This window comes from Coloeus monedula (assembly GCF_965178545.1).
Source record: "Coloeus monedula genome assembly, chromosome: 1".
In the NCBI taxonomy this organism is placed as follows: Eukaryota; Metazoa; Chordata; class Aves; order Passeriformes; family Corvidae; genus Coloeus; species Coloeus monedula.
This window is the reverse complement of record NC_138781.1, coordinates 74834010-74906098: the sequence shown is the minus strand read 5'-3', so window position 1 is coordinate 74906098 and position 72089 is coordinate 74834010. Positions and strand designations below refer to the sequence as shown.

Here is a 72089-nt window from a genome sequence, read left to right as displayed (position 1 = left end):
CACACTGTTTTTTAGCTCCATGACTGCTGACCCAGTTTGGGGCTACCCAGACCTCAGGTCAGAAGCCAGTGGCCACTGCCTTACCAGCAGCCCTGGGGCAGGAACGTGGTGTTAAAAGGCTTTGGGCTGGTTCGGCGAGGGGGCTGCAGAGCAAGATGGGAGACAAGGACACAGCATGATTGCTGGCAGCTGGTGCCACCAGACAGCCACCACTTCAGCCACCCTTGCCCTGAGTCCTGGGCCCAGCATCCCTTGGTGGCAATGGCAGAGCACAAGGCTGGCTTTCCGTGCGCCAGGCACAAACCACCACGTGAGAGCAAAACCACAGCAGAGGTTTCAGAGCGACACCTGAGCACCACTCCCATTTCTACATCCACCTCCCTCCAGCATGCCAGGTCCAGCCTGCTGAGAGATGACCCTCTCATCAAGGACACCTGTATTGAGCACAGGGCCTTAATGTTTGCTGGCGATGCAGTACAAAGTTCCCGTGCTGCCTTAGGAAGCCCAGGCCCTGGGATCTGGCCGCTGGGAAAATGCTTCTGCTCCACATGCAATTTCACACATCATTGCATAGGTCTTGTGATTCTCCTGCTAGAGCCGGGCTCTGCCATCGGAGGAACGCTTGTGCCTCGGCAGAAAAATTCAACTGGATTTTCTTCACGGATTACCAACTCTGAATTTCAAGCTACATACTCAAAAAACTAAGCTCCTTACTGTCCAGCAGAGCTAACACAGCAGCTCGGGAGATGCCTGTGTTAGTGCAGGCACAGAACAAACTTCTTTCTCAATATTGAAAGTAAAGTAAAACTTTTTAATAGGATTGCTGTTTGAACTTTATAGTTCTTTGCAAGATCAAGGCAAATGACATCATCTCCACAAGTGAGACCCCTGGTTCTGAAATTTTAAAGGTCACAGTCGATACTTTTTTTTGTTTTGTTTTTTTTTAGAAAGAAAACAGACTTCTGAGAAAATACGCAGCCTAATGTTGTTGCAAGTTACAGAGAAAGCTATTATAAATGAAAGGGACTAGAGAACCACAATCATTTTCTCTTTCTGCCCTAGCTCTTCTCCTTGCTTCAGCACGGGTCCCACAGAATGAACTTCTTGCTCTTCAGCAACAGCAAAAAGAAAAATATTTTGACAATCTTTTGAGAATTCGATTATTAACCCACAAAGCCACAAAAACTGGCAAAGGACCTATAGAAGGTGCAACACTTGAAACTGCCAATTCATTTATTTAACTGAGTGGATTTCAGATAGTTTCCTTTTACCAGTCAAACAGTGACTTGGGGTTAGCCCCACTGGGGATTGAGTCGTTACAAGGCCGCACGTCGCCGCTGAAGAAAGTCAAAGCACCTCTGCTCCATGCTCTCCTTGGCCAAGCATGTAGCATCCCTCTCCAAGCAACGTGAAGTCCTGTGCTGAACAAGCAAGAGGCTTTTGCTTGGGACTTGCACAAGAAGCAATGTGATGTGCAGGTGGGTGCCTGGCAGAGCTGCTGGGAGAGCAGCTCCAGAGCCCAAAAGGGATGGGATTTTGGTCAGTGCCCTACAGACAAGCTCAGGAAGGGCCCTGTGCCACACCAATATCCATGATCTCTAGCTCTGTCCTGGAGGCAGATGCATCTGCCATCCCCCACCTTCATGACACAGCCACGGACCAGTGCAGGGCACGGCAATCCTCCAACCTTCCTTTCCAAGGTGTGCCACCAAGCAAAGAAAATTAATGATTTACTAGGCACAAAATAAAAAAGAGAAAGCTCAGTGATTCAGACAGTCGGCTCAGGAGAAGGGAAACCTGGGGTCTTGTTGCTCATCCAAGAAGCATTTATTCATTTGGCTGTGGACAGCCACCTGAGAAAACACATCAGACTGCAGGAATTAGACACCCTAGATCTTCCTCCTCCACCAAATGAAATCTCACCCCTGCAGAATTAGAAGGAGCCCTGCTGCCAGAGAGAAGGATACCTCAGCAAAATCAGCAGCCATCTGGAAAGTGACACCTCCTGAGATATTGGAGATGTGAATGCACATCCCACTGCCAAGCTGGAGAAAGTCTCCTTGCCAAAGCTCAGGAGAGGCCTAAACTAAGGAATCACCAGGAAAAGTGAGGCTTCTCCTCAGATGTGCTTGCAAGCAAGGATGGCACCTAAGAGACAGCAGCTAGGCCAGAGGGTGCCTGCCAGCTTCAGGACACGGAGGTCCTTGGGGACAGTGTCCCGCACAGCCCTGAAGCGGCTCCCTTCTCTCACGGCAGAAGCAGCTCCTGACTAGCTTGGATGAGGGACAGTGAGAAGCCAGGGACTTCAGTCGCCACGCTGGCTAGGCAGGCACTCAGAGGATGCAGGCGCTTACATTCCACCTAAGGTCCACTTCAGACATCTAAATCCTTTCCATACGTGGCCTTAACTCTCGAGCAGAATATAAAGAATGACAAAAAGGAACAGAATCAAATGAAAACACAGGACCATGGCATTCCTGGTTCAAATGTAAATACAGTAATTTAAAATTAAGCGTTCTTGGCTGAATTTTCTCTCTGCTTCTCTCACCTGGGCTTTTTTGCATTCTTTACATCAAAAATGTACATGTCTATGTAAATATGACGGTGCCTGTGTCTCCTTCTGTAGTTCTCATGCTCTTGTTTTTCTTGAACAGCTTGGAGAGAAAGCCATATGTTGGACTAGAAGTACCCAGAGCTAAGCATGGCTCCCAGGTCTGTTAGGTTGTGTGCCCAAAGAGGGAACCCATCACTGCAAGACAAACACAGTTATTTCTCCCACACCGACTGCATCCCTTCAGTGTTCCTCATGTCAGTGTCAAAAAGGTTGCCAAGTGTGACAGGCCACTGCCAAGCCAGTCCTTCTGCAGCTCTGGAAATCAAAATTAAGCCATTAAGTTTTTAATCAGAAAGCATACATTATACCAAGTACCACAAAATTGCAGAGATGAGCTAGTTCTCCTCTTTTTTCTTTCCTAATACAATTAAGATGTTATCAGGCCAAAGTACAATATTGTGGTATCCTGGCCAAAGTGAATAACTTTGAAAGCTGCATTTATTTGCCACCAGAACCACAAGCTAATAATGCAGATTACGTGCAGTTCCCATCTGTTGCTTTTTCTAAGTTCTGAACAAACCCATGAGGCCGTGTATTGTAAGGGCATTAACAACCCCCAGACACCATTATCAGTGATGCCTAGTGCCTAAAATTTATACTCCACTAGCTATATCCCCCTCCCATCCTGCCCTTCGATATGCTTTCCTTCTTTGTTTCCCTTGCAATATAAAGAATTCACATCCTGAAAACACACTGCCAACTTACAGAATGGATTCAAACAGAACAGACAAATAAGAAAAAAAACCACATCAACCAAATTTCAGACCTGAGTGTAAGACACAGGCCCATCCATGAGACACAAGGCCTGTGCTGCCCAATTTACCCACTGTGTAAAACACACTCTCATGACTAACTGTGACGCTCTCTTCTCTGGTACTACGCAGCCTCTAATAAACTTACCACTCCACAAAATACCAGGGAGCCACAATATAAAGGAGGAGAGGGCTACAGCAGCCAGGGCTCCTGCCTGTTGCAGCACCCTGCATGACAGGGAGATCTTGCAAGTGGCTGTGCTGAATTCCTACCAAGCATGACCACCTACAAGGCTGGAAGAGCCATTTATGAATCAGGTTCATACATGAGGTATGGTGCAAGAGGCAAGTTGAGGACCGAGCACATATATTAAAGCATCCTTTTACACTGACAGATCCTGCAATCTAGAAAAAGAAAAAAAAAAGAAGAATCCACTGCCCCATGCCCTCCTTGATTTCTCCTGCCTGAAGAGAGGATCCCAGAAGTTGTGTTTGCAACTTCACATTAGTCTTTTGTTCTTTGTAACCAGCTAGAAGGCTTTGCCTGTGTTTAATAATGCTATGGCTCAAAGGTACCAGCCATGTACCAGAGAGACAGGCAAAAGCCACCTTCAGGTAGTATTTTGCACATCTTCCATGTGTACATTACAAATAACATGCGGCAGTAAGTGGTATCACATGCATCCAAATTCTGGAGCTTTTGTTGATAGAAAACCTCAATAAACAATTAAGTGGCTATTGATAAGAGGTATCCTTTCCTTTTAAAGGCAGTCATTGTTTACAGTCTGAGTTTCTTGTACTTCTAACTGTCGAGCAACAGCTCCAGCACTCGCCTCCTCTGGCCAATCACGCCTGGTAACACCTGTCTTTTCACATTCTCGGTTTTATTCATTATTTATGTTTCTCTTTACACAATACACCCACAGGACAATACATCTTCAGCATGCTTACGGTTTGATGCAAAGCTCACTGGAGTCAACAGAATGACTTCACTGGCTCTGGAGCGAACCGAGGGCCCCAGCTCCGCAGACGGGCTTCCAGCCTGAGGAGGGACTTACGCACAAGTTAGGCATCCCAGCCCAGAAGTGCAGTCGCAAAATCCCTAACCCTTTAGCTGCTCGTCTCTGAACAAGCCAAGGTCTCCAAAAGCCTGAACTGTTCGCAGACTTTTTTCCCCCCAGTTATCTGTTTTGTGAAAAAAGACCCCCACAACACTAACAAACCCTCTGTAGTGATCCATGAACTAGGGGACCAGGGGACAAGCCTCCCTCTCCCAACTGTGGTCCCAACAACCAAGTGCTGGAGTCAGTCTGTGTGCATGTGTGTATATACGTGTGTGTCTGTATACGTGTGCGTATTTGTATATAGTACACAGACACACACGCACACACACACACATTTTTTGCTCCCCCTTCTGGCCCCATGAATCTAGAATTTTTTTCTTCTTGATGGAAGCAGAGGAGAGCAGGAGAACAATCCTGCCTCCAGTATGACTTGTAGCCAGGGATCAGCAGCACTCCTTTGGGAGGTGAGCAATGTGGATTCCTGCTGAGAAAAGGGCCCCAAAGCCTTGCTTCCTCTGTTACTGTCCATCTGCAGGAGATGTCCTCTGGATTCCTGGACATGTATCCCCTTTAGTCAGGCAGGTTCAGCAGTGGGGAAAGGCAACACCTTCATTTTTTTAACAGAGATGGTCAATGCAGGCATCACATTATTTAACCTAACACTGATTTGCCAAGAGACCCAGAGCTAACAAACACCAGGCTTGAAAAACACATTAACTGGGAAACATACACTGTAATTTATATTTTTTTACACACACCTCTTAAAGATGTGCTATGTAATTGATCAGCTTTCTGTATTTCACAGGAGACCAAACCTGAAAATGCCAGTGTCCTACCTAGCTGACCTCCATTTCTAGGTGACTTATGCCAGCTCTCAGCCCAGATGTTAGGTTTCTTCTTCAGTATAACTTGAGCCATTTCTCCCTCCAAAACATTAATATCATAAGCTTCACAAATACAACAGATTTGGTTTGTGGGAGAGTGGCTGGGACCACATTTTGTTCCGGTACATCAACTAATAAAGGAAAAAAGGAAAGGAATACCCTTCTAATTCAATCCAGTTACTTATTCTGGAAAGATAGGGAGAGAGAAACAGGAAAGGCTTTTGACTGACTACAAGTGAAAAAGCTGTCCATTTTCCAAAAGTGGAAATCTTCCCTTTCTAGTTGAGGCTGTAGCCTGCTGCAGACAGAGGTGATCTCTACCCCAGAAACAGTCACCCATCAGATCACAACAAATACTCATTTTCCAGAACAATCCCACAGACACGACTCCCAGCACCTTTGTTTCATCTCAAGACAAAGATTTTTCACACTGGACATATCTTATACCATAAAACCCCACTCCAGTGACAACCACAGCTGCAGACACTGTCACCAATGGCCATCTGCTTGCTGGCAACACCAGGATCCCGTGTTTGTTGCACACCCGTGTGGTGCATCACCCCTCACAGGCCGGGACACTGCATGCACACACACACAGGTGGCCCCTGCTGTCCCGGTGCCTGGGACCTGCCGCAATGTGCCTCTCCCTGGCAGCTGGATGGGCATGTCTGCCGCCCCCTCCCACCCCACTGCAGGACTCTGCTGCCTTGGCTAGGAACCTGCCTTGGTTCTGCCAGCAGGTAAGGGTGGACAGGAGAAGCGGAGACCACAGGAAAGTGGAGACCGCTGATGAAGACAGTGCCTCGCTCATCCCTTTCGCTCCTAAGCTGTAGCTGTTCCCCCCACGAGCTGTAGCTGTTCCCCCCATCTCAAACCACTCCACCATACCCAGCATCAAGGTGAAACTTGACAACTGGCAAAAGGCCTGCACTGCTTTGGCACATGCCAGTGCAGACACCCCCTGGGCAAACCTTTTGCTCCCGCGAGCGCAATCTCCTGGGCACTGCACAACCCGGGGTCCCACCAGCCACGGGCCAGAGCCGGGAGAGGAAGTGCCCAGTTGGGGGACATACCCAGCCTCCGTTGTCCTGGATCCAGTTGTGCAGGTGCCGGTTCAGGTACTCGGTCATCCAGGCGGCGATGCTGTCTACGAGGGGAGACATCTCCCGGTTGACGCTCTCCACACACATCACACCACCGAACTCGAAGAAGGCCACAATTCTGCCCCAGTTAACCCCATCTCGGAAGAGCTCCTCCACCACCGCCACGAAGCGGCTCCTGGCCGTGAAGGGCGTCAGGTGCAGCTGGCCAGACATTTGGGCAAAGTCCCTCTGGTAGCGTCGGGAGAACTCATCTCCCGCCTGGCGCAGGATGAGGTGGACGACCTGGGGTGCGGGGCGCAGCCCCTCGGCCGGGGGTGCGTGGCTAGCAGCAGCCGAGCCGGGGGGCTCGGGGTGCGGAGACACCAGCCCAGTGTGATCAGAGGAAGTCCCAGCAGCAGCAGCAACCGCAGCAGCAGCAGGAGCAGAGAGACCTGGAGGCAGGGGTGCCCTGTCCTCGCCGGCAGCCCAGTCGTATCCCCTCTGCGAGAGTTTATAGTGGATGTACTTCAGCACTATCTCCCGGTTATCGTAGCCTCTTCTCCCCGGATGAGCCATAATTCCCAAGAGGAAGCAGCAACAGGAAGGGAGAGAGGAAGAAGAGGAGCAGGATGAACCCAAAAAAGTAAAGCAGCCAATAATAATAAAATTAATAACACCAAAAATTATAATCCAGTTACTGTATTGGACACGGTTTCATTCATGCTGGTGTGGGGGAGTTCTCGGGGTCTCGGAGGTACTTTTGTCTTCTCAGTGTTTCCTCCTTGGTTTGAGATGCACGGCATAAATAGGGATTAAAATGCTGAAAATACTTTACTTCCAGGTGCACATTTATTACTTATTATAAATTTACTTTAGGACCATTTCCTCCTCGGTGTTGAAATACATCTTAAAAAATATTATACCGACTCAAAATCAGGTGCATTTTCCCCTAGGTGCTGGACTACCATGGACACGAAGGAGCGGACGAACACACACTGCAAAAACTGCAATTCAACACGATTTGCTAAGCAGCCTTGGATGGACGTTAATCCAATGCACTTTATGCTAGAAACCTCAACACTAGGTTTTGGGGTTTTTTTTGTTAAGTTACACAAACTAAATTTCCTCTGTAAAGTACTTACTTGGACTATAAATATGTTCCTCTGTCAAGTTTCCTCTAAAAGAAAAATAGCAACAATAAAATCCAAACATCACAAGTCTTCAGAAGCGTTAAGTTCTGGTCGCTTTGATGCTTCAAGTCACGAAGGGGACGGGAAAGGGGCAAAAAAAAATATTTCTACGATTTCAAATGTTTTTTCCCAGACTCCTGTTTAAGAGACATCTCCAAAGATGTGTCAAAGCTCAGAAAATCCCGCCTCGCAGCCCGGGAAGGCGAACAACCCCAAAGAGACGGAAAATCCTGGAGACCAGATGAACCACATTTGAATCCAAGCTCTCGCAGAAGTGCTCTGTTTTTCCCTCCAGTGCAACGTACAGACATATGCATTTACGTAGTTTCATTCAGACACCGATCGCAGGAACCCGGTGCTTCCACACACACGCACGCACACACCAAAAAAATTAAAAAATTAAAAAAAAAAAAAAAAAAGGGTATGTATTTAGGAAATTAATTCTTTTTCACAAGAAAGAGCGCAAAAAAATTAATTAAAAAACGAAAATAAAAATAAAGGAAAATTGCTTTTGACTGCTGCCATTTCCCGAGCAGCTTTGTATCGGCGGAGGAAGAGCCCCTGGCGCTGCCGAGGAGGGGCGCGGACGGGGCGTGTGTGCGGTGTGACTGGTGCCGATGGGGACCGCGGCCGCGGCGCCGCTGCCCGCCCGCCCGCCCGCCCGCGCAGCCCCGCGCACCCCGCCGGCTCCGGGCGGCTCCTCCGGGCGCTCCGCGCTGCTGCTGCCGGCGGCGGCGGCTCCGAGCGGCGGCGGCTCCGAGCGGCGGCGGGCGCGGGCGGGGAGCTCTCCCGGCGGCGGCGGCGGCGGGGGGAGCGGAGCGGAGCGGAGCGGAGCGGCGGGGGCGGGGAGAGGCGGGGAGGAGCGGAGCCTGAGGGGGAGGCTCCGGCCCCGCGCGGCGTAGCCGGGCGCGGTGGTTTCCTAGAGCTCCGCCTCACGCTTCATTCAAGAAAAGGGGGAAATGGGGAGGGGGGGGTGCTTGAAAGAAAAAGAAAAAAAAAAAAAGGCGGCGGCGGGGGAAGGCGAGCAGCCCCCCGCGGTCCGGGCCCGCCCTCCATCGCCGCGCGGGCCTGGGGCCGGCGGCGGGGCGGCGGGGGAGGCGCGGAGCGCGGCGGAGCTGCGGGCGCGGAGGGGCGGCTCTGGGGCCGCGGGCGGTGCTGCCGGACCGCGCCGCCACCGCCGCCCCTGCGGAGGAAGCGACGGCGGGGCCGGGGGCTGCCGGCCCTACGCGGCGGAGCGCGTTCCGCTCCGCGCCTCTGCCGCCCCGCGCGGATTCATGTAAATAAATAAATTTCTGTCGTAAAAATAAATGAAACGGGGAGGAAAAAAAAATCCGAATATACCTTTTTAAAAAGCAAAGTGGGGTGCTGCAGCCGTGCAGGGCTCCGTGCATCCCTCCGGCCCCGCTGTGCGGGTGCCCCCCTCTCGGCGGCGGCCCCCCCCTGCGGGGTCCCACACACCTGCTCCACGCAGGCCGCCCGCCCGGTCGGTGTTCAGGCGATGGGACAGGCAGGGAGATGGATTTTAGGACTTTTTGTAGAAACGGGGCTCAGGTTTGTCCCTGCGCCCGGCCTGAAGAGTTTTTTTACATTGAAGAGGGGCTACTGGAGCTGCTTGAAGATGAGTCAATCTGGAGTTGACTAAAGAAGCACAGTTAACCTTTCAAGCTGGTTAAATCCACAGAGCTGGGAAATAGCGATGGCTCAGCCCCCCTACCACCCCAAGCAGCGAAATCGGGGGCCAGGGATGTGTGATGCTGCGACTGCCCCAGCTGAAATGGGGCACCATCCCGGGGAAATGCCAAGCCGAACGGGAGCAGGACATTCCCGGCATCTTTCTCTGCTCAGTACAGGAGGGGAAAAGAGACATTCGATAAATTCTGCCAATTTTTGTCGATATAAGAGTGATTTGGATGATAACCTCATCTACAGACTACCCCGAACCTAATAGGAATAAAATGCATAAACAAAGCTGTGACCATGAGTTCGCTTGGGCAGGGGGCACTGGGAATGAATGCACCCTGCCCTCCAAGCCTCTGTTTTCAGAGATGGTTCCTTCAGGCACGGACCTGTCACGCGTAGTTCACAGGGTGGCTGCTCCTCTGAAGAAATGGCACTGGTGGTACCAGAAGAAGGGGAAGTCTCCGCATCCAAACGAGAAGGATTCCCCTAAACGGAGCTCACCTGTGCCCTCGGTGATCCCGGGATTTGTTTCGAGGCCGCACCGAGGAATTGTTTTCTGACATGTACGAAACAGCGCCTTTCCAGATGCCTGAGGAGGTGTTCAGGGTGTTTAATCGTTCTGGCGTCTGTTGTTTCGGGGGGCACGGGGAGGCACCCGGCACCATACCTAGTGCCAGCATCCTCTCCTCTCTCCCTCTCTTCCTGTCTCCTCTTCCTCTCCCTCCTCGCCTCTCTATCCTCTCCGGCGGGCGGCTGTTGCCACCCAGCGGCCGCCGCTCGCCCCGGGCTCGGGGCTCGGCCGCGACAGCCGGGACCCCTCTCCGTCCCTGCGGGAGCGAAGTGCTCGCTCGCCTCACACCCGCCCGGGGAACGGAGGGAGCGAAGCGGTGCCCTCTCATCTGTCTTGCGTGCACTCCCGCCTGCCGATCTGTGAAACGGGGCTGGCTGTGTCTGGTTGAGTTCCCGGGGATTAAGAGGGACAGAGATTGCAGCACAGCAAGTGAAATGAGCTCAGGTAAGATTGATGATGCTCTGTGCAATCATGGACTAAGGGCTGTACCTCACCGGGGCATGTGTGTAACTCACAGCATGGTTTAATGCTGGACTACAAGCTCATCTCATCTCCATCCATATGAAAAAATCCCAAAATTAAGGTGCTCACAATGAGCTGAGGGATGGCTTCTGATGGCAGAAATGCAGACAAGGGATCTGTCAACCAAGTAACATCATCACCTTTATATTTTCACTGAAAGAGAACAAAGAAAAAAGGTTCTCAACACTGAAAGTGACCTGACATTTCCATGTAACCACTTCCATGGTTTAAATGGGACAAGTGATACAGGAAATCAGAACAGCCATAACCAACCAGGCTGCTGATTCAGTCTGTCACTGTGCTGGTGACTGAATCTAATGCAGTTGGTCCTAGCACTGAAAATACATCAGACAGAGATGTTGAGTAACACAGAAACCCTGTCTGGGTAAGCTGCAAAATGATGTTCTAGCAAGATCAGTTTTAAAGCCCAGAGAGTAAATCAGTGTGGGACTGATGCAAAAGATGCATATAAAATCAATGGGCTTTTGTAAGGAGGAATTGACAATATCGCTGATTTTGCTTATGGTATTTAAAAGTATTTTGCATGTAGAAATGCAAGTGAGGCCAACAAAATGAACAGATTGTACTGAGGACACATGATCAGTAAAATAAGAGTTTCATAATTCCCAACTGATTCCTGACGGAAACAGGTACAGCAAAACTTTATAAGATCCTCTGTTTGAAAGAGATTTGGTAATGATGCTTTTTCCTCACCAGCTCTACATTCAGCACTTTGCTACAGGAATGATAGCTCCCAGCTTCTTAAAAAAGTTTTAATAGGAAAATCGTGGTCATGGTTCACCAGAAAGCTTGCTAACACCAAATACAGCTGAAACAGTACCAAAAAGTATGAAAAACACAAGGAAAAATCCTGGAAAGTGTTTGCTTTAAGCAAGGGCATTAGCATTGAGTCATGGGAAACAAAAACTGTGCCTTGAAGACAAATTGGGACTCTGTAAAAAAACAAAACAAAATTATGTGCATTTAAAGCCATGTTCTTAACATTAAACGTCAAAAGTATTGCAGCTGACCTGTATGGCTCTAATTGAAGGGAGCGGCATCTTAAAAGCAATTATCATGCTACCTGAATGGGCGATAAACATCTATTACAGTGTCACGAGTTTGCATCACAGTACTGCTTTTCACCTTGCTTGTTTGAGCTCAGCAGGATAAAACAACAGTTAAAAAGACATCCTAAACAAAGGCGATATGGTTTTGGAGGCAGATGAAAGAAATGGCAAGAGAGGCTCAGGATTTATTAAGGAACATGCAATCAGTGCACAAAGTCAGCTAAGAAATCATTATGGGGCTTTTAGGTAGCAGAATAAGATGCTGACACTACTCAAGATCTGATCCTGCAAGTCCTTCCACACACATTTACCTTTATGTGAGTCAGCCCACCAAAGTTAATCAGACTTATAAGAAGAATTAGCTGTATGAAGAATTGGAACTTGATTAGGAATACAAGCAGCAGCTCACCTGCAGAAATCTCTTTTGACACTTAAAGAGGTGAAAGCATCACCAACAGGCATCAGTCAGGTCTGGTGGCATGAGGGACATTATTTTCTTGAGATAGCTTTCTGATTCATGCTCAGGCAACTGACAAGACAGGATCCCACAAAGCCTGCTCCTTCTTCAGTGGCTTCCCAGATGCCCGCTGTACAGCAGATGTATTATTAACAAACGATCCAGAAAAGTTTGTAATGCCTGGCTACACTAAACTTCCCAACAACCTGAAAGTGGACACCTTTTCCCTGTACCTTTGTGTTAACATCAACAGGCTTTCAGCAGCAATCCTGGTTCCAGGTGAGCTGCCCATCCTTTTATTTCCTTGGCTCACATGCAGGTGAGTTGGAGAGAAGCAAATGATTGTTTAAAGCCCTGCCTGAGCAGGCACGAAACAAGCAGGGTGTATGCTTGCACTCACAGTGAGCAAGGACATTGCCACACTTTTCTGAAAATCTGCAGATTTTCTATTTTAGAAAAAAGTCAAAACCACCATCACCAACAACCAAAAAACCAACAACAGTAAACTAAATTTGAGCAACCTGAAAGAAGCGTTTGGTGCAATATAGGTAAATACAATTACGACCTCTGAAGAGGTCCATTGCCCTATGGTGTTGGAGCACAGCTTAAATACTGGTTTTACTGAAAGAGTCCACTAAGACTGTGCCCACAGGTGGGGAGTTTGCACATATGCAAATTAGCAAGCTGCTCCTCACACAGCCAGTGGCTCTGTAAATGCTTTTTGGTGCTGTGTCCCATGAGGCATTTGTCTGTGCCACCCACTATGGCTTGTGCTTCCCTCAGTTCCAGGCATTCACTACTAATCCCTCCCATGCCAGCATTCATTTACTCTGCATGCCTTTGTTCCTGCAAGAGCTTTCTAACTTGCCCTGAGTAAAACTAACCACCAACCATGACCTTTCATGTTTGTTTCTGTCACTGAGACCACAATACCCACGGATCTATGGTATCTCTGCCAAGCTGGATGAAATGCCTTGAAAGCAATATTCTTGTAGAGACTTGCATGGTTGCACATAATTCTCTGCTATCAGGTGCATGCCACCATTTATTGCTCAGACTCTCTCATCTGGTTTGCTCAATGTGTGGCCCAGCATTGCTGCCTAGGCAGCAGCTAGTGCCTGTCGTACAGAACACTTTAAAAGAGTTTTCTGCATGTAAAAAGTATGGGAAAAGATAGTACCCATGAAGCCTGGATGCATATTTTCCTCATTCTTAACCAGGATGGTGGCAGGCTAAGCTGAACGAACTTCCTCACTTCTGCAAAGTGCATTCCTAAAATGGGAGATTGCCTTTCATCCTGCCAGTGTTGCAAATGCTACAGGTGTGGAGTGGATCCTTTTTGGCTGGAAGCGTTTACAGAGCAGATAATGCTACTGTAAAACACTTAAAGCATGCCCAACCTGCAATTATGGTTTATTTCATGGGGTTTAATTGCACTCATCAGGAAAGGCAGCTGGATGAGATACTTGGATAATATCCTTAGGGTCCAACATAGCAAACAGCTCCTGGCTTTTAGATGCCTTTTACTGTACTCATCCCTCAACCATCTTCACTTATGTCAGGATCCCTAGGCCCCATGGTTTGGATTGGAAGGAGGCAAACCAGCTGCATCCAGCCCCAGATCTCTCTCTGACATATCAACTTCACTATGTGGCAATAGGGTCTTGCCTTCACAAGAGCTGAGCTGTCTTGTCACCTTTCGCAAGACAGCAACCTGTGCTTGTGACTGAGGCAGTGCTGCCCATGCCCTTTCTTTCTGCTGTGTGGAAAAGGATTGGACACCAACTTCCCAGCTGAAACTGTGGAGGAGCAAAGCAGGTAACTTCATCAAAAAGGAATAGGAAATGGAAAGAGTCTTCTAGACAAACAGGAACATCCATCTCTGATTCATAAAGTTTTATTACACCTGTTAAAATTCCTTAAAGTAAAAAAGGGGAAAGCACTTTTTTAAAGAAAATGCTTTGAAATAAGGACCAACACATTTCATTTTAACAACTTTCTATGAAGCACCTCTTAGCTTTGAAAAGGCTGTTCCCCTCAGTTGCAAGTAACCTGCATAATTTAAAAATTTCATTTTAGACTTAATTTTATATACATTATTTACAGTTGGTATCTTTATAGATATAACACCTTATTTTGGTCAAGGGATTGATTCTTGGTGCTGGGTAGCATAATCATGTTAGTCATGTATGTTTTGCTTTCGCCCCTTATGTTTATTTACATTGCTCTAGCAGCACTACTACAGAACCAACTTCAGAGTTAGAACTGGAAAGGTTTAAAATTAACATGGGGATTCCCCTCCAAGCTGAAAACACACTTGTTTTCAACTTAAAAAAATAAAATTTCGGACTGGATTTGCCGTATTCTACCACAGAGGAGACTTAGTATTATATTCATCAAGGTTTCCCCAAACAGCAAACCTTCCCAATCAATTCTATGAAATGCATTTCCCACATCAAATAAGATGCTGCCCCACCCCCCTTCCAAAATTTCGATATGCACCTTTTGGGTTAAAAAAAAAAAAAAAAAAAAAAAAATTTGCACTTTCCACTTCCTTCAGTGCAAGTTTCATCCAAAAGCATTATTTCCCCCCACCGCAGACCACCACCCACGGAAGATTAACACGGTTGACCTTTCCCACCAATTTAGAACAACTTAAGTTGAAAGCAGTAAAAGAGAGGATGAGAGGTATGGGAAGACAGACACCTCATTTGAAGTCTCCCCCCAGTGACAGAGGAAAGGAAATGACTTCATGAGCTTTTTACTACCAGCTTTGACAGACAATCACACACACACACCTACTCTACAGCGTGCCTGGTACTGGCTGGGCAGGAAAAAACCCAATTAAATGGAACTACAAGATAATCTTATTTCACTTACAAGGCTAAATTATGAAAAAGATTGAGGAGGAATCTAGTTTGGCCTGCTACTTGTACTGAAGTGGAAAAATCAGGAGCTCCGGTTGCAACATGGCCTTCTCCCATTTCAAAACTCAGAATGTTGGAGAATTAAAAGAGTAACATCAGCAACACATTTTAGACAGCATATGCTCTCCTCAATCCATCTTTGATTTTCTCTCTGACAATTTACATAATACAAATGTCTTTTTAAAAGACTGAGCATTTGAGATTTTGAATTTACTTTGAGAATAAGTATCCTGGCACTATTTTTCCCTCACTATTATTCCAGGGGCAAGCTACACACTCAAGCCCTTCCTGTTACAGAGCTTCAACGTAATACAGTGATTTTCTATACAGCTGCGTGCTCAGTGCTGGTACAGAAAGACATCTGCCCAAACTATTACTTCTATTGTTTTCCACTAGGAAGAATGAGCATTGCTTGGCTCCTCATGATTCACAAGCACTTCCAGAGAGCACAAGCACTAGTTACATACTGGCAGTACCTTCAGCAACAAAGGCAGGTTTTGTCAATTTAATCTCACTTTCATTATAGATTGAGGATACTGGGTCTGCTGACAATACTCCGTCAAATTATTTACATCCTTTTTTACCTCTGCCCCAAGCTGCTAAAATGGAAGGATACGTTGCCTCCTCTGCTGTCCTAAAAATTAAGAGACTCTTGCTGAGCTAATCTCAGGTTTAAAAAAGAAAAACCCAGACCAAAAACCCGCACCATACCAAGCACTGCAAATTAATTTATCCATTGCTCTTCATCCTATCAAAGAACTGAAAAGTTACAGGCTTTGTTGATTCTCCATTTATTTTGAGAAATATAAAATATGAAAACTAGTTTACAGTTCTGGCACAAAAAAATGATGACGCAATAAGCACAACGTTTCTTTTTACAAATAACGCTATATATCTTTACCATTTAAAAGTGCCTAGAGTTTTTCACAGCAAATAAACTTTATTCACCTATATGTTTTTTCCTTATTAAAATATTAAATCTATTTAAATTGCACATGAACACCTTGGTGAAGTAAACTAGAAGTAAAATTATAATAAATCTGTATATAAAGCAAACAGTCATTAGAAACTACATGGAATGGAAAAGACTATAAAAGCCTAAATTGAATCTTAAAGACTGACCAAGAAAACAAGAGACAAGACACCAACTGATATGGCACAAGTGATTAAATTATTGACAATTAGACAATAAGTAGAAAGTAAAGCCTATTTGAAGATCGTCACGGATCTAACACACTGCTAAAACATTTTGATGCAGAGGTTTTGTAACATTTAAACTGGCAAGAGTTTTTCAACTGCTAAACATTTTTCCACAAGATTACAAGGCATCTCCTTCACTTTATATTGAACCTTAAAATGAGTACATTGGTAGATAGAGAATGTGCATAAGAAAACAAAATTTTACACCAAAGGCTGTAATTGACAAGTTACCTTGTTTTGACAGTAGAACAGTTGAGAAGTTTATCAGTTGAAATTAACATCACTAACTTGCAACAGCAGAAACTAGAACATTGAGATTATTCTTCTTGCTTTAAAAACCATACCTTATTCCAATTTCCACAATTGCTGAGGGGTTCAACCTGCAGTTTCACTGTCAATACAACCACTTAAGCTATGCAAAATCAGGTCTGCAAAACTGAAGCGTCTGTAGAACAGGGCCCTAACTTTCACCTGGTAGTCTTATTTATCCTTCACAGACACTTGCAATGAATTCTATCAGTCATTTTTGGGAGGTGAGTGGTGATCCAAGATGTCCAACCTGAAAGCTTTAGAGGCCCAGCTGCCATAGTGTTGTGTGTGCTCTGACCTTCTGGGTTATGTTTCTTAAACGCAAACCCTTTAACATTCCAAGCTGAAGATCCAAAAATTCAAAGGCTTACTGGTTTTAAGTCCTGACCTTGTTCAAGCCTGTGCTGGTTATTTACATAAGCATTTCTTTCAAACTCCAACACAACCAATTCACCCATTTTGGTATCTTTTGCAGGTGGTCAAAAGAGTATTTGATTTGCATCAAAACAAGAATAACATAGATCATAAGGTCTGAAGAAGTGTTCAAGGCCAGGTTGGATGGAGCTTTGAGCAACCTGGTCTAGCAGAAGGTGTCCCTGCCCATGGCAGTGGGGTTGGAAAGAGATGGTCTTTAAGGTCCCTTCCAACCCAGACCATTCCATGGTTCTATGAATAGCATTGTTATGTTGCTTTAAGAAACACAGCAATGTTGACAATGGATGTATGATGAATGCTCCTTTATGTCCTTCACATTAAGCAGCACAGGAAATACATATGCACACTAGATTTCTTTGCACTGAAGCCAAGCTGTTTAAAAATGCAGGAATACACTATATTCTCAAAGTTAGTGTTATATTATAGGCATGCACAACTTCACATATCTAAACAAAATCAGGAGGCAGGACCTGAAACATAGGCTTTGTGAAGAATTAAACAGTGCCTCAACATTTGCAATCTAATGAATTTTCACCACTTAAAATGAGAGCGCCAATGTGATCCTCCCCAAAAAATATGTTTATAACCAGGTATTAAAGCAAGTTTAGTCCATGTGAAGAAAATTTGAAAAGTGATCAACCTAATTCAGAGAGGGAAAATAAATAGCATCAATAAATTACATTCTAAGGTTTTCCAGTTAACCACCTATTATTTTTCATCTCAGTTTAATTGAATACCTCTTCTTAAATAGATACAGAGAATCTCTTAACAAAAGCAATCAAAATTTTGCCTATTTTGGTTGTTAAATATTACTTTCAAAGAAGTGAAAGTGCCCAGTTTTACACATAATTTTAGATTCAGAGTACTGAAGGAAAATGCAAATATGACATTGAAAACACAGCAGTTCTAACAAATACAAAATATGCAGCTTTTGAAAAAAAAAAGCAGCTCACAAGGCACTTACTATAGTGGTCCATTAAATAAACTGTATACATAGTGCACCCTTAAAACATCATTGTTATGCATCAAGCTTTTTCAGTGTTAAGTAAGATTTATTAGAAACAACCACTGGGTTCTGTGTATTCTGAAGCAGTTATTGAGCAGCCTTGCTTCGTATAATGTAAATGAAACAAATTAGAAGTGGGTCATATCAGGAGAGTATTTTATGTAATTTCTCATGTGAAAGCTTTTCCGTGCAGTGGTAAAATGTAATGTGGAAGGCCATTCTGACACACACCTCTCCCTCTGCCTGACCCCTCTGCCCTAAAAAGCTACATTCCTGCTACTGGAAGAGCCTGGCATTTTAATTACCATTGATTCTATAATCAACTATTGGTTTGGCTCATCATTTGCAGCTTTGAAATTAATGTGCATAACAGTACCATTAAGCCACTTTCCTTTCCAGAGCAAAAACTGGCAGATTAAGTATCTGTAAAAATTGTACATTGTTCAGTGGCTTAAAATGCTGAGTCATAACTGACGTACTTGATACTGGTTTGATTTTTTTTTTTTTGTTCACAACATACTTCAAGGGCCAGAAGAGCTACAGACCCAATCACATCTCCTAGCATTTCTCTGTGGGAACGGGTTCTTCATCTCCCTTGAGAAAGTATGCATATATTAAACCATACTTTTTAATTACTCCCACACTGAGAAAGCTTGGATCATACAAATGTATTTGCCATCTCCAGGTTTCCACAGTCATATGTTGGACAGAATAAGGAAAGCTGTCATTGACAGAAGGATCTGTAGATTGGCCAAAGGAAGAGTTAACATTCTAAATCAAAAGCAGTCCCAAAACGTTAGCAAAAGGTACCAACTTGTTCAGGGGACTTCAATCTACTTCAGCCTGGTCTGTCATGGTACTTATTTCATCCATAAGCACCCAAGCGAGAAAACTTAAGTATTTGTCCAGAATTACCGCACATAGTCCATTCTCAAATTCTACTTTGCAGATCACTTACAAGCTCCCCAAATTCTTTCCAGCTCAAATCACCAAAAAAAAAAAGGTATCTAATCCTCATTCACACTTTTGCATAGTTTGGCATTTTCTGGATTTGTACTTTTGTTTTTTCTTTCATAGCTTTTGAGGGGACTCCTCTGTCACACATGCAAGTCCTTCCAGTCTAAATCCTTCAAGAGCAAAACTGAGTCCCACTTAAGCAGCAAGCTGTCCAGGACTGCTTGACATCCTTCTTTCCACTCAAAGTAAGGATTACTCAGTTTTATCTGCACTTTCAGATTTTTCCCTTTGCATCATGCAGCGACGAACTATGCTGTCAAAACTTCCTAGGTAAAACAGGCCAATGATGCGAAAAACGCCCATGCAAACAACCTGGAAACAGAGAGAAACAGCTTTCAATTCATTTAGGATCCTGGATTGCAGTGTATTACTGAATCATAAAATTAAAAAAATAAAAAAGAAGTTCTAGGCAGGCATGTTATATAATCTTCAGAAAACAAACTTACCAAACCAAGCTAACTATGTAACAGCTCAGGACTGAGCAGCAGGAAATATTCTTACTCACCAATCTGCTGCTTCAGCTTGGAAATACTACTGCAGTTTCCTAAACCCAAGTGCCACAGCATTAACAGCCATTTGATGAAAAAATAATCCATCCTTGCATAATGTTCTACATTCTAAAAGCATTTTAAACTATCAGAAATTATGAAAACTAATCCCAAATCCTACCTGCTGAAGACCTTCAGTAATAGAAGTGACTGGTGACATTCCACTTGTCAATATTGACAGCATGTAACCATCTGATCCAACTGAGCTGTTGAAGTTCCCTTGCTGGATGGAAGGATTAAGAAAAGAAAAAGTAATTTACTCAGTTGTGGCTAATCATGATATGTCTTATTTCAACAGCTATTCTTGATGGACACAGGTGACTGACATCACTAACAACAAATATTTTAATGTAAAAAAAATACTACCCGAATTAAGAAACAAAATATTCAAAAATATTTGGGGCTATATAGCACCATTCTAAAATGCATTCACTTAAAAATGGAAAAGGAAGCTAACGTCTCTTAAATTACTGCAGATTTTTACAAGACATAAAGGCTGTGAATTTCTTCTTGAGGCATGTTTACTTGTAGAGAAGATGCATGACAATCCTCACAGCTATAAGCATATTTCAGAAACGGAATGATACCCTCACTCTATTAGATCACCAATCACTACTATAATTGTGTGACAAATACCACTTGCCCTTTGTTAAAATTAGGTTACTTATCACATGAGATTTGGCAAGGGGATGTATTTCAAAAGCTAGGTATCAGGTTCTTCTTCACCTATATCAAGGATTTTTAACTGCAAGACACAGATTGTTAAACAATTCAGCTGGCAGAAAAGTGGGGACAGACACCAGGAAGAGACCCAAGCAACCAAACAACTTTAATTACTTAACAGAAAAATTGCAGTTCTACAGCTCTTACTCCCAGGCTTCTCTCATTTGTTTCCATTTGACTTTATGCCAGAAAACAGACTTTCTGAAACCTTGTGGGACTAAATCTATGGAATGTGGAAGTGACAGGAGAAGGTGGTGTTCCTGGATCAGGGTTAGGGGTGAATCTATGCAAAGTAGTAGAGGTTATTAGATGTGGTTATTTCCCAACACACACCTGAGAGTACACAGACACCGTCTCGTTTCTATTTCAGTCTCTCAGCTGATGGCTAGAGTCCATAAAGATCATGTCTGAACTAATACATGATCCGAAGTGTACAAAGTATGGTATAGATACACCAGATGCTTAAGATGAGAGAGGAGATTAGTTTTCCTTAATCACCAGAGGAGAACACTGTGTTGAGGTAGTACTTGCTTTTAAAACAAAATCAGACATAATTTTGTGTTTATGAGCTGTATTTGTGAAAATACTGTAAAAACTTCACAATTGAACACCTGTGTAGATGCAAACCATGTTGAAGATCAAGAGTGTTTGGAACTGCAACGTAATTGCAGGTTTTAGGATTCAATGTGTGTGCTTTATGATCGTGAAATTTCATGTTTGTTTCTATTCTGAGGTGCTTTATTAAGCACACAGGCATTCCCTAGCACAAAACATTGAAAAAAAAATCCTCAGAAAGGCAATACACTAAGAACAGCATTTTATGTATTTTAATCACTCATAAATCACAGTCTTCGGATATTAAAAGCCAAAAGAGATCAAGTGCCTTCCTTTATTGTAAAATTATTTTTATATGAACTCATCTTCAAGAAAAATGAGAGAGTACAACAAGCTTTTGAGGTTAGACAAATGGTATTTGATACATAAAAAGTCAATAGAATTTAGTGCTTTCAAGTTGGTCATAATCCATCTTTGAGACATTGCATCATACTGATGCATCGTTTTTTTCTGTCTGTGTACAACTTCGGATACCTTTTACTTCTGAGAGATTGTATAAAATCATTTGTGGGCACAGTGGCAAGAGAAGAGTAAAGAAAACAGCTCTTGTTCAAACTAACCTAAGAGAACTGTTTTGTGTTAATTGGTTTTGCATTTAGCTTAGCCATTATCTTATGGTCCTTAGGCAAGCACGATGTGATCCCAGCCTCTTCAACACAGAACATGCTCAAAAAACAATTTACTTACTATGGCATCTTTCACTATAACTCTGGCGACTTGTTCTGCTTGGCAAACAGATGAGGTTTCAGAAATCAGCTTCGTCTCTAAGGGCTTTAATAGAAAAACACCCATTTAAGTTTGACTAACAACACACAGGAAAGAAAAACATGAATGTCAGATTTTGGGTTTGGGTCTTTTGTCACAGATGACATCGTTGCTAGCAAGTGGTACCATACTGTCACCTAAACACCCATTTAAACAAAGGTATAAGCACATTCATAAATAATTGTCCAATTTTAAAAAGGGAAATGACAACTTTTCCTTGAGTAGTACTATTTCGTATATAGTTTATTACTACTATGAAAGTGTGTCTTTTCCCCAAGTATTTTATTTTCAGTAGAAGCTATCAAAATGCTTGAACTATATTTCCTCAATACCTATACTAGGTCATTTATGGTTTTTGCCACAAATGAAGTAAAAGATTGGCCTGAAATATTTTAAAATCCTATAAAACAGCTTGCTTTTATTTTTTTTTCATGCCTACTCTAATACTGGGACTAATTTAATTCTGAGATTATTATTTTTTAAAAAGCACTTGTAGGGAAAAGTTGAGCAACTGCAGGTTTCTCGTCATCAATTCCAAGTACTACAGTAATTAAATTTCACAGAAAGGGGCCTATTCCCAATATCTGTAGAATTATGAGTTCTGATTTCATCAACCACGCTCATTGAATTTTATTTTTTTTAGTGGGTGTATTTTAAGGGTGGCCAGGGGCACATCAGTGTTTTTGCCAGCAGAAATCACAGAAAAAAACCTTTCACATGCCTTCCTACAGTGATATGGCTTATGTCATCAGATCTCCATTTCACAGCCCCTACTTATTTTTGAGTTTATGGGCCAGTATCAAACAAATCTGAATGAGATATACGGATATCAACAGTAATTCAAATACTCTAAATCTGGGAAAAAAATAGCAGCTGCTCAGGAGCAACAGGTAATGTTAATGACAAGTTGGGAATAAGGCAGGCAGAAATCAGATGTTAAATACTTGATCTGGCTGCTCAGCTGGCCAAGGCACGGCTGGCATTTGTGAAGCCGCTACCTCAAAAAAAAAAAAAAAAAAAAAAAAAAGCTCACTGATTAAACACAGGAAAGCTGTATCCTAGCTCCTGACATTTTCTATTTTCTTTTACTATATTCAATGATTACAGAGAAAAAAAGGAGATGCAAGGTACAGGCACATGTTCTAAGTAGTATTAAATATTAATAGTAATTCAGCAGTATTAAATAAATGCAACAATAAACGAGTATCTGAAATGTCAGAGCAGTGCAATATTGCAGAGATTTAAGGTACACTATCATGCTAGGAGCAAGTCATCCAAAGAGGTCATGTAGGCTAAAACAAGGCATAATTCTCTCCTAAAAGACAAGACTTTTTTGACAAATAAGATAAATCTCTCTGAATCTCTTTCAAAGAGAAATCTTAGATGAACAGTACATTCTGCTGGTGCCTGCTGGTTCCCTGAAATAGGCTATTATGAAGGAAAAAATCCTAGAGAATATGCAAGCTATACAAGTATCTGCAGATGTCTAATTCTGGCACTTTATGCGGATGTGTGGGAGTATACATTTAATACAGAATATCTGTATCAAGAAATGATGAAGTAAGAACTGTGTTATACAATCCCTACTGATTCCTATTCAAAGGGTGAAAGACAAAATGGAATTCAAACTCAATTTCCAATTATACATGATGGTGCCTGCTGAAAAGATGATAGCCTTAGATACCAGATTTCTAGTTCACAGTATGCAAATAAAAAATAAGAGATTTTTTTCTGGTTACCTGATGCTTTAGTCTGAACAGGGGGCCTGAATGTGATTTTTAGAATTATACTTCACATGTATGGACACGGCAAATGACAAGAGGTGACTAAAGGTCAAAACTTTCACTTTTAAGGCAATCCAAATGAAAAAGGCCTGCTGCTGAAACATCCTTCTGAGAAGTGATATTGTCATTTCCACTATGAACACAGTGCAAGAGAGTTTCCTTTCGACCGTAACACTAGAGAACAGGCATTACTGAACGGGGTCATTACATGCATTCATACAACATGATTTAGGTTGCAGGCTCCACTGAAGGAACTGAAGTTTATTTCAATCTGTCACATCTATCACAACAACCACACATTATCAAAGATGCAAAACAGGAATATTATTTTTTGGTTAATAAAGCTTTAATATCAAAACAAATAGTGATTTTACAGTTTACCATTCCACACCAATATTCTGATTGTAAGCAGGGATACTCTGCAATGGTTCAGATCTTAAAGGTAAGTCGTTCTTAAAGCCTCAGAACAAGAAACTATACAAAATTACCCTACAAGCTATATAACTCTGCGTAGTTAAAAACTGATAAAACTGAAGTGTCTAAAAGTACTTCTTAAAATCTTAATATGCTTTAAAAATGGTGATTTCAAAAACTGAAGCACAATTTACCTTTGTTTTACTTTCTTCTGCAAAGCCAGGAGTGTCAGTATCTGGAGGATAGGCCACTGTTACGTAGACATTATAAGGTTTTACCTGTGTTTTACAAAAGCATTAAATGTTATCTTAATAGTGACAGCCTTTACATGTCCCTTATAATTTTATTAATTTCTCTTGTAATTAAGAAATTCAGCAAGCATGAATTTGAATTGCCTCTAGGGTTAAGTATTCAGCACTTACAAGACTTGCAGCTTTGTCAACTGAGAAACAAACCAACAAAGATTTTTAAAAGGTGGTTGTGATGCTTTTTCTAGTAAGTCTCTAAAGCCTTTGCAAATTATATGATGAATCCCAGTGGTTCTCAAGACATTTGGGAAGAATATTAGAGTAGTTTAGGTCTATAACTTCACCAATTTCAATTTCTAAAGGAAGACAAACCATTGTCAAATATCAGTACCCAGCATTTATAAACACAAGGCCAAAAAGGCTTTCACTGAGGGGAAAAAACCAACAAAAATGTAAAATTCAAATTTGTTATCTTTAAGAGGTATACTCAAGTCTCAAGGCTTTTCAACCCATGCTATAAACTTGCAAGAGGTCAACTCTAAGGAGACAAAAAATAATTGGAAAATGTGAGGGAAAATGGAAAGTCTTACATCAAGGATTGTATTTAGTTATGTATTTGTATATACGTGTCATGGAATTACATCACTTAGTGCAATACTATTCAGAAACTGCTACAAAGCAAATCTGTACTCCAATACAAATAAAAAAAGCTTTTAATGAAAATATTCAGAGGGCTATGATAAAGCAAAGTGTTTGTAAAACACTAACATTTTTATTTAGATTATGAAACATTCTATATTGAAAACACTTACTCAAATACCACATCACACGCCCATAGACACCCTATTTTTAGTCTTGAATAATTCAGTCTTCACAAAAGTATCTGCCACCAGTCTGAAGAAAGACCCTGCATTCACACTGCTCTATTTGGCAGACCAGAAGTGATTCCTGGCAGTTTTACCCCACATTCTTATCCTGATCAAGGCACACAACAGGGGCTATGCAACGTCTAGAACCAAAGACAGGCATTTTATATATAAACACTTAATAATGCAAATACACATTCTCAACAGAAAAATGACACAAGTAATTTTCAAATCAGTTTTATTTGTCTTACTGCACTGTAGTCACCCACCTTGTTCCACTGAATAACGAAAATGGTGTTTGTTTGGTTTTGGTCTTAAAACAACCATAAGTTTAGATCACCGCAGTATAAAAAGCTCAAATATATATCAAAATATAGAAGGGTGAGTCACTGTCAACCCTGGTGTTTTTTTTGGTGGACAATCCTCAAATTCTAACTTGTTACATATGGTTCACATACCACTTACCATGGACTCTCAAACAAACTGGCAATCATTGGCCTGTCTCTCATGCATCCATGTGGTATCTTCAACACCATTCTGCACTTAGGACCTTGAAGAAGGCTTTTAATCACAAGTCTTAAAAATCTAGTCCTTTTAGTTAAAATGAAAGATTAAAAAAATGTCTGCACATGTGGTCATACTCAGTTCTAGGAACAGATTCAATCTATTCCCTCTTACACAATTGAAATCCGGTTCGTTTCTGTGACCCCGTGCAGAGCAACAGCATTGGACTGCTGCCAGATGAGGGCAAGTAACACACACATATTAGCAATGCTGCACAATACAAAAAAACCCAACCCAAACCTATTTAAATGAAAATGTCCTGTGCTGACAGTTAAAACGAAATTGTTTCTAATCAAAATTACTTAACATTATTGCACACATACCTCCATTTGCAGGGCTTCAGCCAACCCTCGAAGAGCAAATTTTGTTGGAGAATAAGCTGTATAACCAAACAGGCCTAACTGCCCAGCCTGAGATGATACAAACACAATCCTTCCCATCCTTCGCTCCTTCATGGTAGCGATTACTGCTCGGCTCGGGTAAACACTTCCCAGGTAATTGACTGCCATTAATCTCTGTACAAACAATATTAATATTTCAGTATTTGAGCCACAGATCCAGAATCCTTCAGCTGTTTGGTCTTATTTATCACAAAACCCCTTATTTCAGTCTGCTTTAATAATCAGTTCACCAGATCTGTTCTGGCAAAAGAAACAACTGTTTTCTATTCTACAGCTTCATAAACTGTTTTATAGCTAAAAATCTCACTTCAAGCCAAAAGAAATCTTGTAAGTCTTAATAGCATCCAGGATACTGATAATACTGTGAACCATATGGCTTTGAAGGAAAAAAGAAGAATATATGAGGGAAAATCTAACCTGAACAGTCTCCAGGAAGCAATCCATTTATGCATGATGCATGAAAACATACTGAAAGTTTAAAGAGCTTTCTAAAACAGGAAACAGGAAAAATGCTACGTATTTACACATTTCAGAGATTTTATTCTTTGCCAGGATCAAGGGAAGTCTTTAATTTCACTCTCTACAAGACCTAAAACACAACTGATAGACTATACAAGCAACAAAACGGATGATTCAAATTTATTATAAAATTATGCCCATTATTTAGTATTTTCAGATGACTCAGCATTATCTGTAGATGAATGGAGGTCTGAGGGCTGCAGGCATAAAGTAACCAAAATACAGGTGTTTTGGGGTTGCATTTTGTCTTTTCATCAGAGCAGCAGCTTCTCAAGCTGAAACAATTTGTGCATCTCAGAACTGAAGACTGGTAGCAGCTGCATTTTTCTTAAACACATTAAAAATATTTTTGAAAAATCTTCAACAGAAAAAAATGAAACTATGTGAAATCATTAGGGGAGAAGTTAGAGGCAACCCTTGCAAATCTGAAGAGGTTCTGACAGCTAGCACAAGTCAAGTATAACACTGTCCAAGTCTGCAAAGACACAGGAATGCAATCTAATTATTAGAATGGTTAAATAAGAAATTATCATATGATGAAATAAAAAAGTATGCTCACTCACTTCAAAAGAATTCACTTCAATATCCTCAAATTTTCCTGTAACTGATGTTCCTGCACAGTTTACAAGCATGTCAACTGGCCCCAGCTTCTCCTGAGCCTGGAAAAGGCGACAGAGGTTAGGATACTTTTTAAGAGGAAAAAACCTTCCTATATCACCATAGCATACAAGAAACTATTTCCAACAGAAATACAACACAGAGAGATAAGTTTAAGATATATAGGTGAAGCAGTTATTTTCTCACCTGTTTTAGAACATTCTCCACCTGTTCGTAGTCTTTAGACACATCAACAGAAATACAAAGTACGACCTAGAAAAGAAAAGTGAAAGCACATTTTCACAAGACACTAAGTCCAGAAACTGTTGACTCCGAGCCTTTCAAAAGAAAAAAAGTCCAATGTCATTATCTTTTCCACAAAAAAAGTCTTTTTGACAAGATACTCTGCACTTTTTCCACACTGGAGAAAGCAATCTCTGCTCCCTCCAAGCTCCTCCCCCTCACACACAGGTTCTAGTACAATAAAGATTACATTAAGAACAAATAAGCACCTCATGATCTTCAAAGCAGCTACTCATGTGCAAAGTATAATTTCTAATTCATTGTACTAAGACACACGATTGATGGAATTATTTACATGAAGTTTAGTAAAAGCTATTTTAACTAAGGCAATCAAAATTCCCCAGTGATATATTTAACTTTCATCAGCTAAACACAAGTCAAACCATTTGTGTGGCTTAGAGTCATCTTTAAAGAAAAAAGTTTTTTCCACCTCATAGCAAGGCATGGTTGCAGTGTATCCTGAAACTGCAGCACCAGCACTGCAAAAACAATCTGTTCCAAAATTTAGAAAGCAAGCGTTAAAAACCCACTGATTTTAGTACTTGCAATGTACACTACCTCATTTCATTTTTTTTTAAAGAATAATAGTAAACCTAGTTGCATAATATTTAATTGGGACACCTCAAGGACAAAACAAAAAAAAAATTATATGAGAAACTGACACATTGCACAGTGTCATTGATATCTAAAAAAAGCAAAGTACTGTGTACATACCTACTCCTTGTCTGATAATCAGACATTAAGGTGTTTAGTTTGAAAGATACAGAAAAATTAAAGTAACCAGGGAAGAAAGAAGCAGAGGGGAGGGGTGGGCAGGCAGGATGAAGGAAAACAGGTGATAGTGATATGGTTTTCTTGCAGCTAAAAGTCAGACCCTATTTTCCTTGAAAGTTACTGACTATTTTCAGCAAGATGGTCTCAGAATCTAGGTTTTGAAGCACCTTCAAGTCAACTTCTGGCCAAAGAAAGCACTGCTTCTTTTAGGTTACCACTTCCAAACTGTAAGACTGCTGCAAATGCCAGGTGCTAAACAAATAAGCTACTCTGTCTGCTAAGCCATCAACAGAGCTCTGGGGCAATTCCTCATCTTGAAAAGAAAAGCCATCTCCTATTGCAATAGAAGGAGGGATTCCTGTATTCTTGTTCCAACTTCTATCCTTTCTGTTACTTTGGTCAACTAATTTAAAGACAGAGGTGAAAAAAAACAAAGTCATCAGTAGTTTGTAACAAGCATGCTCATGAATACTTACAGAGCACATGGGCACACACACAAAAAAGGCTTACCACAGTGTAACTAACTGCTTTGGCAGCCAGTGATTTGTCAGTCCTGACCCTGGTCAGACTGTGACACTTCTTAGCTGCATAACCAGATTCTGCCTGCCATTCCTGTACAGCAGGTTGGCTATTCCTGCCTCCCAGCATTGTGTGTAGTTGGACATCAGAGTAAACTTGTGGCACAAGTTATTGGCAGGAATCCCCTTAAGGCACTTATTACATTTTGGAAACATTTACCTTTTCTTGAGTTTAAGAAAGCAGCAGTTGAATGCAAACAACATTGAATTATTATTTGGATGTCTTTGCCAAGATCAGTGAGGAGATTAAGCAAATCACAGTTCTTTACAAAAATTGGAGCAATTTGTTAATTTAACAGATTGCATAGATTAGTTACACTGTGAACAACACACTTGGGAACTACCATAGCTTTGACTGACTGCTATCACATTTTACAATTCACCTCTTTGCTTCTATTATCTCACATTCTTTCTGCTACCATATACTAATTAGCTTCACTCCAAACCATGGACTTTCGATCCACATCCAGGACACAGAATATGCTACCGGAAGTAGTCTTACGCCCAGCCCTGCTCATTACATTTTGTTCTAAATATTGCATGGTGCTGGATCATTAATAAAGCTTTCCCAATAAAAGATCAACTCAACCCCCAGTAAAGTAACTGGGAATATTCTCAATTAGAAAAAGGATTTTAAAAATAACGGGAAAAGCCTCTAAGGGTAAGGATCTTGCTCCAGCGCACACCTACATCCACAAAGGCTGCACCATCTAAATCACATGCAAATGTGAAACATTAAACATACATAAAGGTCACACTATGGTTGTCAGTGCAACTTGGTTTCCAGTATGTATCCAAGAGCTGAAGGGTGACAGCACATGCCCAAGAAAAAAGTAATCTGTGCTGAGGATCTCTGCCTCTTAGCTTGACATGGGACTATTCAATGTCTTCAATGCACAAAGAGATCTGCAGGAAGTTTGCAGATGGCACCAAGCTTGGTGGTGCAACTGACACACGTGAAGGACAGGATGCCGTCCAGAGGGACCTGGACAATCCTGAGAAGTGATGAGCCCTTGGGAATCTCATGAAATTCAAAAAGGCCAAGTACAAGGTGCTGCACCTGGATTGGAGCAATCCCCCCTTATTGATGCAGGCTGGGGGATGAGCAGATGGAGAGCAGCCCTTGTGAGAAGGGCTTGGGGGTGCCAGTGGATGAGAGGCTGGGCATGACCTGGCAACGTGTGCTTGCAGCCCAGAAAGGCAATGGTGCCCTGGGCTGCATCCAAAGCAGCGTGGGCAGCAGGGAGAGGGAGGGGATTCTGCCCCCCTGCTCTGCTCTGGTGAGACCCCACCTGGAGCACTGCATCCAGCTCTGGGGCCCCAGCACAGGAAGGACATGGACCTGCTGGAGTGAATCCAGAGGAGAGCCATGGAAATGACCAGAGGGCTGGAGTACCTCTCTTATGAAGACAGGCTGAGAGAGCTGGGGTTGTGGAGCATGGAAGAGGCTCCAGGCAAACCTTACAGCTGCCTTTCAGTACCTAAAGGGGGCCTAAAAGAAAGTTGAAGGTGGGCATGTAATTATAGGACAAGAGGAAATGGCTTTAAAATAAAAGACAGTAGGTTTAGATTAGATACTAGGAAGAAATTCTTTACTGTGAGGCACTGGCACAGGTTGCCCAGAGAAGCTGTGGATGCCTCATTCCTGAAAGTGTTCAAGACCAGCTTGGACGGGGCTCTGAGCAACTTGGTCTAATGGAAAGTGTCCCTGTCCACAGCAGGGGAATTGGAACTAGACATCTTTAAGGTGCCTTCCAGCCCAAAACATACTGTGATTCCATGGTCTAGTAAAGGTAACAGTCTGTGTATGTTATCCATACCAGACATCCACTGTGGATACAAAAATGCTGCTAGCAAGGATTTTCTTGCTATTTTCTAAGTCCGTGAGAGACTTTTCCCTCTCACGGAAGAGGCAGCAGAGTTATGTGAACAACCAAACACCTGCAGCCTTGAAAAGTCTTGTTTATGGTACAGTAGAAAAATATTTTGACAATGGATGTTTTAGGATTTTCGCCAATCACCCCAAGGGGTGGCTGATCCCTTGTCCAATTAGACTATGAAGAAAAAAGTCTATAAAAGAGTTTGTAAAATAATTAAATAAATCAATCTTGCTGCACAATTCCTGCCTGCTGGATCTTCTTCTCCTCCTCCCTATGGCTGCGGGACACGGTGATATACCCTAGTAAAAAAAAAAAAATCAACTTTCTCTACAGCCTTTCAGTAATCCTTTTGTACTGCTTCTCTGTTCATCTACTGTCACTTTCCAGCTCGTGATCTGCTGTTCCAGTGCAAGCCCTGCCCCAGACTTCCTGTTCTGTTCTTTGCATTCAGATCAGTCAGGCTTCCCTGAGACCACATCCACAACCCAACAACAGCTACAGAAGAGCCAGCCGGCCCATCACCTCCGCTGCCTACTGCTTAACCTGGCTGCCAGCCTAAAAATGCTTCTGCAAAAAAAGTCCCAGTCAGTCCACACTGGAGCTTGCTCAACCTTGAAAGTACTTTTGGAGATTTTCACTGAAACTCCTAGGAACATGCACCAAGTAATACTCTTCTAAAAAGTCTGCATCTATCAAGCTAGGACAGATTTTAACAAGAACATCCTGCCTGACACAGTGTTTGACAAGGGATTAACTGTAATGCTAAGCTTGGGAAACTGCTAGAGCAGCTAAAAGAAAATGGTTATCAGGATTTTTTTTAATGGGCAAAATACAGCTTCTCCTCACCTCAAATGGCTTAGATTTTCAAACAAAGTTGATCTGAGTAAGGCAGCATGCACAGAAAAAAAAAATCAGCTTGAGCCATTTGATAAAAGTATAAGGAAGCAAAGACAGAATCTTATCTTATAAATGGAAATATTAAAAAATTTTGTATCAGCTACTATAATGCAAATATTATTGTCTTACTGCGCAAATATTCAGCTTTTTTCATTGCTTCTTTTCAACAGAATATCTAACTTAACAATTCAAATCCCTTTTCATGGACAAATAAATTGCTTCTATTTGTGATCATCCACAAAGTTCTGGAACACAAGAAGTCAAAGATGTTAATTTAATAGTTTCAATACTATTTCCCCTCTCCATTATTAGTACTGAGAAAAAATTATTTTAACATTTCACCTCAAGGTTGCATGCTTTGAACACAGCAAACTTAGCTATTCTAAGCTAGTACTTCTGCAAGCTCTAAAACCACTGCCTTTATGCATGAGCGCATTATCTATTCAGCAAAGCAGCTTCTACGTTTAGAAGTCTCAGAACTTCACAAATTTAAGTTGTGTAACTGGTACAGTACTTAGTCAGGAAATGGAACAAAAGTATGATGTAGTGAAATAAACCTGGGAACAAGCAACTAAACTTCTTTCCCAAGATAGATGGTGTATTTATGAATTGCAAAAAACCAAGATATTTGAGGGAAAAAAATTTGGTTCTTCCACTTCATTTGAAAGAATAATATGCTCATCAAGTGACAGTAAATTGCAGCTATCCAAAAAAGCATTCTACACCTACAGATGAAGACATCTTCTTCTAAGAAAAGCAGGCTAATGCACTAGCTAGGCAACATCAAATATAGCAAGAGCTCAGAACATCTCACGTAAACAGACACCATGATACTCCTGAATCCAAATACTGAGTCCTCACTCATTTTTGTCAAACAGCTTTGTTTTAAAGACAGGACCAGTGAAGTGTGTTGTAGTGACTGTCTTAAACAAAACACACAACAGCCCCTCTTGGCAGTGACCTTACCTGCTTGTCATTAACAGAGTACTTTTCTATCTCCTTCTTCGTCTGCAACAGCTTGTTCTGAAATGGACACAAAGACAAAAAGCATTGTGGTTTTGAGAGCAGTGTTAGTCCCCAGTACTTCAGTAAGGCTTAAAAACATTCCCTAAAGCCCCCCGAAGTTATCCTCAACCAGTTACAGCATTTTACGGTCATTTTGAAGACTTAGGAATATATGAAAACATGAAATTTATCACGAACTCACTTCACTATTTTTCACTTTGTGTTCTAAAGCCAGTAATGACTTCTATAGATTTAATGCTTTTGTTTTGTGCTACAGAGAGCACCTAAGACTGTAGGTATTGATTCTTCTACTTTATTTTGGCTCTATTTTGTATGTATGTAATATTACATAAACTCTCCTGCAGCAGAATCACTGAAAATCACTGAAAATCACAGAAATAATCAAACCCCAAAAATTTGGTAAATTCTAATTGTAATAATCCTTTCAAGAAAAATTATCTTAATTCTAACTTAATTCAAGGTTATGTAAAGTAAGTTCTCAAGTGTAAGTAAATTATCAAATCAGCTGGGACTGAGGGCCCCCCCAAAATTAAGTGCTTTTGTTTCCAGAATATTTAGGTTTTTCTCAACAAATAAAACAACAGCCTGTTATGAAAACAGAGAGTACTTCTGTTTTCATAACTACTGCTGAATTCCGAATACCTCTTAGTTAAAAAACAACAACAATAGCAACAATCCAACAAAGCAATGGTTTTTCCTCCAAAGCTGTCCTGATGAAGAGTTTTCCACTAGTAAAAAATATGATATAATGCTGATTTGACATCAGTATATTTTGTGACTTTTAGAGATGATTAAATTCCCAGATGGCACTTACCATAGGGAAATTCTATAGTTTTAACCAATATAGGGGTTTTCCTGATTTTGTGCTCTGGCACAGATCTAGACAATGATATAATAAATGCCATTAACAAAAGCAATAGCACCGGCAAAGTTTTAAGGCAAGCTAATCACAAATTCCATGTTGGGCTATGCTTCTTAAAAAGGCAGCCACCTCTGCTATTCAAATGCATTAATTTGGAATGCTTAGGGTCCCCTTAAAATATACACTGAAGAAGTATGAATAATCACCAATGCCAAAAGTATTCCCCATCTATACAGATTTTGTGAACAGTTTAGCCAGTAAAATCACACATACACTTACCTCATCCCTTGCAATCAGTGTTATGAAAGCACCTTGCTTATAGCATTCAATAGCAATACATTTTCCAATTCCACTGGAGCCTCCAGTTACCTAAAAGTTATTTGAAAATGGCAGTGTTAGTCCACTATTCTCATTCCTTCCCCCAGTATGTATGAGTCAGATCACATGAAAATTCTAAAAACATACTGAGGTTAAAATATCACCAGATGAGATACGAATACAGGAGATGCACTAAAATTAGCTTACCTATAGAGTATGAACGAAACGTAAGATCTGAATAGATCAATGAGCCTTTGTTTCTACCCTAAACTCAGTTTTACCTCAGTGGTAATTTTTGGTCATTTCTGTTGTCAGGCACACTTAGACCACTCCCACGTAGGCACTCTCACGTGTTCCGTAGCCTATCTCTAACAGCGCGTTGTTAAAAGTCTCAAATCACTATTAATGCCATAACAGTGCCATTACATACTGCCCCTTCATACCTGGCCACAGTAGAAATTATTTCTAATATCAGCTATTGCAGATTGTCTTCTGAAGATGTCATCATGTAAACAAAAACAGAAAACATCTTCTTATTAAAACAAAAAATCCCATTAATTCAACAGTTGGCCCTTTGTAGCCTATTTCTCAGTCCCCCAGTCAGAACCTTGAACTGCCCCCATGCCATCCTGCTATTTCAGTTTAGTGGGGATGCCACCACCTAAACTTCCATGATCTTTTCTTCTTCCTTCAAGCTGTAACACCTGGATAGTCTTATATGCAAGCAGGAAGTCAATATTTTGTTAATATCACACAAATACAGGCTGATGGGTACGATGCAGGACTGTACCCTGCTAAACGATACCAACACACAGGTGAAGGTCACCTTACCACCTCCCTCACTACCCTCAATAAATCTACTTATGAACTGCCTGTGGAACAAGATGTAGATGACAATCCTGACCTCTCTTTTTGACTAAAATAAAAATGGCTGTCCGATATCTTTAGGTGACTAGGATGAGTCTCAGTCTGTACATGCCTTCGGTTCTCACCCACTGGTATCTTCCTTATATACCCAAGTTATTTGAATTTCCCTTAAACAGCATATTAAAAGTGATATTGAGAAAATATTGGAACAAAATACCTAGAAGCAGTTACTGTCAAGAAAAATACATTGATGAAATGAGTTTGGAAGAATTGGAAAAAGATGAAATTCATATTTCTCAGGAAATCATAATCTTTTGCTCTTTATCTAAACCTTTCCAAAGACTCCAGTGAAAGGTTACCTCCTCCATTTTAAGAAAATGAAGGCATTGAGCTAATTCGTGTAAGAACAAGATCCCAATCTCTAACTGCACATCCTATCAAAAGCCTTGTGTTGTCTCCTCATTAGGCAATGTCTCAGTTTTGTTTTCAGAGATGCATTATCCTCAAAATTCTTTCCACTCCCAGAGGCAATAAAGTCAGAAGAACATTCCCATGAGTAACTAAACTCTTCTTTCATTTGAGTATTTTACCACCAGCCTTCAAAAACAGCTTAGTGCAAATAAAATAATCCCAGCAAAGATTTACAACACAATCCACATTTTCTGACTGGTTCATCTTCAGCCACAAATGGGCCAAGAATGGGTGTAGCACTCACAAAGACTAATTCCAGCTCTTTAGGCTTCCTCTGTTATTAGAGAGAACTGCTTCAGATTAACTTCTAATTGACTCTGCAAGATCAGCTTCACACCACACCCACCTTTGAGGATAACTCCAAGATGTGTGCCCTGCTCTAGAAACGTGACTCTGTCTGTAGTATTATGAACCAAGGATGATGGCTTTCAGTGTAAATTAAATCCATAAGAGTGCAAATGTTAATTATTGATTAATTAAGGTGGCAGAACCACAGAATTAATTTAATGCTTCATGATGGAAAGAAGTAACAAATACAATGAAATTCCTAAAATAGACTGCAATATTCCAATACATATCTGAAAAGATTAAAATAGTTCGATACATTCAGGTAGAGCTCAGATGCAGAGCATGTGTGAGGTGCTTCTACAGGTCAGCAGCAGGTACATCAGCACTAATCAATGGGCATGGAAGACTGCTCCAATTCTAATTTTTGGTGAGACAGCTGATTACTACCAGCACAGACTGGTGACTGTCATGAATGGGTCAACTACACTAGTGCTTGAGGAATTCTCTGCAGGTGAAGGTACTGGCACCAAGCCTCCAGCTCATCAAACAACACTAATGTTCATTTCAGAAAGGCAATGTCTGAAGTCATGCAAGAAACAGAAAAAGAAAGTTTTTACTCACAGTCACACCCAAGAACACCGGACAGAGCTCATGTCAGATTGATCGACGATACACTGCAATATCAATTAGCTGGGAACTTTAGCATTTAGGTGGGAGGCTGCTACAAGCACGTGGGAGGTTGTTACTAATACACACATCTTTCAGTAACATTCACCATGAGTGCTAATGTAATAGCAAAAAAAAATAAAAATCCCCAACACTAATGAAAAGTTTGCTTTGTGCTACAATGAAGTTAACCTAAGCAAATCTAGGTAGGTAGGGAAGTTCCTAACGCAGATGCTCAGAACTAACAAAAGAGCACACACCTACTCTGGTAAAGACAACATTATTACAATTAGCCTTGTAGCCAATGGTTCTACACTGCTACTACCTTTAATTAATTCCAGACATTTGAATTGCCACCAATCCCATTTTTAAATTTTACTGTAACTCAGCCTCAGAGGAGTTAGCAAAAATAAGAATCTGGACACTGCAACTCGAATCACAGATTAATTTTTTGACAAGAAGGAACAATTAAAACTTAGTATTAATTCAGATGTTCAGAATGCAGTACTATTAGCCCCTGAGCAGTGTTACTGATCTGCTTCTATGCTTAAAAAGAACAGGTACCAAACTAGCTATTCTAAAAAGTGTCCAACTTCTTGAGCTATGATCCTCAATAAGAGAGTTCAATTTTTAAGAATCATAGGGTTTTTTTCCCCCTTAGAAATGGAAACGGTGGGGTGAGGTACAGAGAATTGATCTATTAGAGCTTCAAATTTGAGATACTGGAAATTCACTTCAATTGGTGAGACAGTCTGAATCCAAATTAACTAAACTGTCATCAGGAATGATCAAAATCAAGACTTAATGTGGTGTCTCCAATAGACCTTACTAACTTTCTCTTAGAACTGGTTGCAAGCTGGCTTCATGCTTTTAGACAGTGCTCTGTTAGAAGGTTCTGCTGAAGCAGAACAGGCCTTTAATCTGCTCTAAGAGGTTAGCACACCTGACTCAAAATGACCTCTTGTCGAACCACTCGGATGTGTCCAAACCACAGATCTTATCACTCCCAGCACAGGGGTGATGGTGCTGCGACACCAAGATGGGCCATCCTTAAAGCCAACTGCAGTTACCAGGCCGGGTTCTGCACAGAACTGGGGAAACTGCTGGACTAGAGATGACCCATGTGCAGGAGGGTTTGGCACAATCGTCCTGAACTATGTCCACATGAAAAAGGGCCCTTGACAAACTGAATGGGAGACAGTCCCAGGCAGGCATCTTTCCATTTCCTGCCATCACTAATCCACGCTTTGATAAACTGCATTCATAACACTGAGACCTCAGGGGTTTGGGTTTTTCTCAGAAATTCAACTTGGTTTTAGAAAGATTAAGGCTGAAACAAGGGGAGGTGATTAGCATTAATATTTCAGCAAAGAGTTTTTAAACATCAGTCAAAAACTTTTGTAGAGAAATTGAAGAGAAAACGTGTATAGAGCAGGTGAAGCATCCCTGACAAAGGGCAGTTAAATGTGGTCTGAGTGAGCTCAGTGCAAACAAAGCAGTGGTGACTGACTGCCTTAGCCTATTTTCATATTCTTGTCTACTGTTATAGCCAGCTACCAAAATACTAGCTAATTCTTACAGAATCCATGATGTGCTAGTCTGTAGCCTGAGACCAAAGGAGAGAGTTAAAGCCAATGACAAAATAAGAGATGTATAAAACTGCCTTCTGAATTTCGAAGCACAAAGAAGTTCAGCACATGAAGCTGCAGCTCTACCACACAAAAATAACTTCTATACCCTTTATTTAAGAACACTTTCCTAGTCATGCTAGAAGTAAAGAAGTTTTAAGCATCTAAGAAGCATTTTGTTTAAAATAAGCTAAACCTAATGCCTGAGCCAATTTAAGAGCAGAGAAGCCCTTACCGTTTAATGGTGCTAGCTGGGGTAAAGAAAATACATAGCAGATAAGGACAGGGTGGGGGGGGAACCCACAAGATTAGACGATGAGTAATTTGGAGTTCTCTAGACTCTCACTCTGAATAGTACTCCTATTCTTTTCTAAGAAAAAGAGACTCTTAGAATTCTATGATTTCTCCAGAAACCATGTCTCGCCTAACACAGCAAGGGCTTCCATGATGCAAATGACCCCGGGAGAGGACAAAGAAAAAAATCCCAGTTTTCTGCTTCAAATTCCTATCCCAAATGGCAGCCACAGTCAGTTATTTAGCCATAACTCAAACATGTACTAACCATAACTGTTAGGAGTGAAGAGAAATAATTTTTCTGAAGGATTAAAAGTGAAAAGAATGCTGACTAAAGTTGAAAATTCAATAACTGGTATGTAACAGCATCTGAAGTTGTCCAATGACCTTCCTTCAGAAATGTAACAGATACATTTTCATTATACTTTAAACAGGCCGCAGGAAAGAAATGTTTCTAGGGAAGACTGACTTTTTCTACTTCAGTAAAGCAATCTATTCAAGTATATTTTGAAAAATTATATTTAGTGTGCAATGACAATCACTTGCCCTCTTGAAAGAGCTCAAGCAGCTATATATGCAATTTGTAGGTCATTATCCTTCCATTATTTCAACAATGGGTTTAACTGAGGCCTGATACTTAAGCAGATTTTGATTTTTTTCTGTGAGAAGACTTCAAAGAAGCCCTTACATAATGTTACGGTCCTTAAATATTTTTATGAAGTCTCTCAGTCATTTCAGTAGCAGAGAACATTCACTCCCAGCATATGATCAAAGAATCCACTTTACACACACAACATGGAAAGTCTTCTTGAACAGTATTTCTGATTTACATTACCATCATCCAACACTTTTCCTTATACATGACATTAGGGAATCTGAAATCCACATGTACAAGTGTCAAGAATTATTAACAGCATCTACACATCTAAGAACTAGTGACCTCCAACCAATTGTTCCACATTTCATTAGTTTGCACGAACAATTTAAGAGCATTACTGAAGTAAAAAAAAAAAAAAAAAAGCAGTTCCACAAGTGGTGGCATCAATAAAACTAGTTGCCTGCGATTTTTATCATCAAGTTGGATGTATCTTACAGCCTTTTTCTTCATCAATATGTTTATATAGTTACTTTTCGAGTTGAACTCCTAATTTTACAGGACTTGCAGGAATACTGTTTTTTACACCTCCGCTAGTACCAAATTGAGCTTAAACTGCTAATTAGCAGCAGTGGTTACAGGGAGGCTTCTCCAACAAGAATAGTCTCATTTTCAATGTGAACTTGTTTAAATGAACCCTTCTGATTAGAAGAACCAGCATAGCAGCTTTTAAAGAGTTTAATCACTATACAGAATGAACAAAACTTCGTGTTATCACTGCATATGTAAATAAATAAAACCAAGCAAAGAAACAAAAAAGAAATAAAATCCATTTAGCTTTTTATGTTTGCTATTCTATTTCTTCATAAACGTCACAGAAAGCTCATAAATCTCCCTCACCTCTGCTTTATAATCATTACTCCTGTGGGGAAAGAGCCATAACCCGAGAACCTTAATGCAACCTTGAACACACCTCACACAGAACATGATGCTGTAAAGCCACTTACAGCACCCAAGTTAACACCTACTGCATAAAGCAACTTGGGAGCACTGTTGCAACTTGAAAACATCGAAATCATTCTGGGGACAGCTCCATCCTCCAAAGAGGAACTCCGAAAAATAATAATGAAAAAACCAAACCAAAACTACTCACTTACAGTAAATTTAAACAAAGAGTAAACTGCAGCTTCTCTGCACAGCACATACCCTGGAGATATGGAGATAAACTAAGAAATCTGATTCTAGGACCCTGAATCTTTGAACCGCTTAACTCATTTGCTGTCATGTGCTTAAATTCACTATTGTGATTCCTCTGAAAGCACCTGGACAGTATTCCCCTTTCTTCGGTCTCCCTCCTCCCAAGCCACATACTCATGCAACTTCCAGTGGTTTCCTACTCATGGACTCTTTCAACAGTATGCTCTTCCAAAGACTTCCTTCTACCACCTTGTCAAAATATTGCTCAAAGACATCCATATCGACGTGCTTAAAGATGAAAGGGCGCCCAAGTGTCATCTGACCACTTCCTTTGTATTGGTTTTTCCATTTCCTCATATCTGACTTGGTTTTTTAGACCAAGGAAATCATAATTTGGCCTTTGGTCTATGCGTGTGTACACACACCACTTGACTACCCTGGGAGATGCTGAAAGAAAAGAAAACTCAAGGTAACCGGTGGCTTGGGGCGTACAAAAGGAATGTCTCAAAAAGCCAGCGCAAAGACTGGAAGATGGTGACTCAGACCATCGCCTTAAGCCAACCGGGACACACAGCGGTTGTCAGAGCCATGGGGACAGGTCATTTCCTTATCGCCCGGCACTTGTGGCTCCCGTGTTTTGGTAGCTCGGGGTGCCACCGCCAGCTTTCCACGATTCCTCTCGGACCCGCGGGCACCTCCAAGGCTGGCACTGACCGGCCCCCAGTCCCGCTCCGGGTGCCCCCAAACCTCCCTTCCCTGCCGAGAGCCTTCCCCGCTCTCCCCGCTCCTGCAGCGGGATTCCTGCAGCCATACCCCCGGCTGCCAGCGGGGCACTGGCCGCAGCCTGCGCCCCCACCTCGGAGCGAGCGGCTTCCTTCCTTCCTTCCATCCCTTTCCCGGCGCAGGGCGGGCGGCTCGGGAGCCCCCCCGCTGCCTCCCCCATCGCCGAGGCCGAGCGGCAGCGCCCTCCCGCTGCCTCCTCCCGCGGCGGAGCGGGACGGCGACAGGGGATCCCGGCCCCGTACCCTTCCCGAGGGGCGCCGCACTCACCACGACGTGCGCGCCGGGCAGCTTGAGAGACTTGGGGCTGATAAGCGGCGACACCATGTAGAGGAGGAGGACGAAGGCCACGATGAAGGCGGCGGCCAGGAGCAGCATGGCTCGGGCTGCGCCGGCGGAGAAGGAGCAGCGGGCGGGCGGCCGGGGGGCCGAGCCCCTCGGGCGGGTGCAGCGGCGCGGGGGTCGCGGGGCCGCCCGTCCGCCTGCCCGTGCCGCGGCGAGACCGGCGGAGACGGCACTGCCGCGGCGGGAGGGAGGCAGGGAGCGAGCGCGGCGCGGAGGAGGCGGACGGCGGGAGGAGGGGCAGGGCCCGGCCGCCGCGCCGCCGCCCGATTGGCTGCCGCGGCGGGGCGCGGGCCCGCGCGCCGCGATTGGCCGGCGGCCGGGGGGCGGGCGCGCGCGGGTTGGCGGCGCGGCGGGGCCGGGCCCGCGGATTGGAGCGCGCGCTGCTCCCGGGGTCACGGACGGAGGCAAAGGGCGGCGGGAAGCGGGAGCCGCTCCCGGGCCGGAGCGCGCCCCCTACGGGGCAGCGGCGGCGCCGTGCGGCCGCCCCCCGGGGTGTCTGCCCGCGGCGGCCTCTCCGGAGGGGACCGAAGGGCGGCCCCGGTCAGGAGAGCCCGATCTTGGCGGCCGTACCGGCAGCTCTTCGCGACACGGCTGCGTGAGGGCCGGCCCCTGCCCGTGGGCTCGCCGTTGCCGCCCACCCCGAGATGGGCGGTGCGCGGCATCTCGCCTCGGGGGCGTGGGTTCCGAGTTCGCCCTGGATGCCCCGTCCGTGAGGAGGAAACCACCGGCTTCGGGAGGGGAAGGGAAAAAAACCCTGATGTTGGTTAATCATAGAATCATAGGATGGCTTAGGTTCCAAGGGACCTTAAAGATCATCTCGTTCCAATGTCCCTGCCGTGGGCAGGAGCACCTTCCACTAGACCAGGCTGCTCGAAGCTCCGTCCAGCCTGAGCACTGCCGGTCATGGGTCATCCACAGCTTCTCTGAGCAACCTCTTCCAGTGCCCCATCACCCTCACAGTAACGCGTTTCTTCTGCATATCTAACCTAAATTTCCCCTCCTTCGGTTCGTACCCATTCCCCTTTGTCCTATCACTACAGTTCTTGACAGAGTCCCTCTCTGTCTTCCCTGTGGGTTCTCTTCAGATACTGGGAGGTTGCTCCGAGGTCTTCACGCAAACTTCTCGTCCGGAGCATGAAGCACCTGTTTATACACAAACTTGTTAATACATTGCCTGAGGTTACCAATTGACATGACTAGAATGGTGGAGATGTGTCAGAACGTTCCTGCAGTGTGCACTCGGAACGGGATAAGAACAGAAAGCTCTCCCTTGTATGGGAAATAACGTGTCAGTGAGGTAGAAAGCATAAATCCTTTATGCAAGATAATTAACAGACTCCATCACGGTGTGCTTTAAAGCTATCATCACTCTAGTAAAAACAGATGCATGTTCTCTGGGACTTGGTTTGCGCAGTGGTTGAGCTTCACTGGGTTCTGCTGGCTGTAGTTGGAGTTTATGCTGCTCTCTTCTAAATCCAAATTTTTTTTCAGCATGGTGTTCCCTGCTGAGTGATACTACAGGTTTTGCATGTTATTCACATTAAAAGAAGATAAAAGCATGGTTTTCAGCTTTAAGGCAGAATATTAGAACAAATATTAAAACAAAACAAAAAACCCAGAGTAGTTTGAATAAAATAATTCCATATATTTGACTTAGATATTTCGATATTTATTTATTTATTAGTATAAATGTCTGCATTTGGTATTTTTTTCATTTAAGTTATAATTATTTGTAACTTAAAAACTCACTCAGATTACTTCTTCTCACTAGTGAATATGCAGTCATTAGCTTGTACAAAACAGTTCCCCCCCAAAAAAAACCTAAAACAAAGGAACAACTAAAATCCCCTAGGCAAGAGGGTGTGCAGAAGGGCGTGAAAATAATATTGTAGAGGAGGAGATTAGAAGTAGTGAGTAGGTGGAAATGGAAATGGAGTTGTGGGCAGGGATTATGCAGTTTTCAGGGTGAGAACAAAGAATCTGAATTTATCGCAGTAAAAGGATGAGAAAACCAAGGATTAGTCTTGAAATGGGATTGACCTGCAGTATGTCTTTGGTGGCATTTTGAATCCAGTGTTTCAGAGGTGGAGGCACAAGGAAGTGAGAGGAAAATATTGTGCATAATAAAATGCTAGCTGCTACGGTGACATCAATGGAAGTTGATTAGTGATCCATCTAAGAAAATATGTTAATTATGTTGTTAGCAGAAGTCAAAATAAGATGTGGACAGGAAAAAGCAGCAACCAAATATGTTCGTTTCCTCCTTTAACATATAGGACAGTCTATATGTGCTGTCTTTCCAGCAATATCCAATTGACACAAAAGAGGAGATTAATCAGAAAATAGCTATAGAATATTTATAGACTTCCACCACGAAAGACATTGAGGCTTTCAAAGCTCAAATATCAGCAGTATAGAGATAGAGCAAAGCAGACAGAAGTAAATGTGTCTTTCACAATATAACTCTCAAGAGGTGAGGTGAGAATGCCAGTGGAAAAAATCATCGGCACTAAGCCCCCAGTAGAATGAAGGTTAAACATTGGTAGGAGACCTTTAGAATCCTTGAACCTGTGATATGGTCTTGTTCAGTCACAGTTAAATGTTCACAGCTTACTAGACTAATGGGGAAGTTCCCTTGTAGTAGATTTCATGGGAAAACCCATACTGCTTTTTTCTTCTGGCTAAGAGGCCACTTTAGCAACCTTGGGATTGACAGTGCAGCTGTGATAATGTTTCCTCTTGTTTTGTTCTCTGCATTGTAAAGTATTGTTGACTTCTGTGTGAGAAATGCATTCAAAGGGGAAGGCCTTATGAACTCCATACAAGTTACCAATGAATTCCCCAGCAAACCTTCTCGATTCTTTTAAGTAATGCCAATGGAGACTGACGTCTGCTCTCCCCAAGTTACCTGGTTTGTATTCATCTCACATGACCTCATTCACGGAGGAAATGCATTCCTGGCACAAGGGAATTGTTTACAATAGAACTGTTTTCTCAATGACTGTGGAACTGGAAATTGAACGCTAACATAAACATCATAACACCACTCCAGACTGCAGTTATACATAAAGCAATACTTAATTAATCTGACCTTCATAAATAACAACATCACAAAGTGTATAATTTTCAAGAGCGAGCTGGCCAATGCCTGTATATACCCTGAGGATGGGGAGGGAGAAAGAATGGATAAAACATACTCATTACTTTGCTAATTAATCTGCAGAAGAAGCTTCAATACAACAGTGATGTGTTTAGAGAAGGACAGGGAATACAATACAAGTAGATGAAAGTAAAGTATAAGAGCTGTGGCAGCTGTGGTTTTCTGCTTCCTCAGTTTTGTTAATTTAAATCTTTCGAAAGAGTTTTTCAGTGACAAAATTGTGGTGATGCCGCATGTTCAATAAGCCAAAGTATGGCAACTGTAGAACCAAAGTTATCATTTAAACGTGGAAACAAGTTTGTGAATTGGTAATACTACAGGACAAACAGCTGATATTAGATATGTCCTTTTTGATCTTAAAAGATGCATGCTCCCAAAAGCTGATGCATGTAAAAGAAACATGTCTTGCTTCCAGAGGCCTTCGGAAGAAGGGATGAAGTTTTGGAAGAGCAGATAGCATGGATGCCACCTCCTGCCTCTGGAGTCGCTTGTGCCTGACTATTCATCTACTGAATTTTCTGCTTGTGTTTTCTGCTTAATGGGAAGGGGGAGGGAGGACCAGGATCCCATAGACTACACTATGATAAAGCTGGAGACGCCTTGGTGTGACTTCCATCCAGCCTGTCCTTATGCATTTAGAAAAAGTAGTGAGAGAGTCACTTCCACGGCCAAGGAAAATAACTTTTTTCTTTTATCTTTCCAAGATACCTTGCTTTCTTTTCTAGCCTTCCCCAACCCTCCCTTTTTAAAAATCTTTTTTTCTTGTAGCAAGCACAGATGTGACATCTAACAGCCTTCTTAAGAAATTAGCATTAATGGTTACAAGAGATAAGAGCCGTGTTAGTAATTCTGGGGTTCCTGGGAAACTCAATGTTTTAGAATAATGGTAATGTAAACAGGTTGTTCGTGATCCCTTATCTCTTGAAGAAGAACAGTTAATAGGAACACAAGAGCTTCTGTACTCCATCAGAAAAGGATCATCTATCTAACATTCTGTCTGTCCCTGACCATTGTCCATAGAGGACACTTGGGAAGGAGGGGTGAAATGATGGCCAGTATATGGTGGTGACAAAAGTAGGGCGAATGAAATGTGCATCACATCCAGCTGTCTGCTTGACTGCGCTTTCCCTAACAAAAAACCAGCCCCGCTGTAGCTGTACAACAACTCATGTGCTGGCAGAGTTACAGAATTGTCTTTGTCCTGCAGGGCCACACAGCTCCCAGAGCAGTGCTCAGGCCACAGCACCCTGTCCAGGTACCCTCTCTGCTGGAAAAAATGCCAGCCTAATCCTGTGGATCTCCCTGCAAGAAAATTTCCGGCGCTGCTGCACTCTGTATGCCTCCCAGGAGGTGCTTGCTTGCAGCAGGGCTGGATCCCGGTGCTCTCACAGGCACCAGCCCTTGCCACGATGAACATGGGCAGGGCTGATGGCCCAGGGGCTGCTGCAGAATCACTCCCAAGTGCTGTGTGCACACAGGCAGGCGGTGCCTGTAGGCAGCCGGGGCTCAGGTCGAAGCGGGGCTGCCTGCTAGGAGCAGAGGAGGTGTTGGTGCCTCATCGTGTGCTACAAAAGCAGGTGACGTACATATATAGCCCAGCCACCAGCCTGCCTCCCCAGGGCTGCTGCAGCTGCTTTGGGATGAACGCTCTGCAAACAAAAATGCTCAAAACACTGTTTGAATCAGAATTTTGTCTTCACACTGTACTTAAAAACTTATTTCATTGCTTAGCATGTTTGGCATAGGTGTTAGGAAAAAAAAAGGAAAACAATATTCAAAATTAACTACTTGTAAATGATGAACCATTATATGTTGCAATTTCTTTTATTTTATGCTGAAGAAGTAACTGTACTGATATTTTACATGTTGAGCACTAGATTTATTGAAATGAAATTAATGACAACCCAGTAGTAAAAGCAAATCTTTACTCTCTAATTTAAAAAGACACAAATTAAACTTGTGACCAAGATGATCGTAAACTTCATTTAGTATCTGTGTTTCTTTTCGTTTGGTACACCTACTTATACCAGACTTCACATGCAAACAATTTGCTGTTCACACTTGGACATGAGACTCCTTTAGCTTGCTAAATATTCCAAGGGATGCTGTGGATTGTGGGCTGGAAGAGAAGGCTGAGCAACCTACCTTCCCCTCAGGTGACATGGAAAAATACTGCTGAAATCGAGCAGGCACAGGCACAGGAGGGAAGAGGCTATGGCTGGTCTCTGAAAGGTTCAGAGCTAAAACATACGTAAGTATCTGCAAGAAATGAATGCTGGCCTTTCACACAGGGACATCCACTTTGTCACACAGAGCACCCACTCTCGACTGGTCTTACCACTTCAAAAATTATATTTAAGCAGATACGCAATGTAAGTTCATGTTACAAGATAGCACAGCTGATTTTACAGGTAACAGCAGTTGTCTGAGTAGATGAAGCTCCAGAGACACCGTGTGTTCACCTGACACTGTAACAATACCCCCAGTGCCTCACTGCCCCCCCACCTTACTGCACTTATCCCCTGGGAACCCTCTACTGGGCCACAATCATTGAACGAGTACGGGAAAATGCACTATACAACTAGAAGGGATGCACTGGGGAGTTCGAAAATGCTGTTCCACCAAAATCACCTTCCTTTCAGGCATAGTAGGGTATGATTTTCTGCACTACTTATTGTACCTTGAGTGCTGGGTAATAGGATTCTTTTATTCCTTATGGAAAGCAACCATTTTTCTAATAAGCAGACATACCGTAGTCTTTATTGGAGAAAGCTTAGTGCTTGTATTTTGGAGGTCTTCATCATAAAACTGCTCTGTAGAGCAATTCTTACAATCAACAGTATTTCAAGATGTGACACGTGTCAGTCCTTTCTGGAGCTGCTCAAGCTTTCCACACCTTCCCCCTGCAGCCTTCCACCTGTCAGCACTGCTGTACAGCCTTTCCTCCTTTTCCAGCAAAATCAGTTGCAAATCCTATCCTGCCTCACAGTTCTCCAGCTGGTTGCAGCTGCCCCCTTTCCCCAGTGTCCTAAGGAAGAGCTGAACTGCTGAGTGCATAAACAAAGGATCTGCCGACCAGAGGGACCACAGATACGCATTGCCTGGGAGTCTGTGCTTCAGGGGGATGGAAGAGGAGAAGATGCCAGTGCTGTGCTCACTGTGGGGTGACACACACCTCCTGCTGCAAACTGGATAATGAGAGAAAGGGAAGAGTCTCATAGGCCTGAGAACTCCCCTCCCCCTTTGTTTAACAAACTCAGATAAGTTATGTGAGGCTTGCCATGGCTTCACCTTCCCTTGGCCCCTACTTGTCTAGAAAATCCACAGATGCTGCAGTTATAGTCTCTAAGCTCATATTATGATACTGTGACAGAGAGAGCTTTAATACAGAATTTCATCCATGGAGAAATTAGTTCCTTGGTCACTATACTTATTTAGGCTTTCAGGCAGAAACTCTAGGTGGGGAGCTGAAGGAGGGAGCCTTTTCTGGCTGCTTTCAGCTATGTCCCTTAGGAGTTACCATTAAAGCTACTGCACTGCTTGCTCAGTGTATCACATTCTGCATTCCCTCAGAGACAGTCTTTACCTCTTACTGTCATCATTACCTTCCTGGATACGTATTTCCATGAATGTTTTCACTTTTTAGCCAGATAGGGAATATTTTTGTAGTTAAACTTGCAGCAACTTCTGGCCTATGTCTACTCAGCAACTTGGTGATTAAGTTGCTCCGCCCAAGCTGCTAATGTGTTTTTCAAACATAGGAATAATTTTCTGCTTTGTATCGTGCCTTTGGAAACACCTCCAGGTAATCTTTAACGATTGATTGGTCCTAAACTTTCATGAGTTTTCTCTGCTTCAAGACTAAGCTACAAGTTATACCACTCCAGTCAAGACAAGTCTATTATGTTCACGTTCATATGACTTGATCTTGTCACAAAAGGCCAAATGAATGATTTGCAGTATTGGAAAGCCTCTGTTTTTTTCAAAAACTTACCTTTTGTAGGTGATCTTAGGTGGTTGCTGTGCTTGCAAACCACCACGTTGCTCCCCAGGTCTTCTTCGTGCCTCTCAGAGCTGCTTGCCCTCCCCCACGTTGCTGCGTGGGACAGCATTGTACTCTCCCATTGCTCTTTGCTTTATAGCTGCACTCAAAAATACCGGAAGAACTGAAATTACCTCCTCCAAGTTCATTCCAGGTTCTCTGTCAAAGTAATTCAGACAACTTCGTTTGCTCAATCTTTTAACATGAATTAACTCTGTTTCCAGTTCCAGGTAACACACAGGATATTGACAGCATTGGCAAGAGGCTGGTGTTTGTTTCATGAATGAAATTACACAACCTCTGCCCTTGCCATCAGTTCCTGTTAATTTACCTTTGGCACGCACTGCAGAGAAGCTGCTGCTGCACAATGGAAATTTAGAAAATGTCTTGTACATAGCTGTTTTCCCTTTCTAACCCAAGAAACAGGTACAAAACAGGTTGCTGAACACAAGCAGTTCACCCATTCCTCCCCCTGGCACTGCTACCAAGTACACCAGAGTTGCTTGTGCTCCTCCAAGTCCATCTCCATCCTCTAACAACAGCACAGCCCATTGCCTTCCTGCTGTCAGCCTGGGAAAGGACAGCTTGTACAGATGGGCCTGTTGCTTTGAAGAGGAAAACAGAAATCAGAGACACACTGTCAGCTTCTGCTTTGTTGGATATAAACTCGCTTTGCTATAAGCACTGGAGAAATATCAGAACATAAAGAGCTTTGAAATAGGATTCAAAAAGAAATCAGCGCTTTATCTTCTGTTTGAGAAAGAAAAAAAAATGGTGTGAAGGAGAGAGGGTAAGTCAGAAATAAAAAAAGGAACCGAAATTAAAAAAACAGCAAAAAACCCAGAAAATTAGTCAGAAGCAACAGGAAAGAGGCAGGCAAAAATTGCCAATTAACATTCACATCAAAGGAAAATTTTCATCAAAACCCTTTTCTTCTTCTAAGAAGCATCATGCATTTCCAGTATGTACTGCAGTGAAGCGAGCATGCTTTACACAAAAGAAGGCCCAAGAGACTACGCCAAATAGCCTCAAAGCTTGTGGAAACCATTTTACACAGCTGACAACTAGGATAAAACCCCATAGGAGCCCTGAGTGTCAGCATCGCTGCCCTTGTTCACCAGTCAACTTCCACCCTGTGCCAGCTCCAGGGGATCTGAAGCACAGACCCTACACGTGTTTCTGTGGATTCATTTACCCTATGTAGAGCCTCAGACTGCCCAGGAAGAACAACAACACTATGTCCCACTGCCCCACAGAAACCCCATGAATGCTTCAGCACATTTGTTCCCAGCTGGACTAAGCCCATCTAAACCTGGAATGGGCAGGCACCTCGCAGTGTTCCAGGTGCTGGCTGGAGGTAACTTTGCAGTGCCTCCCTGGTGTGCATTGGGTGGGTGGTCACACAGGACCCTGCGTGTTTTTGAGGTGTTTGTCACCAGCATTCCTACATATGGGTGTGCCCGTGTGCCCTCTGTGTGAGTTTGGGCCATGGCAGTGTCTTTATAGGGGCACCCCATCTGTGCTGAAGCCGGTGAAGGGACAGTGAAGACAAAGGGTGGACAGAAGGGTTCAGGCTCTCTCAGCAGGTGCTGTGGCTCCTGTGGCTATGCTGCAGCTAAACCAGCCTTGCTGTCAAGCAGGCACAGCGCCCTGCCTGCTCCCACACTGACAGGGGACACGTGCATTGTGGGCATGAGCTTTTTGGGCAGGTAAGAACAACAACAAAAAAAAGAAAACATTTTAAAATTATAGTGACAGAGCAAGGCAGGACACAAACATACCAGTCCACATCCAAACAAGAGCAGGTATAAAGATTAAAATAATAATAATTTCTTTGCTGTTCAGTTGTCTATGGAGCAACTAATAGCTGTGATTAATTAATTAAAACATCATTAAAACTTCAAATGAGCTCATGCCCAGTCAGGCAAGAGCATGAGCATTTCAACTGGCAATTTAAATGGGACATTTGAAAACAGTAATCGGCTTTTTTCAGATTTTTTAAAATCTTACATAAAGCAAGGGTCTTGATAGGTCAGAGCCTGCCAGCTACAGCCCATGCTCCAGTCTTCAGGAGGAGAGAAGAAGAAACAATTATTTTAATTTATATAGTTTTAATTTTTTCCTAAATTTCTATTGGGCAAACAATTCACCTGACTTTGCCAGAGCCTAAGTCACAGCTGCAAGTAACAGTCCCCATTTGCCATTGTATTTCCTGAATGAGATGGTGATATTTATAACCACTTTCCCAGTCCCTTGCCTAGCTGACTCGCTACTGCTGAGACATGGACAGTGAAACAGCAGAAGGCAACTACTCCAGCTGAGATTTTTGTAACAAATTACCTGTGGACGGTCATCAGGCCGACAACCGAGTGAGTCAGAGGAAATTACTGTTTATAGTTGACAGAACGCATACGACACTGAGCATGTTTGAAAGCAAAGTCCCTGCCTTGAATAGCTTGGATTTAAATGAGTTGAGGCAGCAGAGGAGGAGTGAGGGCAAGCAAAAGCAAGTCCTGCCAATTCATGTCACAGTGCCTGATAATAGGTCACCAAGCAGGAAAGAAAACTCCGGCTGCATTATCAACATCAGGCCTGTGTCAGGTGTCAGTGACTTATTTCCTGGAGATGTCTGAAAACACAACCAAAGCCTATTTAGCAGGGAACTTAGCTCCTGCTATGATGCAGATAGGACATTGTACTGTGTTTCCATGACTAGTGGTTGAGAAGTTCATCTAAACAAGCCCAAAAATGTCAAGTATTCCTGCAAAAGACTAGCAGATTGTACATGTGGCAGGTACCATGCACAGGTGGCACGGACAGATGGAAAACCAGCATCACCAAACTCGGAACTGACATAACAAAGCAAAGAAGTATCCTTGAGTATTTATTCATCAAGTTGGAGCCTCTCAGGTAGAAAGGCTGCAAAGGTGCGTAAACAGAAAATGCCACAAACCAGCAACCTAATCAAAAAGCTCCCATCAGAAGGGTGTGTGTGCATGCAGAGGTAGGGAGGGAGAGGAAGAATTGTAATTAGGTCACAGGGACCAAAAGATAAAAACAGGACAATCTTATCTAATACCTGGGCTGTCACTACACAAATGCCAGGACAGAGGATGAACGACCAATTAAAAGAGTCTTTATGCAGCTAATTAGGATGACAGAGGACTTGTGGAATAAAATCACTAGATTAGTATGTTAACAAAAAGCTGAAGAAAAATTGACGGGGTAAGCACTGAAGCTACGCCACAAGAGCTACCACAAAAGCTGCCTGCTCAAGAATAAAAGGAACAATGTTTGGTAAGAATTAATTATCTGCTGGAATAGCAGCACAATATGAAACAAACAGACCACTGAGTTCTTGCAATAGTTTACGTAAGTTACAGGAATGGCTTTAAGTCAACCATGATTACTAGGGTGAATCTGGTTAAGACCAAAAACATGTATGGAAGCCGATCTTGAAACAAGCTTGTCATTCTGGAGGAAGGAAAGAGTAAACAGCAAAATGAAGATGTTCCTGCACATTTCAACAAATTCAAAACTATTAAATAGCTTCCTGTCAAGATAATCCTCAGAAGAAAAACAAAAAAATGTGGAATATTCTTCTTAAGAACACTAAATAAACACCAAAAGTAGATCAAAATACATGACCAGAGAATATTCAGCAGCTTCTTTGCTTCAGTTGACAAAAAGAGCAAATTCTGGCAGGCAGGAATATGAAAAAAGCAGATTCCAGAGTATCTCCCCTCAACTACATTTGTTCTGCTCCACTAACTAGAACAAAAGCATATAAGTATATTCAAAGATGTATTTCAAGCAGACTTGAAAAACCAAACCAAATGAAAAATGTAAGGGATTTATGGAAAACTTAAAAGATTTGTATGTTTTTGTTATGGTAGACAATGGCAAAAAGGCAACACGTAAATCAAACAATTCTGGAACTTGATGTCAGTCAGGGAATGTAGGAAAAAATATAAGAAGGTAATTTACTGAGCTATTCTAACCCTGTAAGTATGTGCATCAAGAGATACACCACAAATGGTAGGAAATCCATAACAATGTCAGTGTGAGGAAACCATCTGTGAAGGACACGAGCACATACACAAGTGATTCAACTGAAAAATTATTTTACACACAGGAAAGAAAATGACATTTTTTCATATTGCAGTCAGAGTAAGCAGTAACACCAGAAGGTATGAAAAAAATTTGTAAGCTAACCAGCCAAAGATCAGACCTTGTTAAAAATGTACAACTTATTTGTCCAGTATTTACAAAGGTTTTGATTATTCAAAGCAAATACAGCCTTTCATGAATTCTTTCGAGTATTTTCAATTAACACTGAAAATTAAAAAGTGATTTTGCACACTCCCTCATTTGGCTATCATCTACTATGGATAACTCGGCCAAGAAGCTTGGTGATACATGTTAATTTGTTGTCATTTTACAAAGACATCAAACCAAAAAGTTGCCCTTGTAGCTGCAATTCTAAGCAGCAAAGTTTATTTGGAATATATTTCTAAAAACAACTTTCAACATCAAATATTAAAGGTTCTGTTACAGATGTCATCTGAGCAAGCAGCAAGATGTAAATTTAAAACATACAGTATATTTTTCTTTTTCATTAAAGACAAAAGATTACACAGTTAAGCATATGGAAGCCCACAGGACAAATCAGCTTACCACAAAAAGGAAAAAGAAAAAAACCCCAAACCTAAAAAAACCCCGTTCCTGAGAATTTTAAGATTGCAAGATTGCAATAAGGACTCTCATTTTTAAAAAGGTCAAGCGACAAACATTTCAGACAGTGGCTTCAAACCTCTGAACGACAGCCATGCTAGTATGTGGCTCACTTCTGAAGTGTTCACAAGAAAAAACTACAAATGAGATTTTGTTGCAATGAAGATTAAGTTTTAAGATAGTTGCCCGTACCTACACTGGAATTCCTGCCCTCACCCACTCCCTCTCCTGCCATCCCCCCAAAAGCTGACAGAAAGATTTGCAGCGCACTGATTCACATTTACACATTCTGATGTAAGACAAAGGTAAAGCTGTGTAACTGAAGGATCTTGGAAAAAATTTTTCATCACGTTAGTAAAAAAAGCTCAGCACCTTGCAGATCAAAGAATATTTAACTATTTTGCTTGGCTATTAAACACAGAAACAAAAGTCTAAGAAGATAACAAAGCAGTAAAAACTTGAACAAAACATTGAAGAAATACTCAAATAACATAACTGATGTTGTACTACAACATTTTACTTCATTTAAGTACAGAAAATGTCACCCATCCTATGATTTATAAAGTACACAAAATAAGTACATAAAAGAAACCAAACCCCATCAAAAGATGATCATATATGTCCATATATACATAGAACATACACACCTAAAATGTGCAAATTTCTTTTAATGCAAGTTAAACAAAACATTTGCAGGATAGAGTTGTACAATGATAATGGAAGATAGATTTCTACATATCCTAATGGTGTTTCCTATCTACAGCCAGTGCAAACTTACAAGGCACAAACTCAATGCTGATGCTGTAGTGTTGTAAGTTACATTCAGGCACATCTCCATTTGCAGTTCTGCAGGAAAAGAGCAATGGAAGTGCTACTTCTATACTAAACTGCCAGCCTTCTCTCACAGTTTAAGCAATAAATTGATGTAACCTATATGCTACAGTTACCAGTGGGATTCTGGGTTAATTTATCCCTGGAAAGGCTGTGGCTAAACATCTGTCCTAATCTCCTTACATGTGAAAGTATGCTATTTCCCAAAATACCTACCAGACATTCTCCAAAGACTACATATATCTTGCCAGCCTCAATGCGTGGGATCTTACCGGGTATTACTAATGCTTTTTTCTAACTTCAGTCAAAACTTCTGCAGGTAGTGAATCCAGATTTTAAAAACCAAAACAACAAATAAAACAAATCCAAACAACCCCCCCAGAACAGCCAGCAAAACACCTTCTGAGTTACTTGCATTTAACAAACTTCTGTTAAATTGCATAGTGACAGTGTGTACCAGCTAGTAAAGAGTTAAAAACAAAAGCTTGCTGTTTAAGGCAAAATTTTAACACAGCATAGCAGAAAAAAGCCAAATAACAGGTCCATAAATATTTAATCTAAGTACTGGCCCATGTAGTCTTATCCTCACAGTGTCTTCTTTCTTACTTTAACAGCAAACCCACACTTGCAGTATGCTTGATTAGAAAATTTTGTTGTGTTTTCCTAAATGAAATGAGAGCAATTAATATGTATGCTGATTGACTGATACTGAAAACACCTGACAAATACGTTCTCTCCCACCCCTTAAAAAGGTTTTTGACTTTACTGGGAGTTAAAAACTCACTGGTATCCAGGTCTAATATACTACCTAAAATAGAGCTAGTAATTTAAAGCTTTCTAGTATTTATTAGACATTACCACATCACTTTGCTGTCTCACCCTAAAATTGCATTTTTGTATTATTTTTCAATAGACATCTGAGGAAAACGATACAATATAAAAGCTTAAGGGTCTTTGCAAAGGTATCTTCTACTCCTTCTGCAAAGTTAGAAGGGAGTGATTTTATTGGCATTTATTTGAATTGCCATCAATAAAGACACAGGAATACTTTAAAAAGTTCTAATGCTTCACACGTATCTTTGGTTTAGCCTTCCTGACCAAAGTCTTCTGTAAACTTCTTTAACTTCTCCAGATCCTGTTCATTAACTGTTGGTTTTGTGCTACTGAGCGACATGAGCATATCGGCCTGTCAGAACAAAAACAAACAAGTGTTTTCAGAAACAAGTATAAGACCACTGCTACCAATTTTGCTGCCAGGATAAATATGCATTAAAAAAAAAACATTAAGAAGTTCCTATTTACACAAAACTTTAAGTAAGCCTGAACACTTCTGAGCAGAGGCAGCATTTTAACCCTTTGAAGACAGACAATGGCCAGTGAGTTTTCCAGTAACAAAACCACAACCTCAGGTTTAGGTTTAAGCCACTCATCCATTCAAGTTTTATTCATCCCTTTTTTGAAAAGAACTGAACTTCCTTTTTTTTTTGGTCAGTTACTATTTTCAACCTGTGATTAACTACAGCAGATTAAGTGGAAAATAATCAGATGTTCCCATGTACTCTTCACAGTCCAGCAATGTAGAACAGTAGTTTGTGATTCATCTCTAGCAAAGTTTTACTGCTCATGACTGATTATTTCTGTCTCTTCAATTCAGTCAATTTCCTAGATAAATATCTAGATATGACGAAAGGGAGTTTAGAAAATAATTCATAGGTCTATGAAGTTGAAAGCAGCAGTTAAAATACACTGGGAATAAAAAGGGGAAAGAAAATTCCTAAGAATTCCTAAAAAGAATCAATTCCTAGCCAAAGGCAACTGAAGAAAGTAGATGCCCAACACCTCATATTACTATAAAATTATGGGTAAATCCAAAAGTTAGTATAATGATTTTCTACATGTGGTATTTGTCTCATCAGACTAGAGGCACCCTGCTTAAAAAGAACTAAAGCCTTATCTTTTAGGGACCAGAACTGATTTTGGACACTGAAGCAGCTGCCTTTAGTATATCAGAGCCCAAGTACCATTAGAACCACACTAGGACTGCTGTCTTTAATTCCAGGAAAGATTAAAAATCCAATCAGACCATGCAGGGAGAAGTTTGAGGGCATGCCTGCACCTGCATAAATCCTTTGCTACTTCCTCAGTATGCAAATACACACAGGAAATTCTTTTCTGAAATACAGTGATGGTTCTGTTTACAAAGCAGTGCCTGTGATCCCCATGAAATGCATTGATTTCTTTCATTCCTTACAGGACTGTTTGCACACAGGAAACTACAGCAGCAGATTTGTTATGAAGTGCTTCCCACAAACTTTGTACTTAAATTCAAAATTTTCTTCTGCTGCTCTTGGGGAAAAATACAGAATGAGTGTCCAGCAATTATTTTTTTCTTAAGCAGTGAACTAAAATTGAAAACTGTCTTACATATTTTATTCCCTAGGCCAAAACAAGTATTTTAATATGAACAAAAAAAACCAGCAGAAAGAGCTGTTATCACCTATGATGAATTTTAACCAAAACTACCATTACATCCAAAATCTTCTTAGATTTTGGTTTTATACTTGCATCTATTTCATGGGCAATATTTACCTATAGCACATCCCTCCCCAATTTACAATGAATGTAATTTTCTGTTTCCCAGTATTTATGCCACAGTGATGAGAAGAAAGTGTATCATGGTGCAGGAACCCTAAAGGTTTTGAATGAATAAAAGCCAAGTGAAAGAACAGTGGAAGAGCCAGATACTGTCTGTGGATGAGAGGATGGCAGCTGCAGGCCAGCAGACAAGAATAAGAAATGCTTATCAGGGATAGACAGCTGTCTTTTTCATAAGCATGCCATACTGCAGTGCTGTATGTTGAGAATTTAAATGTTATCTGGTACGCCCAGCATTTCTGAAAACAAACATCTCATCCAATTGTCCTGAAAAGGACTCTTTACCTTAAAGCCTTTTCAGAGTTGTGCAAGGCAAGAAAGAAACGCTACAAAGAATACCTACCATGGAAACTTTAGGCTCCAGTAATTTATCACTTGGGACCTCCATCCATGTCATTTCTGTGGCTTCAGGATCACCTGGAGAGCAGGGGGTGAATAAATCTACTATTGTATTTGGATTAAGCAGTGATGGTCCTTTTACCTAAAAATAAGAAAACACTCAGTTTAGGGGAGTTATTATTTTAAAGACAGAAACCAGAAGCTGAACAGCACCCTAAGGAAAAACATTCCTTGATTTTATGCAGATGCCCTACCCAATTGGGAAGACATGTCCTGTGAAAGAGAAATTGTACAAGTGTACTGGTATTATTCACCTTGAAAACATGCAGATGTAGCCAGATACTTAAATTCACTTCAGGTCAAATCCCAGAAGCCACGTCCTCATAAGGGTGAGGATTTCTGTGGAAAATTGACATGCCAGGAAATCTGCTTGGAGAAGACCACCCTTCCTGGTCCCTGGTCACTTCAGCAGTTCATTCGTCACTAGTTAGCGGCTCTCTAAAAGCTTCCCAGAGCGTTTCGCTCTGACCTGCCGCGTTCCCAAGCTCCCGGCGCCTTTCCCGGCACCACCCGAGCAGCGCTCCATGGCACACAGCGCCACCTAGCGGGAGAACAAACCAGCCTTTCTTGCCCGCCCCAGGCAGACGGGCAGACCCCAAAAAGCCGCAGCGTGTCTGCTCCCTTCCCGCAGTACACTCCTCACTGCCCGGCACCGACTATTGCTTCCCCTCGCCGGTACCCGCAGCACCACACACCCACGGCAACTCGGATATATGCAGAGGTTGAAGGACAGTACACTAACTGGCTATGGACAGAAGAGGATTTGCTATTCCAAACTGCATTTAGAGCAAGATGCTGGAGAGCAGATTGTAATATTCAAAATGCACTCTGACAGGCCTGCATTATCAGTATGGCAAGGAAAAGTTTCCAGTTAATTACTGACAACTGAGGAAAGCTCTGCTGAACTGAAGCAAGTTGTCTGTTATAATGCAAATAATAACTCTAAGATTTTGCTTATAAAAACAAAATCACATCCAATTAAAGCATTAACAATACAAGTGGAATCAACTTGGCTCATGTCAGAGCCTTCAAAATATTGCAGTTGTGGGTTTTTTCCTTCCTTTTTTTTTTCCTGAGCAAAAATAAGTAAGATGCAAGAAGTCCTTTTGAAGTTGTTCTGCAAACTGTGACAACTGAGGTTATTTCATTGCTCCACGGCAAGCTGAAAACATGCCTCAGATCGTTCCAAATTTGAACAAGATGCTAAAAGCTAATAGCCCTTTAGCCAGAAATGTCCTTGTCACTTAAAGACAACAGATAAATAATTCAGACATCACGGCTTAAGGGAAGCAAGCATCTGAAAAACCCTTGATATATCAAAATAACTGCTTATTTATCAACAAATACAGTTTACATCAGATTGTTACTTTGAGCTGTCCCCAGAAGTTAAACTTACTGTCCTCTCATATTCTGGACCATACTGGATTTAAGTGTGTCTTTCTCTTTGAATCTTAGGCTGAGTGAGTTCACTTGAAGAAACTACATTGAAAAAAAAGAGCCTATCTTCAAAGTGAGTGTAGCTGCTTGGTTCAGGGCCCTTAACCCTTTTATGTCAGGTTGAGCTACTGGTAAAAAAACTGTAATTGTAACAGATGACAAAGAACTGCTGCCAACACAACATACATGGTACTCAACAGCTTAGGATCTAAAATTTTTCCTACCGCACCCGCTCTTTTGAAAAGCAACAAATTAAAGCTTCCTTTTACAGCAATTAGCACCTCTGCAGAATATCCTGATCCACCTTCACCCAAGACACATGAATTTCTGTAAAAATCAAACTTTGCACTAAAAATATTAACAAAAACTACCTTTAGTCTGGGTCTACTTTAAAATATGCTACACAGCAAAATAAAATTTTATTAAACTGATACACTTGTATCTATTTTAACCTCTCTTTATAACCATTGATATTACCATATCAGTATCTTTTATTTTTCATTTAAGAGTTCAATAGTTTACAGGGAACAATTAATTTAACTGAACAAGCATCTGTGCAAATTTTCCAGGGGAAAGACATTCCCAGATTTAATGGAGTTAGACTGGTGGTAAAGAGTGCCAATTGGTTCTTGTTCAGATAAAGTTTCTGAGATCCAAATATTGTTAAGAAATGTTTAAGTCAGTACATAGCATGTAGAGGTAACTGGGAGATAAGCCAAACAATATAAATAGGCTCTTTGGTGTGCACCTATATAAAAGTAAAGTGGTTTTTACATTGCAGCAGTGTAAATGAAACACAGACTTCGCTCAGTTTTGTTGCATCTTCACTATTGTCACAAGTAACACCGACTCAATGTTTCTACCAGGACTCTACAAGAACCTTAATTTTTTCAGTTTTAAAAATATGCCAAATAAACAGAATGTGCTTAAGCATAATCCATCTGTTCTCAAGTGGATGAGGGATACATTTATTTTTTTTTTCCAACATGTTAAGAACCACTTAAATTGAAACAGAAAAAGAGCACTTCTGTAACATTGCCATTTCAGTCAAACTGCAAACTGAATGCTTTTAACACGCTCTAGAGACATTAAGAGTCAGAGTATGAATATTCAGAAATCAGGTCCACCAGACTTACAGCAGGACCTAGGGGCCTATGGGGAAAGGAAGAACAGTTCTCTCCAGTCAATAAAAGGGACATTCATAAGCATGCAGTATTACCTCAAACCAAATTCAGTTTATTTGCAAGGAATTTTCAAATTAAGACTGTTCTTATAGATGAAATAACTTGAAAAAATGTAATTCCTACTTACTTTTTTAAAGTGAGTTGCTGATTGCACTTTTCTAACAGGCTGCATCAGTGCATCACGGACAATGATGCTTATATCTGCGCCAGAATAGCGCTCAGTTTTCTTCCCAAGCTCTCGAAAATCTGATTCTTTTAGGTCATTTGGAGTTGACCCAAGGTGAAGCTTGAACATTGCAGCCCGGGCATGGTCTTCAGGTAAAGAAATATAAATACGCTTCTCAAACCTGGTTTAAAAAACAAAAAACCAAAGTGTTCCCAAGATGCCAGCTCATGCAGGTGCACACTGGAAAGAGCTCATGCAAATGAGTATATAGTTTGATCCTAACAGTATTAGAAAGAAGCAGTTTCAGTATAACAAACCTTTAAAAAAAAAAAACTGAGGCAAATATTCGGCAACCTATTCTCATAAATAATACTTCAGTTAGCATAAGCTAACATCCAGAATATAGCAACTGCTTCCTTTACATTACAAAACCCTTCTCCTCAGATGTTTTTCCAGCAGAGTCTGAGTCTAAAAAGAAAAAACTGAGAGGAAGGAATCTTTAAGTCTTGAAGTGTATTTGAACAGATTTCACACTCAAAGAAAGAACTGATAACAAGTTTATGCAACAACTTTCCACGGTCTCCAACTAAATTAAGAAAACACCATAGATGGAAGTAAATTTGAAGTAATTCTCAAGAAAACATTGGTAACTGCAGTTCCTCCTTTGAAGCTGCATCTGTTCTCAGAGTGGAGATTACCTCCCACACACAAAGCAAGAGCAACTCCAAATTCTGCTGAACACAATTAACCTGATAGACATGACAAAGTGGCCCAAATCCATGAAAAATTAATTTTATTACAGCCATTGTTGTACAAAGTTCCTTTAAGTCTTGTGGACAAGAGCTAGGGAATTTCTCTTTCATGTTGCCGAGAACGAGAAAATGGTTTGGGTTGAGAGTGACCTTGAAGATCATCCAGTTCCAACCTCCCTGCCACAGGCAGGGACACCTTCCCCTAGACCAGCTTACTCAAAGCCCCATCCAACCTGGCCTTGAACACTTCCAATGATGGGACATCCACAACTTCTCTGGGCAACCTAAACCCATCTCCTTCCAGTTTGAACAACTGCCCCTTGTCCTGGCATTACAAGCCTGGGAAAAAAAACCAAGGAACATCTCTCCATCTTTCTACTAAGCTCCCTTTGTAGATTGAAAGGCCACAATAAGGTCTCTCTGGATCCTTCTCTTCTCCAGGATGAAGAGCCCCTACTCTTATAGCCTGCCTTCAGAGGAAAGATATTCTGATCACTCTCATGGCCCCCTTTTGGACCCACTCCATCAGGTCCATGTTTGTCTTTTACTGTGGATCCCAACCAAAGCTGGAAATTCAAAGATGGAATTTCAAGAGTGACTTGAAATTTTCAGCAACACCTTCACCTCTATATCTGGCTCATACAACACTAGAGTCATACAGATGGGAAGTGACATCTGGAGGTCACCTGGTCCAACCCCAAATCAAATTGAAGTATGGTCAGTTTCAATTAAGTTTATAAATAAAAAACACTGTCAGTCACAAAAAACCAATGATTCTTTAGCCTACAAAATGGCCATTATCCAAGCTGTGTCCTCATCACAACATAATCCTATTTGTCACATAACTGTATGTGTCCTCTGCTTGCTCTGCAGCTCAGAGAAAGATCCAACTAATCAGGTACAGGCAGTCCTGTATCTGCAAAAGTCCTTTATCTGCAAAACAGTGGGTAAAAATCACAAGTTACCCCTGACCAGGAGAAAAACATGGTGTTTCTGTGTAAGGTTACATTTCCACGAAAGAACTCAAGCTACTCACCAGTTTGTTTGCAGCTGAAAAGAAAAGCTCTACCCCCTCTTGTCCTTCTGAGGTGTGTATTTTCTAACTTGTCCCCCAAGTCCACCAGAAAACTAGCAAGCAAGCACAAAACTCTGTTTCTTCAAGCATAATCATCTAGCCAAGAAATCAGATAAACTACAGGGCCAATATAAGAGTGAAAAACCTACCTCTCTAAAGGGGCAAGGGGCTATTAGTTGGGCTAAGTGCACCTCATGGAATTGAGTCACAGAACATTAACCATGTCTGCAAATATGAGCTGGATGAACACCTCGAGTACTCTCTGGCTGAAGGCTCACACCAGTTGAGAATTTCACACCATGAAAAAAATGCCATCATACCTTCTCCTGATAGCAGAATCCAAAACCCAGGGTATGTTTGTTGCTCCTAAGACCAAGATTCCTTCATTGTCAACACCAACCCCTATATCATGGCAGAAATAATTTCCTTGTTTAGATGATGAACAGAGACTGTTTTAAAAAATCATCAAAATTTAGTGGGGTGGAATGTATTTTTAGTGTTCTCCTACAAGCTACACTTAAAAATACAGATCTTAATTTCTCTGTCTGATTCTGAAAACCAAATAAACTTACCTTGCATCTGGACTAGAAATTCTGTTTTTATCCGTCTAGCAGCCTCACTTTCATTTTCACTTCTTGACCCGCACAGGGAATCTATCTCATCAATGAAGATGATAGAAGGTTTGTTTTCTCTGGCAAGCTGGAACAAGTTTTTCACTAATCTTAAAGAAGGAAACAGCTTTAGCTATATTAATAATTACAACAGCAGAAACACATAACTTGAGATTGTGATACAGTCATTTCCTTTAGAGAAAGAAAGAAAAAAGGTGCATTAACATAAAGCTACTCAAAGACACAACATTCTTCCAGCTCCAAGACTCAGAATTATACTGAATGAGAGAGCCTAGCATGATGAGAAAAAAATTAAGAGTGCTCCAGGCATGACTTTGCAAGATAAAGCCCTTTTTCAGTTTACACTTCTACATGACAGCCTGGACTATACAAAACCACCACTCTAGAAAGCCCTTTTCTTCTGAATCTTTCTCTTAACATTTCTAACTTAAATTAATTCTAGAGATTTTGTAAGATGTAACATGTATCTTTACTTTACACAACTTTATTTACTAAATAATTTTTATATGACAAGAAGCATTGGTTTGCAAAACAAACAAAACAACCTAAAACAAACCCCAGAATACTTCTAGCCATCTCTCATGAACACATTTTACTAGGTTAAAAAAAATATGACTATGCTGGGAAATTCTTCATATTACAGCACTAAATCTCAGGCAATAATCTCAAATAAAGTCAAACATAAAATCTAATGCCAAGCCAGTTCTGTATTCCTTCCTTTTGCAATAGAAAAGAAGCAGTTAAAGGTTTCCAGCTTTCTGGGGAAAAAAATAACTCAGTTCAAACACTTTATCTAACAGCCTTTCTTCCCCATTCTATCAACTTTAAATAGTGTTGCTCAGTTGTCCCACACTTCAAACTATTAAAGCATGGTTGTGACAAGTATGCTTATCAGTATATGAAAATCCTTTCCCCTATAGAACCAGAGCTTTTGATTAATTCAAGAAATCTCTTTTGGAAGACTAAATGGACAAATTCCTGGACTTCTAGACTGCAACCAACACGTCACTCCTGGTCTTCTGGTTTCCTGGTCTTCTTCACATATCACATAGTGACAAATGAAGACTTAGCATAGGGACCCACAAAATTTCCTTTCATGGCTGCTTCTGTCCTTCAACCTATCTTTGCAAGTCTCTTACTTCTTTCAGATTTTGTTTGAAATTGGGATGAAGTAAAAGCCCACCTCTGTATGGACAAAGAAATGCCACATAGCTGCTGGGGAGATGCCAAGAAGCAATTAACTCAGCACTTCAGACTGATACAGTGTACAATCACAGCTGAATTCAGAAGGGAAATGAGCTCTGTGGTGCTCCCAAAATCTTTCTGAGCAGGTTTAAAAACTATCTTGAGCACACAAGAGAGTTTCTCAAAATGCAGCACATAATGGTATCTTTATATGGCACTGCAGCATGAAGCACAGAAAGACCTGTAGTTTGTTTTTTAAAAGACAGGACTATTCCCTCAAATTCTTTACAGCAACTTATCTCACTCTGTATTACTTTCTTATTCACAATGTTTTCCTGGACCTCTGGCAACTCCAACTTACTTTTCACTTTCACCTAACCACTTTGAGACAAGGTCAGATGAAGATACTGAGAAGAAGGTAGAGTTGTTTGCTTCTGTTGCCACAGCTTTTGCTAAATAAGACTTTCCTGTTCCTGGTGGTCCAAATAGAAGAATTCCTCTCCAGGGTGTTCTCTTGCCTGAAAGAGAGAAACCAGCAGTTTTCAAAATAGTGTAGAACAACTGAACCTATTTTTTGATTATGCTCCCCTAAGGTGCTCGTTCGGAGGTTTTCCGCATCTACCCATGAAACTTCTGTCAGATGGATCCCAATCTCTTTGTTAAGAGCTCGGCTTGAGTTTGTGATACATGGACACAACACACTTCACAGGCCCCAGTGTCAGTCCTGACTGGCCAATGGTAAATAAATGCTGTAATCCTGACCTGTAAACAGGTGTGGAAATTTAATGGGCAGGATTACTGCTTCTTTAAGTGCTTCTTTGGCACCTTCAAGGCCAGCAACATCACTCCATTTGACATTTGGTCGCTCCATAACAATTGCTCCTGTAAGAAAAGATTGTCTAAGTTAGTGATGTACATATCTTTCCACAGTGACAACAAATTCCATTTGGTGAAAAAAAAGAAAAAAAAAAATCTATTCCCATGTCTATCATGAATAAAAACAAGGCATTTCTAAGATGATAGAAACACTGAACTCCGTTAGTCAAATGGATATTATTTTCACAGAAATCTGTCACACTGATATACCACAATAAATCTTGGATAACCAGAATATTCTTGAGTTAGTAGAAGTCCTGGCACCATCTCTTCACTAAATCATCACTGCACTTCCCAAAAACCTAAAAATTTCATTTTAAACAATGAGCTAGCTGCACTAACTCAGGATTTTTAAAGATTTTCCAGCAGATGAAGTAACTTGTTGGGTATCTCCAGATGTGCAGCAAACAAACGGATCATCTAACGGGAAAGAGGTGTGACAGGTAGGGCCGAAAGCATCAGAAAGGTTATATGGATCCTCCTTAGCTGCAGAAGTATTTTCTTAGTCAAGGCACATTCTCTCAAAGTTTAGCACGAAGTCTCATCTCCCTCAATCAATGAGTTCAGCCAGCTGAGCTGCAATTGAGCCTTCGCTTCAGATTGGTTAGTCTGACATGCTAAAAATTTAGTCTCAACTACTTGTAGATTTGGAAGCTTGGAACTCAGCTAGTAATTGAGTATTAGATCTTGTAATCCTAGCCACTACTTCTGCTATCTGAGATCAGATTAATGTGGGAAGAAACAAAGTCTTTATAGTGAGAGACAGGATAGGAGTTCAATATTCATCAATTTTCTGCCAGTTTTAAAAACCAGGACACTGTCCCTTATAACTGTGCACAGGATTAAATAAATGTGCAGAGAAGTAGAAAAAGCACAGTACAGTTTCCAATTGAGATATGACAGCTCCTGAAATTACACAGGTACAAGATCTCGTAAATGCATTTGATCTTTGTTACAGTCAAAAACAGGAGAACTATGAGGTTTCTTCAGATCCATAAGCACCTTCTGGTAGCGAAGTTCTGAACAGTTCTTCATTATTAAAGGGAAATAAATATCTAAAAAGCCTCCTTTTTACTGCACACACAACTGCTGGTAGATGCTACATGTTGCTTCACTGACTGTGTTCTGTATTTGAATTCAAAAACCCAAACTATGCTACTGAACTGGGAGAGCATTATCACTGCATATGAGAAAATGCTACCTGTTACTATAAATGGGCAAGAATCCATGTTTTTCACTTGTAAATTTGAATACAAGTCTTTTTTGTGAAAACAGTCCTGCTTACACTAAGTACTCGTATCATCATTTCCTTAGCCTCTAGGCAACACACTAGTGCACAGCGCACTTCAGAGTAAAAACTACTCATTCAGTTTAGCTAATAGCTACCTGGGATTTTGCAACTTCTGTTGGAAAATGCTAGCTTGATAGGTGATACAATTTTAACATGAAGCACAGGGCGCAGGAGATACATTTCAATATGGTCACTGTGTAAGTTCATGGCACACAAGTCCATTTACTTCCATAAAGACTATGCTTTTGCATTGTAAAGATTACATACTAGTTGAGCCACTTACAAACATTAAGTTAATCCATAAAATTTAGATGGCAAAAATATAGGAACTTGCTTGACTGAAGTCACCACTATTTAAAGAAAAGGATGCTTCAAATTACCTTGAAGTTGATTCTGTAGCTTCTTTTTTTCGGGGTCCTCTGATTCCCCTTCCCCATCACTGTCATTCCTGATTTGGAGACAAAATGTTGAAATACAGTAAGGGAGACTGCTGTCTTACGATAAAAATCAGAATGCAAAAAGCAGAAAACCCACCAGGCTGAGGAATCAAAGAAACATTGAGATGCTTTCAGACCTCTACAGGTTTACATGATTGTAGAAAAGCAGAAGTACAATTTTCTATGATTTTGTTCCAACTCACCCTCCTTTGCAATTTCAACTTCCTCTTATGGGTCTGAGACCTATTAGCACTTCTACGTGCTTTGAGCTAGACTTTAGGAAACACAGCCCTTATATCCAGCAACACAGAGGTGCTAGAATGGTTTGTTTGTAGACACTGGCACTTGTCCTCTATCTGGACTTGCAAAAGGACTTGGCCAATTCCATCTAGTACTATGAAACTCTCGTCTTACCAGAGCAAAGAAAGCTGGAAGTTAAAGAAGGAAGAGAGACTAGACAGTGAACAACTGGAGTGGAGGTCATAAAAATACACGTAGCCTGGGTGGTATTACCATTTTCTTCCGTTATAAATAAGCAGAACATGGTACATGTCAAAAAATAAAACTGATGAGATGAGCAAACAATGAAAAAGACTGAAAATCAGGTAAAGTTTTAAAAGACAACTGAGCAACTTTAGCTATTCAGGACTCCTAAAAAGGGCAGTCCCACCAGGAGGTGTCACCCTGAATCCTTCCTCCCTCCTATCCCTATAAAAGTAGCAAATGCAAAAGAGGCTGGGCTCGTTTGGGTGGCTCTACTTGTTCAACTTTCTGATATGCAAAGTGAGAAACAAATCTAAGAGAAGGGAAGCAGCGGAGAGACCAGGCAGCAGCAATACATTAGAGGGATTCAGTCCACCGTACAGAACTTTATCCTACATAGGGCTTTTCATCTCTTATCAAGTGTGAGACAGATCAAACTCAGTAACCCCAGCAGTCATCAGTCTGAAATTATTTTCTAGTTAGTAGGTATTTAAACACAGAAAAACTTTAAAGGTCATCAGGCTCATTGCCATTAAATCCAATAATCACTGGATTCAGCTGTTAGTCTGAAGCAGCTTTCATTCTTCAGTGAATTTCCTTTGCAAATGTTCACATCTTAGTAAACAAGCACAGAAATGCTTTGATGGTAATTCATGTTATTTTTATTAACCCACTGTATTTCAGAATTAGAAGTCATGTGAAGCATTTCAGAAACATAAGTTAAAATGATCTTTGAATAGTTGAAGTTTAGAATAAGCTGAGTTCAGGAAGTATTTTGCTTTACCTTCTCCAAAAACATACCCTTTTCCTTCAGCAGGACCAGACTCTTTAACTGGTTTTGGTGCAGTTTTTTCTCTCTTTTTCAGATATTCTTTCAGCTTTTCTGCTCTGTCCAAGTATTCTGTACATTTTGCTCTAATGCTTCGTTTTGCTTTATCACCCTGTGCTTCATCTAAGAGTTTGAAGAGAAACAATTTGTTAACAGCAAAACACATGTGCATCAATGAAAAAACAAGACTAAAAATCTGTCTTCTTTATCTCTTATCAATATACCTCTCTCAGGGCTCACCACATAACCAAACATCTCAACTACTCATTTTTCCACTATACCTTGGAAAGAACTGACCAAAAGGATGTCATCGTGTAACAGTGATCAAATATTCACCTGAACATTGCCTTGGCTTAAAATTTGACTCTAGAGGATTAAGGACAACCGCATTGGAAGCTTTTCTGTCAGCCTTTTAAGCTGCTAGACATTGCCTTAATAACTGCTCTGCTAAAATAGCTAATCTAGAAGCTGCTTGCGCTAGGCAATTTTTTATTTAGAAGCATACTTGATTCTTCCATAGGCCGTTAATTTTAAAAGATAAAGAAACATTACATAAAACATTTGAAAGAACTAGGTGTGTTTCAACAGCCACACTGTTCTCATAATCACTATTATAGTATTTCAAATCAACAGTCAAAATTTAACATGTCAGGTTTATGTGCTAAGTTTCCAAAAGTACATCAGTATTGTTAAAAGCACAGAAAGTGATATTCTGTAAGATTTAAATGGACAGGAAGTGATAAACACAGATTATCCTAATAATAAAGGACCGTAGAGAAAACAGTATTTTTTTCAAATCATGAAGATCTGTAAGTATACTTTTGTCAGGCAAGCAACCCAGCCCACTTACGTAAGGGCTGTACCTACATTAAGAAAGCCCACTCCTTGCATACAAACACTGAGTGTGACACAAAAGGTACATAGAACTGTGAAAAGGCATAAAATAATGAGAATATGGAAACCGAAGAAAAATTGTTACATAGAAGTCCATCTCATACATTTTCTTGGCCAAGATAAACAGCAAGACTATGACATTAAGGAGCAAAAAATGCCAGCAGAGAGGCTGTAGAAGGGCAAGCAGCATGAATTAAAGGAGCAAAAAACACTCTGCAGATACAGCAAAGACTTAATGTGTAACATGGTTTTCAGCACAACAGAAATACAGGGATCCCTGTACTTATTGTCGTATTTCCTCGTGCAGTGGCCAGCTTGAAACACTGCTACAAAAGTCCAGAGGAGAGACAGCAAACATCTGCCTCCTGTCTTAAAAAAACCTAAAACAAAACACAAGTAAAAAATAATCTGATTTCTTAAAAGAATGGAGCAAGCACACAACACAGTAAAGGCAAAAGCTGCAAAATATATGACCTCAGTCAAACTACAATTAGCAAGTATCATCTGTTGATGAGAGCAGAAATTTAAATACTGATGTCAACATAAGAGAATACTCTTGAGCAATCTGACGACGAAACTCTACGTAATCATCCAATACATCCCACTTACATTTAACAACGTGGAGAAAATACTGCACAGCATGTTGGTACAAGCGGAAGGCTTCCTCATAGTTTCCTGCTTTATCTTCTTGTGCTGCCTTGGTAGCAAGGTCTATTGCTTTCTGTAACACAAACAAATGATTAATTGCTGTGTATTTTCCATGATCAGAGACCATTTAAGCTGTTACAGTTCTTTGATGGCCAGTTTTTCTGCTCTTCAGCATTTAACCCCCCCCCCCCAAAGTTGGGGGCAATTGATTATCCTAGGTGGGTTTGTACAAGACACAGTATTTCCTTTTATGAACAGCAGGATTTACAAACTGCTGAAATTGACTAGCACACAAAAAATGCAAGTGAGAAGAACCAGTTTCTGTGTACTAAGCTGGAACTAATACTGTTTTGTCTATGCAGTTTTTCTTACCAATATCTTGCATTTATTATGGCAGGATCTGGAAAGTCATTATAAGGCTTGGGTTTTTTTTTATCACAGACCTAGACACTTTGAACTATGGTACAGATGTCCTGTTTAAGGCATGGTTTAGTGATACACTTGATAGTGGCTGGGTTAATGGTTGGATTCAATCTTATCCAACCTAAACAATTCTATGATTCTATGACTGGTGACATCAGTAAACCTTGTAAACAGCAAAGTCAATACAGGAAGTACTTGACTACAACCACTGAAACTAGCACTATCACTCTTCAAACATTATGCTTGGAGACATCTTCAAAGACCAATTGCTTGGCTTCTCTAGAAGGATTTAGGTTCTTGATACCCTAGTGAGAAACTCTAATTATCACTCCAGTGGGAGAGGAGAACCCCCCCTCCCCCCTGCAAATAGAGACCAACCATACCCAAATCTCGAGCATCAAAAAGTTCTATGAGAAGCTATGAATGGATTTTTAATTTATTTGTTCAGCTAGTTTCAAACAAATCTGACTGTGGTCTAAGCCACTGCATTGCACACACTGCCCTGTGGATTTATTGGTATCACAGCTATTCCGTTGCTCTGAAGTGCTTATTACTTTTTATTACACTTTCCTCCTTGGAATGCCCATACTACTTCAAGACAATTAAAACTGTCATTTTGACCACTGGTTCATGCAAGTTAGAAAATCAGCCACAGTTAACCAACACCAACTAAATATTCTGTAGTCCCCCACCTATTTTTTTCCCATGTGGTTCCTTTTCCTAAGCATTGTTAGTATGCTCAAGATGATTGTGTAATGTCAGGGAGCAGGGTTGAGAGCTTGAACTGCAGCAAGGAGTTTCCCTTAGGCATTCCAGTACAGATACTTTTGCCACTATCTAGACACTGTGTGCTGTGTTTCAGGCAGAACAAAGCAAGTAAACAATAGCCATGAAAGAAACAGCAAAATATTGCATTCTACTGCTTTGTGTTGCTGCCTTGGAAGCAAAGATCATCTCAACAGATATACCTGAAATCAAAGGTATTTAAAAACAATGAACCAATTAAACAGACTCTATGTCTCTGTTGTGGCAGGTGTTGGAGCAAGCATCTGTTTCTTTGGAACAGAACCGAAGTCTTTCCTTTTTGGAGAGGCCAGGAGCTGATAAGCAGTTTCCCAGGTGTGAATTGACAGCTGCCTCCTTGCCACCCATTTTATGCTGACTCCCTTACACACCTCTGTGAACCATTCAAATCTAGCAACAGAGCAAAAATTAACCCCCCAAAAAGTTATTTTCATATTAAAGTTCTTAAGTCCTGTCAGTGACTTTAATTACCATGGGGCAGCCCAATAATTCCTGGATCCAGTACAACAAAGACAGCGATACATGTGACATTAATCCCAAAGAATAAATGGCACAGATCACGTGCTGAAACAGAACTGTTTTCTCACAGTTTTAGCAGGTGATCTTTGCCTGTTCCTCTGAAATAGGCGAAAGTCTGCATCACGTATGTCCTGTTTTTGCTCTATTCTCTTTTTGTTAACAGCCAAAGACTATTACCTGGCTATTAGATTGTCAGCTCTAATACTTCATTACATCGGCTGCCTCTTAGCCTGTTACTGTGAAGAACATCACTGCTATCAAACAGAAAATCATTATTAGAAAGTTGTAAGAACTAGGGCCTAGATGACCAGCTCTAACTATCCCTGAGGCACAAACTATGTTTTATCAGGCCATGGGTTTATAGTTTGTTGAACATCACCCAAGGAAAGAATGTCAGCTTAAAGAGGTGTCATTCTTCTCCTGCTTATTATAGACCCTGTAACATCTCTAGCTTTGCCAACGCAAACATCACACTGCCAGCGTAAACACTGCATACAGAAATGACCGTGGTTCAAACAGCCGAAGAGAAAACAGGACTGTTTGGAACGCACTTATTTCACTTCGGGACCTGTTTTGCTGGCCAGCCGCAGAACCGATTACGCAGCCCCACCGAGGGTTAAAACAAGCGGAACAGCAGAGCAGGCAAGGGCTTCCTACAGCCACCAGCAGCTTACAGGCAACACAAGCCAAACCACGCGTTCAGACCACAAGAGGCAACAGCGCTTCCCGGGCGGACACCAGGCCCCGCTGCCCGCGTCCCGCAGGCTGGAGCCCCCAGGGACCCCCTTCCCAGGGACCCCCTTCCCAGGGTTTCAGCGCCCGGCGCGGTGAGGGCTAACCCTGAGGGCTCTGCCACCCCAAGCCGTGCCCCCACGCCCCTTGGCTGCGGCTGCCGCGGCGCTCCCGGCGGCGCCCCCGGCCCGCTGAGCAGGAGGCGTCCCTGTTCCCCGGCTCCGCCCGCAGCCCCGGCCCGGGACACCCCCGGCCGCGCTCCTTCCTGGCACCGCCCCCCGCCCGCCGCCGCTTGCCGGGTCCGCCCCGCCCCGGGCAGGCCCGGCGTCCCTCTACCTGCAGGTTGCCGGTGTTGGCCGCCATGGCGGCGCGGCGGGGGGGAGGGAGCGGGAGGAGAGCGGCGCGGGGAGCGGGCCCGGCTGCCGGTGGCGCAGCGCCCCTGCCCCGTCGCCCGCAGAACCGAAACCGCGGCCTCCGCGCCGCTTCCGCAGCGAGCGCCCAGCGCCGCTTCCGCCTCCGCTTCCGGGCACGCCCCGAGCGCCCGGCCCGCCCCCGGCCGCGGGTGCTCCCCGGGCCAGCGCTCGCCGATAGGGCGTTTGGGCTTGGGAGGGATCCTGGAGATCGCTCAGTCCAACCCCACTGCCAAGGCAGCGTCACCTGGAGCAGGTGACACAGGAACGCATCCAGGTTCGGTTTGGAATCTCTCCAGAGGAGATTCCACGACCTCCCTGGGCAGCCTGTCCCAGTGCTCTGCCACCCTCAACGTAAAGAAGTTCTTCCTCATGTTGAGGTGGGACTACTTGGGTTTTGGTTTAGAGCTGCTGCTCTCCATCCTGTCGCGGGGCACGACCAAAAAGAGTCTGGCACCATCCTCTTGGCACCCGCCTTGGAGATATTTATATGCATTAAATAAGATCCTCTCTCAGTCCTCTCTTGTCCAGACTAAACAGGCCCAAACCTGTTTAATCAATTCTGACGCAGTCATGAGCAAGTGTCACTCACCTATGGGTTAGTAATGAAGATCAGGTGACGTGCGATGCTCACAGAGTGGGGAGGAGGAAGTGACTCAACACACAACCGATTACAAACCAGTTCTGGAAAGCCAACTTGCTGTATGCGTGTGGGGATGTCTGCTAAATAAGTGCCGTATCTTCCCCTCTGGTACTTTAATTCCTTTATGGCAAAAAAAGAAGTATCTGGGAAAATTAACTATAATAAACCCCATTCTTCCAAGTACCCCCAAGTTACTACAGTGCGGGTTTGACTTAATAATTCCAGTGTAATATTCTTGATTTTATTTTGTAATAA

The 72089-nt window shown here is 41.8% G+C and overlaps 3 protein-coding genes across 4 annotated transcripts in view; all 3 read right to left on the bottom strand.

Annotated features, from left to right (window-relative positions):
• Nucleotides 1-6972, bottom strand: part of BCL2 (BCL2 apoptosis regulator) — a gene marked incomplete at its 5' end in the record, with an annotated part of 92626 nt that extends 85654 nt beyond the window's left edge. Inside the window, one exon of the mRNA XM_082293268.1 lies at nucleotides 6388-6972. Within this exon, the coding sequence (XP_082149394.1) occupies nucleotides 6388-6972 (585 nt within the window). The remainder of the gene's footprint in view (nucleotides 1-6387) is intronic.
• An 8715-nt stretch (nucleotides 6973-15687) lies between these two features.
• Nucleotides 15688-40765, bottom strand: KDSR (3-ketodihydrosphingosine reductase). Its single transcript, XM_082280539.1, has 10 exons — nucleotides 40519-40765; nucleotides 33424-33513; nucleotides 32223-32279; nucleotides 27032-27097; nucleotides 26791-26886; nucleotides 25631-25822; nucleotides 23824-23907; nucleotides 21354-21437; nucleotides 19450-19551; nucleotides 15688-19092 (listed from the first exon to the last, which is right to left on the bottom strand). Exons 1-10 carry the CDS (start codon nucleotides 40624-40626, stop codon nucleotides 18973-18975), a joined length of 999 nt encoding a protein of 332 aa, XP_082136665.1. The 5' UTR covers nucleotides 40627-40765; the 3' UTR covers nucleotides 15688-18972.
• Nucleotides 40766-52346: 11581 nt separating this feature from the next.
• On the bottom strand, nucleotides 52347-71275 carry VPS4B (vacuolar protein sorting 4 homolog B; the record flags this gene model as incomplete). 2 transcript variants are annotated; one of them, XM_082280276.1, is made up of 11 exons in its annotated part: nucleotides 52347-54546; nucleotides 56359-56496; nucleotides 59163-59382; nucleotides 61349-61430; nucleotides 61601-61749; nucleotides 63207-63363; nucleotides 63608-63727; nucleotides 65393-65460; nucleotides 66734-66884; nucleotides 68265-68376; nucleotides 71118-71275. In XM_082280276.1, 11 exons carry the CDS (start codon nucleotides 71142-71144, stop codon nucleotides 54445-54447), a joined length of 1326 nt encoding a protein of 441 aa, XP_082136402.1. In that variant the 3' UTR covers nucleotides 52347-54444. The 2 variants fall into 2 exon arrangements, with proteins under 2 accessions (XP_082136402.1, XP_082136401.1); XM_082280275.1 differs by lacking the exon at nucleotides 71118-71275 and having other exon boundaries at nucleotides 68265-68430.
• Between the last annotated feature and the right edge of the window lie 814 nt (nucleotides 71276-72089).

Excerpts from the sequence above, each read along its gene's own strand:
- KDSR (XM_082280539.1), bottom strand. The coding sequence starts at position 40,626 with ATGCTGCTCCTGGCCGCCGCCTTCATCGTGGCCTTCGTCCTCCTCCTC. Across the intron at positions 32,280-33,423 it reads CACTGATTGCAAGGGATGAG|AACAAGCTGTTGCAGACGAA; the intron begins GTAAGTGTATGT and ends TGTCCATTTCAG. Across the intron at positions 19,093-19,449 it reads TTACTGAAGGTCTTCAGCAG|GTTGTTTGCATGGGCGTTTT; the intron begins GTAGGATTTGGG and ends CTCTGTTTCCAG.